Below are 67004 nucleotides of genomic sequence, written 5' to 3'. Positions count from 1 at the left end.
AAGAGTTGCGAAGGGGTGGGTGGGTCTCTAAAATGTTTTTCAGCTTTATGAATTTTGTGAGTGAACCCGAAGCCGACGAACGAAGCACATCGATACACGGTCAAAACCGAAAATACTAGTTAGCGTGTTTATTATCATTTTAGTAATATATTCCTCATTTAATCATTCTGAAGATTTTTTAATAGGCCTTCAACTATTTCAATTTATACCTTGTCATGCATTTCCATGATTTATATATTGCCAATAATATGCACTTCCTAATGGTACTCTTGAGACTTGTAATATCAAACTTTTTCTTTAATCACGTACTTCACGCCATCGAGTCGGACAGCATCATTTCGCCGCGTTTTTTTCTAAAATTAAAATTGTTCGAAAAATTAACTCAATCGGGCCACATCATCGCAAAAATAGCAGATTATGACAAAGATTCTAGAATAACAGGATGGTGGAGCCTGGCTCGCCAGCTTTCATCCGAAGCAGCTTTCCTCAGAGTTTGCTTCTCAGGCAAGATGTCACAGGAAGCGAATATTAATATGAAGGTAAGTTAATTAATTGTGAAATTTATTCAGTTTAATCGTCATGACATCATCATTTTACAGTGGATTCCACGGAGACTGTTCATTCCATTGGTCGGAAGAAGCTGGAAAGAATTGCGAGGACGGACTTCAACGAGCGCGGGGGATTGAAGCTGCACGTGCAACAAGCTGCGGTGGACAAGACCGGAATACGTACCTACGACCGAAGCAATAATTTAATGGATCTTGAGAGGCAAAATGTAAAATGGTTTATGAAGGATATAAATAAAGACGAATATTTTTTTTCTTTTTTGTCCAAAACAAACAAAATGGTTAAATTAATTCAGTTTAGAGGATTTAACTACTTTATGCATCATATTAAAAATTTTCGAATATACATTGCCCAATATAAAACCTGTTTATACTAGCAAAGCTTATTCCGCTAAAATGCATCGCAATGAGTGAATAGACCGAATAGGGTTTTAGAATGGTATTTAAGCCATTTAGTATAATATTTTCTTAGCGTGTACTCGATTCAACTTCGTGAAGGAATTGATGTCATCCAGTATCATGAAGATTCGCTATTGGATTGTTTAGGGGTATCCAGTTTCTCACATATTCTGAATCTACGTTATAAATTAGGTCCTAAAATGTTTGATGAAATCTTGTTTTTATTCAACAACACGAAAGAGCATGTTACTTCAACTACTTTAGCAATTTTTTCAGCTCAAATAACGGCTATATCATGTTTAAACAATAATTTTAAAATTGGGTCCTTACATGAACCTTGACACTTGAGATCATGTTTGACGTTCGCTTAGTCGACAAAAACACCACAGGGGTTTTAGTTTTAACACTGGGGTTGTTCCTATCTGACATTTCGGAAGGGACACGGAAAACAAAATTCACCCACAATTTGAGTTTAAGCCAAGGGGTGTGACAAAATCTAAAAAAACATAAAACAATGTTTTTCGGACTTAAACCAACGGAAAACATTGGAAAATTGAGTAAACATATGTTTTTGGCCTAAACTTGAGCGTTTGGCACTAAAATCGGGACAGGGCTTTAGGACCCTATTGAACCAAAATCCAAATGTTTTCAATTTTCCATGACCTGGAACTATTTTTAAAACATGTTAGAAACCCTTCCAATAAATTCATGTGACAGTCTGTAGTTGCTCACGGTTTACAATATTAAGAAGGTTATATATTACGAAAACTTACCACCTATCCAATTCAAACAAATTTGTTAAAAAAAGATCTAGTGTCCAAATGGTACATGGATAGGAATGACGTCACATGTTTTCAATCAAATTTGATGTTTACACTATTAAAGAGCCTGCCTTGCTAGTTTTTATGCCGTGGCTAGTGACTCGATCAAAGTGAGCATGCAAATTTCAGATGTCACTCATCGATTCCAAAAAGCTCTGCACAAAAATTATGACACCTCTTTTACTTCTTCATGAAATTAGTAAGCATCAAAGCCAGTAAATGTCAAGATCTTACAAAAAACCAAACAGTACAGAGCTCCGAAATACTCGGTTTTGGCCCCAGTAATCCAGTCACATACTATAGAGTTACATAGCGTGACAAATGTCGAAAAACTCGAGGGACAGAACCATGCCAAGCGAATTTGGGCCCATTCACAAATTTCATAACGTTGACGGGGGTGGGTGGGTGTCCTGAAAATGTTACAGCTCATATACAATTTTAAAAATGGTTATAAAAATACGTTACAAGGGGGTCGGTGGGTGTCGAATAATTGCCATTTTTGGCAATATGAAATTTGTGAACAAACCCTTTCTTTGGTCGGCAGTGACTCTAATCGAGTCATTTGGCTCAACTCTACTTAAAATATAGGACCCTATGTTCCTGGTTTTGCTGCTGGAAATACCCGCTCAAAATCCACAAGTGTCAAAAAATGGTACGCAGATAGAAAATAGTCATTGATGTGTATAAACCTTAGTAAATCGATGACTATATTTTACTTCTGACGCAGTGAATCAATTTCACCCAACACGCAGCAACAAAGACATTGTCATCTCCTATTCTTGTTGCAACAATTTTATTCCGCAACAAGTAGTGATACTTAAGGCGACACGGGAGACCGTGTTATTATTCCTATTTTTTGTCTCACTCTAACCATTAACTTTGTGGAAGCAAATCTCGAGTTTTAGTTAACCGTTGAAGCTGAAAATTTATTGGGTTGTGCACTACATATATAGAATCATACACTGAAATAATTCTTCATATCCTGTCTATGTGTAGCACAAATAGATTTTTGCAATGTGTCCAAGAACATGCTGCTTATTTGTAGTACACATACCAAGTGTTCATTTTGCGGTCCTTAAACTCATGTGTGATAACAAATACAATGTATTCGAAAAATCTATATATCTTGAATGCTATTCAGATAAAGATTATTTGATAATATAAATAATATTGTTATGGGCTCGGTTATGGGATAATAATATATTTTAACGCTGCTTTAAATAATATAGTTTATTATTTATTCACTGCAATATTCAATTAAATGAATAATTTTTTTTTTTTTTTCCTGTTCGGATGCGCCACTGCGACCAGTATTTAGATCTATTGTGGCATTACCCGTATCCTTAGTGTATAGTGCATGTCGCATTACTCCATTTCCATTGATAGGTAATGAAGCATCGATTTCTGTACAGTTCTTGTTTTGATTCCTCAGATATTAATACAAATCGACTATGATGAAAAGGTCCCGCTATTTACACCCTTCATAGAAATTTACATCTCAGCGAAGGCGCGCCCCTTAGCAAACATAATCGATTAAATTACTGAGAAACCAAATCGGTACTACTGATATTTGACCATGCAACGGAACTCTAGTCCCATCCTTGTTTCGCTTTTAGTTTAGTCCCAGAAAAAATACTAGAAAAAAGGGGCTTTATGCTAGCAGCAAAACCGAATCAAGCTAGAAAATTTGTTTAGTAATCAGAATTCACGTGAGTCCTTGAATTACCAGTACTTACAGTCCTTTTTGAGTTAATACTCATGATTGTTATCCTGGCTTCAAGTGTAGTCTCGGGACTGACCAACTCCGAGTCTTTAACCATCTGCTAGGTAAAATAGATTAATTTTCAGAAACTGTTGCCAGTAACAAGGACTTTGTACCGCGAATCCTTGAATTACCAGAACATATTACCCTAGCCCGAAAACAAGATGAGACTAGGGTTCAAATTGGTAGATCTTACCCCGTAACGCACCACGAAAAGGTGATCTACCCGCGTTACGGTTAAAATGAATGAATAATTACGCGAGGATTGACAATTTGACCAAGAAGGTGTCTTCTCCGTACTGCAGTTTATGGATCTGGATCTTCCAGACTCGTGGAGCTGCAACCAGAATTTCTTCTCAATTGCGCAATGTGCCTCATTTCGAAACGGGAACTTTTCTGTAAAAGGAACAATAGATCAGTTAATTAGAACACCGCAGTTTAACAATTTTCCAACTTACCGCACGTTATTCAACTTTTCTCCTTTCATGTGTTTTAGAATCCACCAGGAACAGTTTCGATTGAAGGAAACATGTAGCTTGAAATATGCTTTCGACGCACATTCTCATTGTTCCATATTCCATCTGCCAACTAAAATATTTAGTCAAATAGTTTTTTTAATCGAAAATTAAGTAAACTTACCGAAAAACTTGCGAAAAGTTAGCGTTTTGTCCTATTCCCTCCCCTTGGTTATGCGACCTTGCCGCGATGGGAGGGCATAATCCATTAGCCCATATGATGGAAACCAAAGGCGTAACCTGTAGTGGTGGTATCACATTTTGGCATTTTTTGCTTAAAGCCGCGTCATAATTCATATGGCATAGACGCAATAATATCTCGGATGTGATCCAACGGACATTCTGCGTCATTGATAGAATTGATGCCCATTTCAAATAATTAATCTATTCGAAGTGGACATTAATACTATTGGTGACGTTCAGTTTGCCTTTTGCTAACCAGAATGATCCGTAGCCACTCTTACTCTTACTATTAGCTAGTTAGATACATCGTTATCATATACGACGTAGGGAATACATAGGAACTCTTAGGAAAATGACTAGTAGATTCACTGAGTAGAAATAAGTGGCGACAATCTTATTTTAATATGGTTTTTACATTGCCATAATAAGTAATACCTCTTTTGTAACAGCGGTATAAATAATCTAATTCCAGCTTCATTTTCGCAAAATTTACAAGTAGAAAGTAGGCGTTGTGAAGCATTGCATTTGCCACCGAAAAGTGAATCTTGTAAGAGACTGTAATAGAAGCCTAAGGTAACTTTACTCTTCAATATTCACTATAAAATGACTATGGAAAGTAAGACGCTGAGATCGATCATTAGGGTACACTTGCTAGTTTCGAAAAATTGTTGAACAGACAAGGAAAGCGACTTTTTTCTTTAAGGATATATGAACGTAATGACCAATAAACACTTTTAACAACAAAAAATAAAATTAACTAGAACTACCTAATTTTGTTAAAACTTGACGACAATTGTCATTTAAGACTCTAATCTTACGTAAAAGACAGGAGTAATCAGAATAGCACTTGAATGACAAATTATTCAAAACCATTTCGACTAGACAGTATTAGTAATGACACTACTACACAACTATTTCAAACAAATTCTGATGGAGCTGCAGATTTTCACAATGCTACCTTTTCTCAGAAGCAAGGGAATATGGGCACTTTTCAAAAACTACCACGTCACAATACTAATAAAAAACAGTGTTCATGTGGGCGCCATTGCCTAGTCCGTCTGAGTATTGGTCCTGGTAGAGGGGAAACTTGGCAAAAGCCAGACCGAGGGTTCAGCCTTGACAAGTTAAGCTGTCAGGCAGCTCCAACTGAATACCATACAAAAAAAAAAAAAGAAAAGTTAGCGTTTTGTCTTATTCTGCAAAATGGTTGCCTCGTGTCTGACTTGTTTTGGTTGTTGATATTCACGAGTTCATTCTCCATATAGGTGTTATGTGTGAAACCACATAAATTTTTGCCATGTGTGTCTACACATATTTTTGATTTAATAATAATTTTGAATGAACCTTGGATGAATCCTATTCATATTAATTTAATGTGTGAGATAGTTTTTAATAATTATGTGTCGTTACACATATAGAAAAATAATGAAATTTTTGCAGTGTAGTGATAAATTTTCGCATCGATATATGGAGTGGTTCTTGGGATTTGCTTTTTGAAATGGATAGGGTGATTATGATGACGTCCTGTGCGGCCTTAAACAGAAAATGACAATGATCGCTCACAAGCTACGCAGTCATTTTCTAGGATTCGCACTGCAATTTTCGAGGACTTTCTCCGCTTTGGTAAACATTGTCACATTATCGTAAATTTGGTTTTGCGTTTAAATTTACTGATAAATCGCGAGATGGAAAGGTTGCAACAATGTAGCGCCCTGTGATTGTCATGACAATTTTGCTTTTTTGATTGTCGTTTGTTTTGATTACAATTTGATTCACTGTTTCTGAGTGAAGAATCTCAATAAATAGGTAGTGAAAATAACTCAAAAAATACGGTAAATAAAACTGAAATATGGGGTTTTTATTTTCCCCGTGTAAAGGCGTCCTAAATCATCGCATCGCATAGAATCTTTGTTTACCGTCAATTGACATATCCATGATTCACTTTTTTTTTGTCCAGAAGAGCCGCCCGCCGCCCAATACATCGCCGTCGCTAGCTAGTTTTGATTTGAAGTGCATCGAAGGTGGAAGTGATTGTGTGTTGGAGTTTTTTTTCTTCAGCAGCTTCCTACAAAAGTATAATCTCTTTCTCTAGAAGGGAAAACCCCAAATAAATCGTCGAATATTACTCCAACGTAGCCAACCGCGATAGCGCATCATGTCCACGGAAAAGGAAAACATTTTCGTCTTCGTGCCGAATTTGATTGGTAAGTACAAGATGTGGGAAATCGTCCCTCTAGCAGGACCTGAATCGTGAGTCCTTTCTTCGCCCTTGCGTTTGCAGTTTTCTTTCGGTGGGTGGGGGAGAATTTTCCAACCCACCACGGAACTGACAGCAACAACGTAATGAGCAGATTTGCTATGGGGATGGTTGTTCAGATGTAGTTTTCAGCTGTTGATATGTTGGTAATTGATTAACGATCCGTCTATATTGATATATTGCCTTAGAATTAATGGAATGTTTAGAAATGCGTTCCTAACTAAAAGGGGAGGGAAAAATTGATTTTCCTTTTACACAGGTTGAGCTTCGATTGCGACGTCATAAGTAATTATTTATGTTTCCCATTGCAGGCTATGCCCGGATCGTACTGGCGATCGTTTCGTTTTACTACATGCCCACAAACTATGTGGTGGCCGGCTGGTGTTATATCGTGAGCGTCGTGCTGGATGCCCTCGATGGCCATGCGGCGAGACATTTCAATCAATGTAAGTATCAATGCTTGCCTGGCAGCTTCTAGTTGTGCGAGCGGATAAATTGATTAATTTAATTAGGAAATGAAGAAAAAGGGAAATAGCAAACTCCTAGCTAGCTTTGCTGAATTGCATAACCGGGGGGATTAGTTATCTATATGGCAAATTGGAGAATTGATTCTATAATTAGAAAGCAAGCTTATCTCTCAGATAAAGTACTTCCTAACGGTTTATGATGGTTGAACAGGGCTAGGGCAGGCCTGTTCTTAAAGATTTGGTCACTATTATTTGAATGGTAGTCTTAAAAAAGTTTCTATCAGTAGGAGGTATTTTTCTACACAAAATAAATTCCATTTTTTTTTATTTTTCTTATTTTCCCTTGTAGTGGATTAAGTGCAAAATTCTTGAGGCTCCAGAAAACCCTTCAGAGACTCTTACTTAACTTCAGGTTCTTTAAGATTTTTTTCTCAGATTTATCGCTGAAAAGCTTCAGGAATCATTCTTGTGATTTCAAAGGATTCTCAAAGGAATTCGGACAGGGCTTTTTCAATGAATATTTAGCGGAAAGTTCCTACAGGAAATCCAGTAATTTTCGCTAGGGATTAAACCAGGGCAGAAAATCGTCAGATTCGTCACCGACGAAATAAAAAAAAACATCGTCATCCTATATAATAACTCTGGCAGGTCGTCGTCTCGTCATCGACGAAAGGATGCACGACTAACTTCAAACCAAAATCGTCAACGAGCTATTTTTTTTTTTTCATTCCGCTAGCTACCATTACTCACAAGAAGAAGGCGTTTCCTGTATATTCGTTTGTTACGCATCAAACAACTAATTCCATCACATAATTGCTTGTGTTGGCAAATGAATCCGCTCTCCTCATGTTTTTACAATAGCTCTGTTGTTAAGCGCGTGTAGTCGACGATTCTGAGATCGTTTGTTCGATTCCAAACGTGTTTTGTTGTTTTGTTTTTATTTTCAAAAATCAAAATTCGAAAATGTTTTTAATCTTTTGGAGATTGATTCATATTTTTAGTCGGCTCAGTGCTCCCGAACGAAGATTCGCCCGTAACGAAGGAATCGTATTTGTTCGTCATGACACCGAACCTATGTGATCGGATCTCTGCGGCAAATCGTCATCCGACTCTAGTTGAGTGACGATGAAGATGCTTCTTTTAGTTTCGTAGTCGACTTTTTCAATTTGACAGCGACGATTGTCTACCCTGGATTAAACTGGTGATTCCAATTTATTTTCCTTTCATTTTTAAATCGATTTCTAGAAGGGGTTTCCAAGAAAATCGTCAAAGGTTTAAGGAATATATTTATTTAAAGATATTCATTAGGGATTTTTAGAAAGAAACCCTACAAAAATTGCTTTAAAAATTGCTCTGCTCTTCTCTGCGATCATTTCTTGATCAAAATTGGTTCGATTTAAGCAACATACATTTCGAAAACGTGCCAAAAATGAATGGTTTTCCAAAATTTGTTAGATTTTTGCAATCCTTATCAATTATTTCTACAATTTAATCCAGTAGACAGCTAACTATAGCAGCGAACGGTCGCGTTGAAACCGTTCTCGTATATCGCTTGATTATTCGTCGCGTTGGTGGTAATAAATTACCTCTCGCCGGTTTGTCTTCGCTCCATTTTGAGCCAGTCCTAAATGGTGTCTACTTGAGTAGTTTTGATAGCATTTAGAGCGTAATATCAAATATTAATTGTGCTGTAGCCTCGGATCAAGCTTTTGATTTCAGAGCGCTGTGTGGAAATCAAACAATAGAGCTGATTGCCTGCAGCTAAGCAAAAATACCGCCTAGTGAGTGGCATCTCGTGCTGTGAAATTTGTTTTCTCTTTCGAGCTGGTGAACAATAAGTGGTCTACCAGTTCCCGACATGCTGTCGGGGACTAACCCTTTCCCCATCTGGGATACGGGTCCAGCTAATCGTCGGAATGGAGAATTCACAGGACCCCTCTTCCCTGAATGGGGAGATCCGGATGGTAACCTCGGTCAAATGGTAATGCTAAGGATGGAAGCTGTGGAAGGTACTCTTCCCCCAGCACCTATCCTTCTCAGGAAGTCAGTAGAAAGTTACTTGGGAGCGAAGGTGGAGGGAGCTTATCCTGAAGCGAGAGGCACTTCGTATGTCTTGAAGCTAAGGAATACTGCTCATGTGGAGAAATTGAAAAGAATGTCTCAGCTTGCGAACGGATTCCCGATTAGAATCGTGGAGCACCCAATCCTCAACGTATCCAATTGCGTCATTAGCTGCAGTGAGTCGTGTAACTACTCGGACAAGGAACTACTCGAGGAACTGCAACCACAAGGCGTGAAGGAAATACGCAGAATCACCAAATCTCACGGCGAAACACGCATCAATACACCCACCATCATTTTGACCATCCAAGGCACCACCGTACCCTAATATGTGCACATCGGTTGGATCCGCTGTCGAACCCGCCTATTCTATCCTTCACCAATGCTTTGCTACTGCTGCTGGGAATTTGGGCACACCCGCGCTCGTTGCCTCAGCTTAACAACCCGACTTGTGGCCTCTGCTCCGAAAAACATGTGATCGACAAAGACAATCCGTGTACTGCTGCTGCTTTCTGCAAACGATGCAACACTATCGACCACCCACTCTCAAGCCGCAAGTGCCCCACTTATACGAAAGAAGAGGAGATTCAACACTTGCGAGTGGATATGGGAGTTTCGTATCCAGCAGCCAAACGTCAATACGATTTGAATCACAGCTCAAAATCAATGGCTTCCGACGTAGCCGCTGGCAACGATCAACGTTACGCTGAGCTCTCGTCTAAACTGGACAACGTGCTAAAGGACATGAAAACCAAGGATAACAAAATCGAAGCGCTGATTACAGAAGTCCGAAATAAAGATGCCCAAATTGAAAAACTCCAAGCAGCGCTTAAGGCCACACCGCAAGACAGACTAAATCTGGTGAAGGAACATGGTACGATTCAGGACCTAGTCGACAAGATTCGTTCTCTTGAGTCTGCTCTTGCCAGAAAAGACAGGGAAATTGCCACGATTCGAGACAAATACATCCCAAAAAGAACCGCCGAAAATCTTTCTACCGACCGCTCCACCAAGAAGCAAACTACAAAAAACCAAGAGTCGAATTCCACCAAAAGCTCTAACAAAGGTACGAAGAAGAAAGTGGATAAAACTGATAGTTTTGAATCTCTCAATAAACGCACCAAAAATCGCCTTTCGCCATCAGCCACTCCTGAACGTACAGATCCTGCTCCGGAGTCCCCCTCGCACACTGTCCACATGGATTTCTCTTCAGGGGACGAACCGATGCTAAACGCATCCGGTTACATATCCGACACGTAAATGTTTCGGCAGTAAGACTAGTTTTCCCTCGATTCTTCATAAGATCAACAGAACCACCAACCAAACTTCAATGTTGCCCCATCGAAGCAGAATTGAAGCCAACAACCGTAGTATAGATCTGGAAACTAGTCTAGTATCTACTCACACACCAACAACATCAACCGCCAACAGCATCTTTAACTTGGCATCCATCTACGACAGTCAACTTTCCACCCCTTCAACTTCCCCGGCGGAGCTACCGAGCAGTCGAGGCCCCGTCAGTGCGGAAGTCATGACCACACCGGAACTGGCGGACAACCCCCGACACTCCGTAGCGGCCGGAAGAGGGACGGACAAGGGAGGAAACTCCTATCCCCCTGAGGACAACGCGGGACTCAAGACTTCAAAAAGCCGGCATCCAATCCTGTGAAGAAACAATCCTGGAAACGCTGTAGTACTACTCCCTCGGCATCTGGCCGATATCCACAAAGAAGAGCCTTGCCTGAAAGTGCTAGAACCGATGCAGCATTATACGAATTAATACAATTCAAGCATACGAGAACTCCTTTTCCAACAGCGGGACGTTCTAGCTCGCCTCTCCACGAATCACAACATGTCAACCAAGAAGAATCGTCCGAAGCACCAAGTCTCATCAGCTCCACGTTTACCTGAAGCTGGTACTCGCCTATCTATCGCGGAATCATCAATCCTGACAACAAATTCTCCTACTCGACTATCTCGAGACAACTCAAGCAGGCTTACTACCAAAGCTCCGCTGGCCATCCAATGGAACATGAATGGCTTTTACAACAACATCGGGGACCTCGAATTACTTATCCGTGATCAGCAACCAATTATCCTTGCCATTCAAGAACCCCACAGGATCAGCACCGATGGACTAAACCGCTCTTTGAGGGGGCAATATAAGTGGACCCTTAAATGTAACGAAAACGTCTATCACTCGGCTGCTATCGGTATTCTGTCATCTGTCCCCCACTCTCCTATCCCATTGGATACCGATTTACCAATACCGTGTACGCACCTAACTTTGCGCAGCTCCAAACTTTGCGCATTTTAAAGAAGCACGAACAAATGATAATTAATCTTTGATTTTTTTAACAATTCAGTTTCAGCAACATGTTCGTTTATGTGAAATAAGTATTTGACATACATTTGTTTACTAAGAAACCCTCGTTAATGTTAGTAAATAAACAAAAAACCTTATCGTCATACGCATAAACGTGTACTTTTACACCGTCTTAGAACAAGCGCTAAGGAGTGGCTCTGCAAACAATCAACATTTTTATGAACAAAACTGTGTTGTGAAAAGTATATTTGCGGTGTATTTACAAGAAAGGTAATATTCTAGTAATTCCATTTATTTTCCATATAATATGTTGAAATTTTATTTGAAAAAAAGCGATGCGCAATGTTAGGACCCATTTTTCACACGAGGGTCTTAATTTTTGCGCACTTCTAGCAATTCGGAATGGCACGTAAATACATGTACGTCCTTGCAAATGACAAAATCTGTCGATCTTACCAGGAATGGTCACTCAATCCATAAGGCAGTGGCTACATGTAATATTCTTGAAAGTACCTTTCGTATGAAGCTGAAGGCAAGGTGTGCATTGAAAAGTCTCGGAAAATCCACTGTATTAACACAGGAGACTATTACTGTAAACTTGGATAACTGATAGCGCAAAGGTTGGCTTCCCAGTTGAAGGACAATGATTCAAGCTCCAGTTGTCTAGCAAAAAGCGATCAATTATGGAATATCCGTACTGGCGGAAAATAGATAAAAAATAATTAATCGCGAGAGATCAACGATACATCTCTCAGTTTAAAAATTAAAAAAAAACAAGAGAATAAGTCATATAAAGCAACGTACGATAACAAATAGGCATAAGCTGCGGCTGTAAACTATATTGCTCAGATTGTAATCTTGTGAATATATGTATTATAAAAAAATAAGAACAGAGTAAATTACTATTCGAGGGCACTCTATGTTTGAGGTAATTGAATAAGTTAAATTGAAATTCACGGAAAAAACTCTTGATGAAACTCATATTAGTTGTAACCTTTTTATTTAATACAAAACCAGTAAAAAAGTAAAATTATTCAGAGTAAACGAGCAATTTAAGGCATGCGCAAAGTTAGGCACATCATGCGCAAAGTTAGGAACAATTCAGATTTTGTGCGCAATGTTAGGCACAAGGTGTTGCATCACCTTTTGCATTTTTTTATTTTTTTGTGAATCATTTTTATTTTTTTTAAATCACGCGTTCTACTGAAGGGTTAAAAGTCTATCGTTGGCAGAAGTTTGAATAAAAAGATACATATTTTAGCCTTATTTAAAGCAAAAATACGATGATAATTTCTTAACTGCGCAAAGTTTGGTGCGTACACGGTAGTAGGCGTGAGACTTGATTACCCCTTCCCCCTGACAGTTATCTCGGGATATCTGCCTAATGGAAACGTACCGAATCTCGAAACTCAACTCATGAATATATTAAAAAGCTTGGATACACCAAGCCTGATCCTATATGGGACACTAATGGTCATCACACAGAATGGGGTAGCCCTTCTTCCAACGCTCGTGGTTCGCTTATCATGAGAATTGCAGAATCGCTTGATCTGGTAGTTCTTAACGACGGAGCTGTAACCTTTACTAGAGGGGATACACAATCTACTGTTGATATCAGCTTATCTAGTGCGAATATAATCAACCGACTTTCTTGGACAGCCGGAGAAGACCCTTTGGGTAGTGACCACCATCCGATTACAATCCGCTTTGACGAACAACCAGTGGCGATTACACGCCGCCCCCGCTGGAAGTATGACCAGGCAAATTGGTCCCAATTCCAAGAAGCCTTAGACACGACAGTAGCAGATATGAATCCGAACAACATCGATGATTTTCTGAATGCTGTTCACCACGCGGCATCATCTACCATCCCTCGAACAAAAGGGAACGAAGAAAAACTCTCCGTGCAGCTAAACGATTGCCCAAAGACCACCCGAATAAAGACCACGCTGATGAGGTCTACCGCAAGAAACGAAACGAATGTCGTCAACTTATCCGAGAAGCAAAGCGGAAGTCCTGGGAAGACTTCTTGGAGGGGATCAATGCAAACCAAACATCCTCTGACCTGTGGAACCGAGTCAACGCGTTGAGTGGCAAACGAAGAGCAACAGGCATGACTCTACAAGTAGCGGGAGGCCTTACCCGCGATCCGCATTTAATAGCCAACAAGCTAGCAGATTACTTCGAATCACTCTCTTCATTGGGTCAATACGACAACAACTTCATTCGGCGCAATCACGTATCCATTAATAGCATTCAAAACATAGCTATTCCGGAAGACACTGCTGTTCCTCTTCCTATTAACTCTCCATTCCGCCTGGAAGAACTGAACTTCGCTCTACGTCGCAGTAAGGGCAAGTCAGCTGGCCCAGATGAACTCGGCTACCCGATGTTTCAAAACCTAACCATCAACTCAAAAGCTACTTTTCTTGAACTACTAAACAAAACGTGGGCCGAGAACACTCTTCCCAAGAGTTGGACCCATAGCCTGGTTGTCCCAATCCCCAAGGTAGGAAAAGTTACTAAATCACCAAGTGATATCCGGCCGATCTCACGCACCTGCTGTGCTAGTAAAATTCTTGAGCGAATGGTAAACCGCCGACTGAGTCGATTCTTGGAGGATAACCAGCTTCTTGATCATCGTCAACATGCGTTTCGACCAGGTCACGGAACAGGAACGTACTTCACTGGGCTGGGAGATGTTCTCCAAGATGCCATGAACAAAGAGCTTCATGTCGATATCGCTTCCTTAGATCTGGCAAAAGCGTATAATCGCGCCTGGACTCCAAAAGCCATCAATCAATTGTCCGAATGGGGCTTAAGTGGCCACATTCTCCATTTCCTGAAAAACTTTTTAAGCGGCAGGACATTCCAAGTGATCATTGGAAACCACTCCTCTTCAACTCGGAAGGAAGAAACCGGGGTCCCACAAGGATCCGTAATTGCAGTGACTATCTTTCTAGTTTTGATGAATAGCGTTTTTGATTCTCTCCCAAAAGAGATATACATATTTGTATATGCGGACGATATTGTCTTGCTCGTTGTGGGTCGTACTCTTAAGTTTATCCGACGGAAACTCCAGGCTGCAGTCACTGCAGTTGCTAGATGGGCTCTCCACTCTGGTTTTAAGCTGTCCGCTGAAAAAAGTGTAATATCCCACGTCTGCCGCTATCGTCATCGAATGCTATCATCGCCTGTGAAGACAAACGGGTCTCCAATCCCAATGAAGAAAACTGTTGTTATACTTGGAATACGATTGGACCGCGAGATGAGATTTGAGGACCACTTGCGCGATACCAAAAAGAATTGCCAAACCAGACTGAACATTCTCCGCACTCTTTCAAAACCACACCGTAGTAGTAATCGAGGAACCCTCCTTAAAGTATCTAAAGCAATCGTAAATAGTCGACTACTTTACGGTATTGAGCTGTTCTGCCTAGCAGAAGATTCCCTCATTTTATCTCAACTTGGCCCTACGTACAACCAAAGCATAAGAATTATCTCTAGTTTGCTCCAATCCACACCAGCAGATGCAGCTTGCATAGAACTAGGTGTGCTTCCTTTTCGGTACCAAATGGTGGAGACTTTGTGCTGCCGAACAATCGGCTACCTCGAAAAAACCACGGGAGACCACGAGGTCTTTCTCCTCAGAGAGGCGAATAGAGCCCTCGCAAATCTGGCCCATTTAGAACTCCCCCCGGTTGAGCAGATCCACTGGGTTGGAGCCAGAAGGTGGGACGCTGCAAACCTACATGTGGATCTTTCCATCGCGAATCGCTTCCGTGCAGGAGATAACTCCATTGCTATGCGCTCACATGTCACCGAATTGTTAGCTAGAAAATATTATACTCACCAACTCCGCTACACTGATGGTTCCAAGACCAGGGGGAGAACCGGTTTTGGTGTTACCGATACGGACAGCAGCCACTTTTTTCAGCTCCCCAATCAGTGCTCAGTGTTTTCAGCTGAGGCTGCTGCAATACTGTTGGCCATTACAACACCAGCATCCAAACCAATTTGCGTAATCTCCGATTCAGCAAGCGTCCTATCTACGATCAACTCTCCAACAACCCAGCACCCATGGATTCAAGCTATTCAGAAGGACTGTCCCGCAAGAACCGTTTTCCTTTGGGTACCCGGCCACTGTGGTATCCAAGGCAATGTAGAAGCAGATCACCTCGCTGCCATAGGACGAACCGGTCGCATGTTTACCAGGTTGACACCAGGTGCGGATCTGAAACACTGGTTAAAGTCTACAATCCGCGTAGCATGGGCTCAAGAATGGGCCAATGTGAGACAACCCTTCATACGCAAAATTAAGGGAGAAATTTCACAATGGACCGACACTACCAATCGCCACGATCAACTGATACTTTCTCGTCTACGAGTTGGACATACTCACGCTACACACAATATGGGATCCACGGGGCCTTTTCGCAGAATATGTTCAACATGCAACATAACCATGACGGTGGAACACCTACTAGTCAACTGTCCATTCTACCAGGGAATACGAGATCGCTATGATATATCAAACAACATAAGAGACATCCTTGCAAACGACCCAGCCAGAGAAACAGCACTAATGTCATTCATCAAAGATGGCGGGTTACACCGGGCCATTTGAGCCCCAAAACACAGACCCAACATAAAATATCCACACCATTCATCATACGGATCAATTAAGCTACGATTTTGTGTTAATATGTTGTACATCGATTTTATAAGAATATCCTTTGTAATTGTAACTAAACTATGAAACTGTATGATAGGGGGGCCCCTCATTGTGAAGCCCTCTCCCTTTTTCTTCCAGAGACGAACCAGCCACGATCTGAGCTGAAAGTCTCTTTAATAAAGATAATAATAATAATAATACAATTTAATCAAAACCTTTAGAATGACCACCATGAAAATACCGTTCTATTTTGACAACATGCAATTTTTGGACGTGTTGCCAAAATCGAACGAACACTGTATTCAGATAAATAGCTCCTGGCCTTCATGTCAAAAAATATTTTGCAACGATTTATGGCAAAACGGCCGTAAAAACTACTGGCTCTTAGTAGATTGTCTACTAAGCTACGTTCTAAGCTTTACGTTACGATCGAACTTCACTAAAATGCTTATAAATATTCTATATTCAATAAGACTAGATCAACTTCATGGAAAAGTTTTGCCTATACAATTTGCAATAACAGTATCAGTCGCTAGCAGCCATGTGATTGGCGATAAACGTTTTCGTTGCTCGAAATATTTTAAACCTTTTAAACTAATTAAAATATGCTTACCGCTTTCAGCCACCAAATTTGGCGCCATGCTAGACCAGCTTACCGACCGGTGCGGCACCATGGGACTGTTGGTGACGCTTAGCTATTTCTACCCGAAGTACATGTTCTGGTTCCAACTGTCGATGGCCATCGACGTCGCGTGCCATTGGTTCTACCTGCACACGTAAGTTGTTAAATTTTGGGCTTTGGAAATTGCTGCCAATTGTGTTTTAATGGAACCCTTTCTTTTCCGTTGTAGGACTGTCCTGCAGGGTAAGACGTCGCACAAGTTTATCGATATGTCTGGTAATCCGATAATGCGCGTGTACTACACCAACCGAACCGTTTTGGGCTTCATGTGCTTGTTCAACGAATTATTCTACGCCGCTCTGTACTTGTTGCACTTCACTCCGGGACCGATGAGTAAGTATCTGTCGTTGTTAGTGAATCGTAAGGAAAGGTAATTTTCGATATGATTCGTGTTGATTCCATTGATAAAAGGATTATGTATTTCATTTGTTCACTATGCCAAAACGTAAAATTTCTGTCGTTTGAAAAAAGTTTGGAAAAGAAATGCTCTCAGTTAAATTGAGAACAACTTCTACCCCATTAACTCAAAATTCTTGTTCAAAAAATGTTTTTCTTGCTTTTGTTTCCTATAGATCTCTTTTTGGTTCTTGTTTGGTCTCTTTTGGTCTCTTTTTTCAGGAATGAGGTTTCTAAAGATCTCATTTTTCGATTACTCTTTCGCAACCAATCCTGGTTTTCTAATTGGTTGACATAATAGTTTACTATTAGGATTAATTTTATTCTATGACAAAAGTTTAAAAAGGAACGTCCATAAATTACATTGTTTGTGTGTAGACTTAAAAATGTATGGGTTGTTAAATCTCTCAAAGAACAAGACATAACAAAAGATCGAAACTGCTTTCTACACATAGGTATTGGCTCTTACTCATTGTTTTCCAACCTCCATCTTTCTTTGCAGTATTCGGAATATCATCGTTCAAGCTGCTGGCCATGTTCTCCGCCCCGGTGGCCATCGTCAAGACCGGCATTTCGGTGATCCACGGCTACGTTGCCAGCATGAACATCGGCGTGATCGACGTGGCCGAGCGTGAAGCTCAACGAGAACGGGAGGCCGCCAAGAAGCCACAATAAGATGACCTCAGCCCACCGAGCAGTGTAATCTATTGATATGGTTTGTATTATGGCTATTACGTCCCTTCCCGTGGTAACCCTTCCTCCTAAGTGTCAATCCATCGGAACTAAAACAATCGGGTATCCAGTTATCGTGTCTGAATATAGTTTGGGTGAAGAATTCGTCACTAGGCAGGTGAACCGTAAGAGCACGTGTCTTCCGATCCTCGCGGATCACAGAGCCGTGTTTAGCCTGAACGATATTCGAGACGTAGTAGTGATGAATTATCGAAATTGCAAAACAGGTTGATTTAGGCGTTAAGTTGATTGCCCCATACCAAAAGAATTCGTAACCTATATGACAATTGGCATTGATTATTCGAACCATTAAAAAAAACTTCGCCATCATCGTGTGTTTAATGCTTCATTTCTAAAAAAATATCGATGAAAAGTCACTAACATTAAGATGGAAAATCTAATCGTATTTTATATTAAAACGGTGTACCGTAGTAAGGTAATGCAACCACACACACACAAACAGCTTTATCATTCCACACGTAGGAAAAACATATTGGAGAGAGGTGGTCAGAATAATAGAAAACAATGTTCAAACAGTATCCCGTGCAATACATCCTTAACTGTTAGTTGATAATCGAAAGTCATATATGTGAATGGGACACAATGTGATGGATTTTACTAAGGTGGCGCAGATGATTGATGCGTGCCACAATCATCTGCGCCACCTTAGTAAAATCCATCACATTGAATGGGACAGTCCAACAGGTCGACAGGACAGCTATACAGATTCCGGAAAGAAGAATTATCTAAGCAAAAGCATCTAACTCTTGTTGTCGATACTTATACTACTATCTGATGTTAGTGCTCATGTGTCCGTGATAAAAAAGAATAAGAAAATTTAAAACAAATTAGTAGAATGTAAGAGCAAATCGATGTTGCACTTAACTTATTTTCCAATGTAGAAATGTGTTTAGTAATATAAAAAATAAAACTTCAAAAAGTATCTCAAATTGTTTATATTTTATTGAAGAAACTGTTTTTCTTTTCAGGTCACTCAACACTATTTGGACATGGAACAACAAAAGAAAATTACGGCACGGAGAAGTTCATGTGCGTGAACATCACGAGGAATGAAGTCAAATCGTACCAGCAGTGATCAACAGCATTTCGGGAAAATCTGAACTACTGAATGGAATTGATTGCTGGGATGGTAAATGCTGCTTTACCTTGTGCAATGGGGTAAGTATGTATTGTGTCATAAAAATCTTATACAGATAACTCTGATAATTTACCATCGTCGATGAATTTGTATTGTTGGAACAACCACTGGGCCAGCGCAAAGTTGTGCGATTGGGCACTCCCTCCGCTCTGCAGTACGTCAACCTGCTATCGAGATGTCAAACCTTAATGATCAACAGAATTGAAAACAAAAGTTAAGCAGAAAGCACGAGTGAATTAAAATACAAAATTATTGAATTTACAACGATTTCTATTAATATTAAAGTTCAATTGCTTATCAGAACGGTAATTAGATCTTTATAGGCCTATGAATTACAGTGGGATTCCGTTTTTGGCAACAAAGTCTAAATTTTCAGTTGCCAAAAACGGAACCGTGCCAAAATTGGAACCCTTATTTTAAATTTTATTTTTCAACTATTGGTTTTGAAAACATCATTAGAATGTTATTACATCATCCTTATGGAACCATATGGCATCTAGACTTCAAAACGGCTCATTTCGAAGCAGTTTTCCGTAGGGTTGTACTATGATATGAATCTATAGCGCCGTAATGCTAATTGTAGCAAACGTTTTACACACGAACTTTTTACGCCTGAACGTCTTTAATGATTTTAAGAAGCTTCATACGCACTATTTGTATGAGTGGGCCATGTAAAATCAATATTCGCAAAAGTGACCTTTATACAAGAACTTAACATTTTCCTGGAACTGTGTTAGAATATGAAAAAAATAAAATATATTACTGTATTCATACAAAGACGTATTTACAAAACAAAATCGCTGGATATTGCAAAACGGCAAGTTTTTTTTTATTTAATGAACATTATAATTCAGTTTAACTTTTAGGCTTTAAGCCTAAACGGATATTTACAGGATCCTGCTTAAGAGTTTCTTAGGAATCACCATACTTTGAACTTAATCCCTAATAATCAATTATAAATTCTCAGGATTCCGCAAGAAACCGTCAGTGTCCGCTAGGAATCTGCAGACATCTTCAAGAATCCGTTAAAATGTCTGAGAGGACCATTAAGAACCAAGAGTCCCCTAAGGATTCTCCAGAGTTTAGCTAGGAAATTCATAGATCCAGCTCGTAAGGCACATTTTGATTATTTTGAGACCCGTATCCTAGATTAAAAATCTTGTACAGAATTCTGGATCGTCTCTTAACAAACCTAACGTCTTGAAGAACCTCCAACAAAGCGGGAACGTAGCTCTTAAAAGTTGATGCAGAAAGATCAATATACACTCTAATATCACAAAAAAAAAGTTAAAATACACTTTTAATCGTTTTTATCGTATGTCGCATTGATATTATTGAGAATAAAGTGTAGTTTGGACTGTGTTCGCATTTGTCATGGTGCCGGTATTGAATGGCACATTGGAATTCTACAACATCTTATAATATAGTAAAATATACACTCCTTTTAGTGTATCACCTACTGGCAGACTAAAGTGGGCTGGTCACTGAGTATGAATGCCAAAGAGATTTTTGAGTTCTGGTGGAGACTAATGACCTCATGAAATGTTGCGAACGCAACACCAACGACCATCCTGAAGTAAATGAGCGCGTACGGGAGCCCTTAGTAGTTATTGAGATTTGCGGGTATATCGACGAAAATTGAGCTCTGGGACGTAATAAGTGCATAGTTGACCTACTGTTCAGATAAATAAAGCAACAGACACGATAATATTTACAAAAATTTACAAATTTTAATGGTATTAAAAAATGTTGCCAAAAACGGATCCATTTTGTTGCCAAAATCGGGGGGTGCCAAAAATGGAGCATGCCAAAAACGGAGCATGCCAAAAACGGAATCCCACTGTACTATTAAATAAGTATGGACTAATTGCATTCTAAAATACCCTAATTCTACAGATAGCACCAGATACAAACGATAATCCTGATATTACTACAATTATTCGATCAAAAGTTATACCGAAATGTAAGTTTCTCACAAAACAATCGTAATCGTTCGAATTAAAATCAAATAAAAACTTCAGCTTTGAAGCTGAGTCATCACGGCTATCAAAATCTCGGTGTTTGATTGAGTTTCCGCAACATGTATGATCTGTGAAAATTTTACTTGCAAAAAAAATCTGTCTGTAATCTTCATGTTCTCGCGGATACGATGTGGAGGGAATGTTTACACATGGCGTTGACGCTTTCTCTTCCAACAGCTGACGTCGTGACGCCAGTTGCGCGCGCTTTCTCAATTCTCGCAAACCGTGCCATAGGCATTTTCTCTCTCGGGTGCACAAAGTGGAGTGAAACTATATTTTACCTATGGACCTATGCACGGGTTCACTATGGACCAATGCACGAGTTCATCATTTGACGTTTGAGCGGTGCCGTGTTATTTACGTGACCATGGCAACGAGTGAATTTGGCACCGCTCAAACGTCAAATTAGTGAACTCGTGCATCGGTCCATGCACGAGTTCACTATTTGACGTTTGAGCGGTGCCGTGTTATTTAGGTGGCCATGGTAACGAGTGAATTTGGTACCGCTCAAACATCAAATAAGTAAAATCGTGCACTGTTGACCTACAAATGCCAATACAAATGCACATTCCTGCTGTGTCCATACACGCTATTTACGTGCACAAGAGAGAGAGTGCACGGTTGAAGTGGACATTCTCTGCAATAAGATAGGGGTCGTTCATTCAAGACTAACAATTCAAAAGGCCTCATCTCCAAAAAGTAAACAATGAGAAAAATACAATCTTGTTTTGTCAAACAATAAATCAAATTTAAATTATCAATTTATGCATTGTATGTTATTTTATCGTCGAGAAAGTCAATGGATAAACTGATTTATAGCTATGAATATTCATTACTATCATGTTAGCCAAGAATCCTGCTAAAAAAACGAGTCAAAGGAAATGAGGCTTTTATTTCACCAAAAGCTGTGCAGCCCTTTTCATTTGTGCCCATAGACGCCGGCCGACGCTGATGAGGCCTGTGAGTTGACGCCTTTGTTTACTCTAAAATGTGTTGAGGCCTTCTAGTTGTGGCTTGTTTTTTCATCATCTTCTGATGTGGCCTTTTGAAAATCATTCAAAATTGATGATGAAATAAGAAATTTGAAGTGTAGAAGAGTGTTAAGTGGTGAAGTAAAGTACATGGAGATCCCTACAGCAAGAGAAGATTCGTGCGGTCGATTAAATATGTGATTGATTGAACCCTCCGTCATCGATGAACATTATGTGTGTGCTACGCGAGTTTGTCGTCGAGAAAATGTATGGAAATGTTGGTTCAATTGAAATAATATTGCAATTGAACGTTATTTTTCATGCAATTGAAACCAAATCGTGTTTTTGTTGATAATTTGTGAAGTACAGACAGGCTGACACAGGTATTATTAGGTAGTATGATACAAAATACATCAGTCTACAGGAACCCGATAATGTTCGCCGTTTAGACAACCACTGTATAAAATAATACAAGGAGCAGTCGCTCCGTAGTATAACCTGCATCTACTTAGTAAATTTGGAACGTTTTTCGCAATCTACATTGCAACTTTGATGTTTGTTTAACAGGCCTCAACTCGGTTTCCGTCAGATATAGAAATGAGGCCTTTTTGAGAAAAGGCCGCATTTGCGATGTATATCCTGGTTAGCGGAAAATGAGATGGGGCCTTTTAGAAAAATGTTATTTTTTCAACTTTTATGCATATTTTTAAATGACTATTGTATGTTTTAGTAAGAATAGGCTCTTATACACTGAAATCAGCAGAAAACCGATTTGTTTACATTTTGGACTTGAGGCCTTTTCAATTGTTGGTCTTGCATTAATTAGGTAAGGGTTTATGGGGGGAGGGGGAGGGCTGGGTTTGAGATTTCTTACGCGCCATACAAATTATTTTTAATTTTCATACAAAAAATCTTACTATGGGGGAAGGGGGGGGGGTGTCTAAAAACCGCCAAAATTGTCTTACGTAATTAATGGATCGCCCCATAGAGCCGCATGGCAATTTTTCTAGTTTGCTTGGCTGTTCTCGCTTGTTGGTTGAGCGAGACCATGGGAGGGAGAAACGGTGGAGACAGGCTTTGTTCACTGAGGGCGATGCACCAATAGGGCGCTTGCAGCAAACAAAAGTGTGCCCAACGGTCCTCTTTGATTTAGCTGGGTATCGGTTTTAAACGGAAAACACGTTACAAAACGTTTCCCGGCAAAATCAAATGGGTCCGTTGGAGACACTAAACAAAGGCTGCAATTCAAGGGGGTGGTCACTCTACGCACTTCAGTCGGCACAGCTGCGCCTTCAGAGCGCCAACGTGTGCCAAGTGCGCCAAACATGCTATAATACTACATGCCATAAAATTCAATTAACTGAAATTATGGAAAACCTAGAAAAACGTTCTCAGCAAGCATTGACATTTTATTTAATTAAGGTACCGTGGGGCAAGTGGGTAATGGATTTCGCACAGGTGGGATTCTTCAAATTCTAGAGACTTTAAATTAAAAAAAAATGAGTACATGTATATTTTTTAGCTTGACTTCCACCAAATATAAGCAGTATGCTTGTATTTATTCTTATGTAAACTTGAAAAAAAAAGTACAGAAAAAGTTTTTGAGAAACGTTTCTTTACTTTTGACTTGCCTCACAAGTGGGGCAAGTGAAAAGTTTATCGTTTTGAGCAATATTTCAAAAACTAACAGTTATATTCACGATTCCTATTACCTTTAACATTTATTAAGGCGTCCCAATGAACAACAACCAATGAGAATATATACCGAGGTGAGGAAAAGACTATTAGTGTGCATGCCATCCGTGTACGGTGCAAAATGTTTCACCACTACAAGCGAGCGGGCTCCCATAAGAAGCCGTGTAAATTAGTGACGTAGTTATTTTTGTTTACGTTTTTTCTCTTTACTAATACACAGCCATTGCTTCTTCTTCCACACTTTAGTATATATTCTCATTGAACAACAACATATATAACATGTAAACAAAGAACATTTTATTCTTGTTACTTGAAGTTTCTTCTGTTCAGTTATGTTAGGTGAAATGATTCGACAACATTATAACTGCAACATTTCCAATGGTAGTTCTTACATCATGGGACAGCAATTGCTTTTCTGTTCTGTAGAATTTTCACCGCTCGTTATTTGTTTTTATGAAAATCGGATTTGACGTCGGATAACTCTTTGTGAGAAATCAAACGGAATCCTCCAATAAAGTATTTCGAAACTTTCTTATGTGGGTAGACCAATACCCCATTTTTTATGTTTTGAACTAGCTTTACATAGATATTCCATGAGATTTCCGTGCGTTCTCTTATATTGGAACTTTTCAATCAACGTCTTACTTTTAATCGGCTGTCCGAAGTACACATATTAATATCATAATATTTGGCAACCTTTATTTAGAGAAATGCCATGATAATAGCTTGTAACGCTTTGAGTATAGTGTTCAGCTATTCTATGATAATTGCGCACCTTATATACTTATAGCTACCTAAAGAGAAAACACAAATTTAGTCTCTAATGAGAAACTTTTCACTTGCCCCACGTGATTGGAAAATTGACGGTGTTTTAATTTAGTTATTTTTAGTTCTATGTCGAATTACTTCTAAAACTTTTTTCATTGCAGTTTAAAACTGTCAGAGAGGACAACTTAAAAGTGGTACAGAAAATTATTTTCCGCAACTTTTTTTCGCTGAAAATATTAAAATAAGATTGCACGCCGCCAACTTGTTACGGAGTTGTATTTAACAGGTTAACAATCTTTCGCTGTATTATGCAATAATGGTTGAAAAATCTCATGAATCTCTTACCTATCGTAATGTTCTGAATGGCCTCGAAGGTTTACGCATGAGTTTAAACGTTAATTCACATATTCAGTAAAATATACCAATTATTTTCACTTACCCCATTTACCCACTTGCACCGCGGTACCTTATTAATAATTTTCTTGTTTGCCTCTTACTCATTCGTCAGGAAGTGCTTCTAATAGGGCGGTGGTATTCGATGATGTGTTTTACATTATTGCAGGGGAACACGGGAATGACAAGTACAGGTCGGACTCGATTATCCGGAGACTCGATTATCCGGGGACTCGATTATCCGGGATTCGATTATCCGGAATTTTAGACTCGATTATCCGGAATTCGTTTTTTGATGTTGTTGTTTTTCAATTTTTATGCATAAATCTGATATAATTTGATATTGCAATATACAATATGAATGGTTTTGCAGTTTTGAACGTATTTAAGAAAAGGAGAGTTTGAAAAAGTGTTTTTTTTGTGTATGCTGGTCTAATTTTTTTTATCCTTGTAAAGACCCCTACTGTTCCTAGAAATAATTTCTGGTTACGCCACCGCATCATATAAATAAAACAACGAAAAAAGATAATATTTAAATTCTTTAATCGAAGATTTTATTTTTTTTCTTAGTGATTCGATTATCCGGAAGATTCGATTATCCGGAGTGAAAAAAAAATTGATACTCCGGATAATCGAGTCCGACCTGTAATGTATATGTAACATTTCAATGGGAAGATTTAGAAAATGATTCACATATTAGTGTCCTGGAATTATCCAAGATACCACGGGAATTGCGTCACAGAGTGTCAATGATTATGTACGGTGGCGCGGTGGAAGGGAAAAGGGTATTGATACTGAACTTGAAGAGAGACAAGAAAGGACATCTCAAGAAGATGTGAGCTATATTTGGGCATTCGCCGAAGTATGGGTTTTTGAACACCATACAACAGTACAATTTTGGGAACTTTCTGAACAAGAGAATATCCTATGAAGAGGGAGTAGGGATATTCCGCTGTCGGTGCTTCTGGGCCTTTAAGGCTAAGTAACCCGTCATTCGTTTTGACAACAATGATGAATTTTCACACAGAACACATAGCCATCTTAGAACAAAACGTATTTTTCATCTAGAGTACAAGAAAATGTGGAGAAGAGTAGGCGAATAAAACACTGTTTGCCCCACTGGAATTTACAGTGCAGGATATTGACGTTATTTTGTCTAAAATGATCTGCCTCTGCTGCTTTTGACGTTCTTTTGGATTTCTTTGGGGATGTGTTAGCTAAATGATGTGGTAACAACTACTATCCTCTACTACTAACGCTAATTCCAATCATGTGCACCTTTTTTGTCCACCGTTTAGAGCAATAAATAGATGTCAAACATGAAGTTCTTCTACATGTTGCGTCATACAGTTTTTGCTTGATCATGCTCTTTTTTCAACAAAAACGCCTTCACGCAACGACTCTTCCAACACGATCGCACTAACACTCTCGTGAAGGATACGGTTGAAATTATTCAATGGGCCTTTTCACAAACTTCATAAAGCTGGATGGGTGGGTGAGTGTCGTTAAGATGTTACTGCTCATACATTTTACTGAAATATGAACTGTGATTATCATAATGGTCGCAAACTATAAAACCATCTCCTCTTGATTTTTTATCATTATAAACGGAAAAATGAATGTTTGTATGTTATAAATATTCCAGAAAAAAAAAAAACTTCACGTGAATTAACTGAAATTACATGGATGAACATGAACCAGATCAAGAGACAACATGAGAAAAATAAGGATACGCGATACAAATACGCGAAATTTTTCCTTCTACATGAAATTTAGAAAATTCCAAATTACACGGAATTTGTCAAATTAGTAGATCTTATATGGCAAACTCAGTAAATTTCTGACTTTTGGTTTAGAAAATTGTTTATTTATTTTTAGTCAAAGTTGCATTGCATTCTGGCTTGTTTGTCTTGCTCTTAATTTTGAATCGACAATACGATATTAAACTAATCATCTCAATTTGTAAAATTATTTCCTTGAAATTTGAACACTTAAAGAATATTTTCACTGTAACAGCCGCATAGTAGTTCAAAACAGTGAATAAGAAATAAAAATATCTGATAAAGTGTTTTTTTTTTCAAAATCCTATGAATCTCAGAAAAAAGCATCTAGAAAACTCTTGAATTACAAAAACATCAAGCGTTTAAGCCACCTACCATTTATTTTTAATTCTAAAAACGTAAGATGTTCAGAAATCGTTCTTTATTCTAGATGGTTTACCCACTTCTTTATATGCTTATCGTAGAAAAAAAAGAAGCAAAAAACTTGAGGGAATGTTATCGTTGCTTAAAAATAAATAAATAAACGTCTGGAATATTGTAAGAAAATTGCATGATATTATTTTCTTACACATTGTACTGTTGTACTGCAGCAACATTTACGCATTGGCCAATTTTACTTACAAAATAATCAATTAAATCCAGGATTTTAGTGCTTCGTTTGACCTGAAATTTTAACCGCAACTTTGAACTAGCTTAGTTGGATATTACCAACATTGCATAATCAAAATTTTAAGTTATAACAAAACTCAGATTTAAGCCTGATTCGCTGCTGACAAGTAATTTATCGGCCTATCTTGATGCATGGGAAATTTCTGCAAGGAATCGATCAAGAAGGCGCTTTTTTCTGATCGCAGTACGCAGTTGAAAAGAACTGTCAGTTCGATCCTATAACATTTCCCCGAATACCATTACCCCGAAAACCATCACCCCGAAAGTCAATACCCCGAATGGTCAAGTACCCCGAAAACCAATACCCCGAAAACCGTTACCCCGAATAGTCTGTTACCCCGAATACCATTTCCCCGAATGGACCATAACCCCGAATTTTCTTAGCACGAAAAATTGAAGATCCGACAAATGAATCTCATATACCTATTTCATAGAATTTTGATTTTCATTTGAATTCATGTTCTTCATATTATCAAAGATTTATTATTCTTTTAATCAACAGCTATTCTTCATGAGCCAAGTGAGAACCCAAATTTTACTCACAGGCGTGTACTTGATTTTGTGAGAATGATTGTGTTCACAGCAATAAATCATTTTTCGAACTGATGATAATGCTGACATGTTAATATTAGAGACCCTTCCGCCCTCTTTCAAAAGCGTTATATTATTTGGTAATGCATAATTATATTTTTATATTGCTGGAGGCAATGCGAGTTCAACATATTCTAAAATGTCATTAGACTATGGTTTGAAAAATGTCAGATGAAAATGTTAACTGATATTAAACTGACCACTATTTCAAAAGTACATATCTAAAGAACAGCCTATGATAAAAGAAGAAAAAATCACTGTTGAAAGCGTCAATAATTATGATGCCAACACCCGAGCAACACACTTGTTATAATTGTGTATTATCAACTGAAATATGACTAGTTTTGGTCATATATCAGTTGATAATACACAATTATAACATGTGTGTTGCTGGGGCAATCACTTTGCTAGTGCAACTTCCAAAAGAAAAGCCGATAACTAAAAGAAGGACAAATCTCTTGTTGGAAATTGTAATACTGACAAGATGTAATACAGACAAGTAATGCAGGGGCTTATTTTCATTTATTTCTTGAAGTCACTGTCAACTTTGAATTTCGCTCAAGACAATTTTGTCAGTCGATTTTTTTTACCGCTATCGCTTAAACTTCAACTCAAACGGTACAACTCGAAAGAACAGCCTATAACTCAATGAAGAGAAAATCATTGATTAAAATTTTTACACTGCCATTATACAACCTCGAAAGAACAGCCGATGATTGAAAGAATAAAAAATCACTAATGGGAATAGTAATAGTTACTAAGCCGAAAACTTTCAGGCTCAAATTCGCGAGCATCTTTGAAGAATTTCTTGAAATACATCACTGATTTTCGGGGAAGTGTCGTATTAGAATTAGGGGAACTGGTTTTCGGGGTAATTTACCATTCGGGGTAATGGTTTTCGGGGTAATGTGTCATTCGGGGTAACGTTGCATTCGGGGTAATGGTTTTCGGGGTACTGGTTTTCGGGGAGATGGTTTTCGGGGTAATGGTATTCGGGGAAGTGTTATAGAACCGTCAGTTCAAATGGGAGTTGCTGTAGAAAATTTCTTTAAGGAATCAGCGAGAAATTTCTTTAGCGATTCCTTTTCAGTAGCAAATCAGGCTTTAGACAAAAATTACAATATTTTGAATAAGCAATCATTCTTAAATGAACTGATTAAGAGCAATATAACAAATATCATAAATTTGGGTTGTAGTATAACTTTTTTCAGTAAAACTGCTTCTTTTCAAAATATTTGAAAAGTGAAAAATTGAGTTTTTTTTTGCAAAATTTGATATTTGCGATAACTAAAAAAAATGTGTGTAAAAATTGTGAATTTTTAGATAAGTAAAATATAAGTTATGTTATGTTAAATGAACTGATTAAGAGCAATATAACAAATATCATAAATTTGGGTTGTAGTATAACTTTTTCAGTAAAACTGCTTCTTTTCAAAATATTTGAAAAGTGAAAAATTGATTTTTTTTTGCAAAATTTGATATTTGCGATAACTAAAAAAAATGTGTGTAAAAATTGTGAATTTTTAGATAATTAAAATATAAGTTATGTCTGAATTGCGATTGAAATTTCATGGTCATCATGGGTTCAATGAAAATATTCCACTCTTTCTGGAGACTACCTTTTTTCCAACAACCTTGAAGTAAAAATCTAAAAAAAATTATACGAGTTTTCTTGTCTAATTCAGTACATTTTTCGAAAAATTTACTGTGTAAAAAGCTTGCCAGCCGCCACCAGGTGCGCTAATGTTCGCGTTAATTTTGGCAGCTGTTTTTGTTGTCATCTTTGCTATCTGTTCTGTGATTTTCAGCTTGCATTCCAACTTGATAACATTCAGTCTTGATAGTTTATTACGGTTATTAAGAAAATTTTCCGGCTTACGGTGGCCGCAGAGTTCTACCGCAAGGTTTAAATTTTCAAAGCTCACTAGTACCACTGCCTTGGTAGGTTCAAAACTATGTGGTACAGTATCGTATTAACAAATAGGCCTGAATTTTACAAACCATTTTGCTACAAACATTGGGTAACAGCTGTTTTGCATCGTGGGATATGAGTTGAAAATATTTGATGCTCACTTACTAGCACCTCCTAGTGGTAGAACATTTAACATGTTAGACATACAGTATCTTCTTCTATCTATATAAATATCTGTACGACCAAGTCGAAGATATGAATAATAAATAAATAAATGAATAAATAAAACTGGAATGGTATTTGTATGTCACGAAATGACATCCGAGCGAGTGAACGGATTTGCACAACTCTTTCACTGTTGTATTCATCTAGGCTTCCGACGAGTTCGTGTGAAGAAAACTTTTAGGAAAGTCTCCAGAATCGTCGGAAAAACAGGAGTAAAATAACCTATCATTTTGTATGTGAGAGTGCATGTCTACTTGATGGCGAGACGAAGTTTGTTGGGACCACTAATACAGAAGATTTATTAGGATTCACAATACCGTGTACGTACCTAACTTTGCGCAGCTCCAAACTTTGCGCATTTTTAAGAAGCATGAAAAAATGATAATGGATCATTGATTTTTTTTAACAATTCAGTTTCAGCAACATGTTCGTTTATGTAAAATAAGTATTTATTTATTTATTTATTTTTCGTCAACCGACATACATTTGTTTACTAAAAAACCCTCGGTAATGTTAGTAAATAAACAAAAAACCTTATAAAACGTCAACTTTTACACCGTCTTAGCACAAGCGCTAAGGAGTGGCTCTGCCAAAAATGAACATTTTTCTGAACAAAACTGTGTTGTGAAAAGTATATTTGCGGTGTTTTTGCAAAAAAAAAAGGTAATATTCTAGTAATTCTATTAATTTTCCATATAATATGTCGAATTTTTATTTGAAAAAAAGCGATGCGCAATGTTAGGACCCATTTTTTACAAGAGGGTCTTAATTTTTGCGCACTTCTAGCAATTCGGAATGGCATGTAAATACATGTACGTCCTTGCAAATGACAAAAGCTGTCGATCTTATCAGGAATGGTCACTCAATCCATAAGGCAGTGGCTACATGTAATATTCCTGAAAGTACCTTTTGTATGAAGCTGAAGGCAAGGTGTTATTATGGAATATCCGTACTGGCGGCAATTCAAAAAAAAATAAATAAATAAATAAATAAATAAATAAACACCAGAGATCGATACATCTCCCGAACTTATCGATGCTTTCCATGGATTCAGTGGAAAGTAAGGGTCCGTCCATTAAGGGACAGCCCCTAAGCAACCTGCAGCTTGAAATACTAATAGACAAACGAGAAAACTCTCGAGCGCAGCTCGCCTGAGCTTCAGTTGAGGCACATCACTGCTAAAGACTCGTCAAGTTTATCTGGAAATCCTCCACTTTCAGCTGAGATTTTGTTTAAAATGCTTCCGAATTGTGCGAAATCGAATCGGTCACGACCATCAGCAGTGGATACGAGCATCACATTTCGTAGTTATTCACTTATATAATATATAATATAATTTTATAGTTATTCAAAGCGATGGAATAAAATAAGAAAAAAAAAAACTAGAGAATAAATTATATAAAGCAACGTACGTAAACAAATAAGCATAAGCTGTAAACTATATTGTTCAGATTGTAATCTTGTGAGTATATAGTAAAAAATAAGAACATAGTAACTCACTATTCGCGGTCACTCTATTTTTGGGGTGGTTGAATAAATCAAATTGAAATTTACGGAAAAAACTCCTGATGAAACTCATATTAGTTATAAGGTACCGTGGGGCAAGTGGGTAATGGAATTCGCATAGTTGAGATTCTTCAAAATCTAGATACTTTAAATTGAAACAAATGAGGTCGTGTATATTTTTTAGCTTGACTCCCATTAAATATAAGCAGCATGATGAAATTAATTTTTATGAAAAATTAAAGAAAAAAATACAGAAAAAGTTTTTGAAAAATGTCTCCTTATTTTTCACTTGCCCCAAAAGTGGGGCAAGTGAAAAGTTTACCGTTTTGAACAATAATTTCAAAAACAAACAGTTATATTCACGATTTCTATTAGCTTTAACATTTGTTAAGGCTTCCCAATGAACAATAACATAAGTAACATGTAAACAAAGAAAATGTTATTCTTTTCACTTGAATTTTCTTCTGTTCAGTTATGTTAGTTGAAATAATTCGACAACATTATAACTGCAACATTTCCAATGTTAGTTCTTACACTATAGGACAGCAATTGCATTTCTGCTCTGTAGAATTTCCACCGCTCGTTATTTGTTTTTGAGAAAGTCGAATATGACGTCGGATAACTCTTCGGGAGAAATCAAACGGAATCCTTCAATAACGTATTTAGAATCTTTTTTATGTGGATAGACCTATACCCCATTTTTATGTTTTGAACTAGCTTACATAGGCATTCCACGAGATTTCCGTGTGTTTTATAATATTGCAACTTTTCAGTCAACGTCTTCCTTTTAATTGGCTGCCCGAAATAGACATATTAATATTGTAATGTTTGGCAACATCTTTTAGAGAAGTTCCATGATTTCTAATAGCTTTTAACGCTTGATTATAGTGTTTCTTGAATTATCAGCACGTTATGTTTTTCTATGATAACTGCGAACCATGTTTACTTATGACAGCTTAAAGAGAAAACACAAATACAATCTCTAATGATAAACTTTTCACTTGCCCCACCTGATAAGAAAATTGACGGTGTTTAAATTTAGTTATTTTTAGGTCTACGTCGAATTAATTCTAAAACTCTTTTATTGCAGTTTGAAACTGTCACAGAGGACAACTAAGAAGTGGTACAGAAAATTATTTTCCGCAACTTTTTTCCACTGAAAATATTAAAATAAGATTGTACGCCGCCAACTTGTTACGGAGTGACAGTTGACAGGTTAACAATTTTTCGCTCTATTATGCAAAAATGACTGAAAAATCTCAGAAATCTCTTACCTATCGTAATGTTCTGAATGGCCTCAAAGGTTTACGCATGAGTTTAAAACGTTAATTCACATATTCAGTAAAATATATCAATTGTTTTCACTTACCCCATTTACCCACTTACCCCGCGGTACCTTACCCTTTTTGTTCAATGCAAAACCAGTAAAAAAGTAAAATTATTATAAGCAAACGGGCATTTTAAAGTATGCGCAAAGTTTGGCACATCATGCGCAAAGTTTGGCACATCATGCGCAAAGTTTGGAACAATTCAGATTTTGTGCGCAATGTTAGGCACAAGGTGGTGAATCACCTTTTGCATTTTTTAATTTTTTTATGGATTATTTTTATTTTTTTAAATTATGTGTTCTACTAAAGGGTTAAAAGCCTATCGTTGGCAAAGTTTGAATGAAAAAATACAGATTTTAGCCTTATTTGAAGCGTAAATAGGATGATAATTTCTTAACTGCGCAAAGTTAGGTGCGTACACTGTATCACCAATAAACAATCGGCATCACTTACTGTGCGAAGTTTGTAAACTCACCTTTTTCTTTCCGAAGATACTCCTCAAATGAGATCCTGTCTGCTTCTCAACTCAATTTTCTACCAGAATTTTCATCGCTATTTTTCTAAAAGGTTTTTTTAACCATTAGTCGTAAAAACTCCCTGCCTAAAAGATACTCGATCGGATCAGGAAATCCCATAACCTTCAGCTACCAGTAACATTACAGTCAACTCTCCATATGCGATGTTTACACTACTGAAAAGCATGCCATGCTGATTATTTTGTATTAGGCAGCGTCCATTTATTACGTAACGCTAAAATTTGAAATTTTTGATCCCCTCCCCCCCTCCGTTACGTTTTTGGTATGAAAAATTTAAAATTTTTGTATGAGCCGTAACGCTTGAGCCTACTCCCCCCCTCCCCCTAGAGCGTTGCGTAATTTGTGGATGCCGCCTTACTGTGGTTTCATATCTTGATGTAGAGAAAAAATATCGAGTAATAGATAGTTGATTGTATTTGGGGAAGTCACCCTTAATGATTATTTGCTTTTTCAATCAATCCTCTAGTTAGCAAAAAAAAAATAGTTACAACACTAATGTTTTGAACTTTCTTTCTCCAGACTCAAAAACCTCGAGATAGTTGCATTAAACCATTTATTGATTAAAAAGCTATTCGTCATAAATTACATAGTCCTTTTTACACTTTAAAATGTATTAAAACCGTAAAACTTTTTAATTTTGCTATCTATATAGTACCTAAGTGTACATAGTTATCTATATGAAAGAGTATTTTAACCAAGGTTTGTTGGCAGGCTAATTTTTACATTTTTCGTTGCCTTCTTCTATCGTAGTAATCTCAAAAAGACTTTCCCTTAAATTTAGTTTCTTACTTAGTTGTTAGCTCTCTTAAAATCGTTACCTAATCAGTTCGTTGTTTAAATTTCAACCTAACAACTAGATAAAATCTCTATTCTAATTGTAATTGTAATTGCTCAATCCACACCCTGGCAGACAATTATCCGCCCATCTAGACACGGGCTGGGTGAGGACCTACCAAGCCTCCCCCGTTAACATGTCCTATACCGTTTAGCACACCGGGATCTTCCACAAGCAGGCGCCGGAATTAAAGCGGTCCCACAAGCTTCAGATACATTAAATAGATAGTCCCTCTGGCACTTAACCGAATGGCGCCCTCCGCTTCACCACTAGTACTGCCTCCCCACACGCCAAGCACAATATCGAAAGTAGCGCGTTGTATAGCAAATACAGTACACCACCTCCGACACTATGCCAAATGTACAGGAAAGACAGCACCAGTAATAAAGCGGAAGGCGCACCACTCGGTTCAGTGCCAGAGGGACTATAAGTATAACGAAGAAGAAATGAAAAGATAGTAGAGTTGGTTCGGTTATTTGATTGCTGAAACGAAAAAACAGAAACAAAGTGTTAACATTAAAACGGGGTTTTATAATTGATAAATGTATCGATAGTTTCTCATCTGTTACGTTTCCTTATCGTAGCGCTGTCGATTTTCCATCTCCAGGGTGTTCGTCTCCGCTCGAGCAATGAGGACCATGATGAAATGAGAATATAAAAATGTGAGCATTAGTGTTGATCTACTAATAGATTAATTTAAACTGCTTTTCATGTGCTAAGTAACTTTTAAACTCCTACTCAATTATGTTTTGTTGGCCTACACGTTTTATTTAGACACAATTTTTATTCAGAAAACTATTTGGATCCGAGATTTTAGGTGCCGATTGAGCATGTTTGATAAAACAAGCATCCAGTTTTCAGTTAAAGAAAGTTTAAGAAGTTGATGATTCTGTCATTTATACTAGCTATATACAAGAATTCACTGAATAAGTTTCAACGCGCGATTATAATACTTCAGTTTTTGTGCTGTTGTATTGGTGTATGTAGTGGGAAACCAATCAGTTTGGTGATTCTAACGGTAAAAAATAGCACGACGAAAGGAAAGTTGATAATCTATCATCATTATGATTTCAGTCCTAATTTCATGATCCGTTTAATAAATTCCGCGTATGATTCGACAATTTTAACAATTTATACATGTGTATTCGAAGAAAACAGACTACAAGCATTTATTACCTTGCAACACATTCCTAAGTGATCAGATATTTATCATTTTCTACAGCCTAATTTAATAATACCTACATTGGTTGTAACAAAAATTTGATCTTGGGATGTTGATTTGCCTCCTAATCATAGTTTCGACAATAGTCACATGCTTACTATCCCTTATGGCAGTGTTGTTGATTCTATTGTCTATCGCTCATCAGTTTCGCGCCACCCGGCAGGGACTTGGTCCTATGTACCCAATACTCTGCTGTGTCTTAACTTCACGCAATACATTCTGTAGATGTGTGATACAGTTTGCGGAATATTATGATTTATCACTTCGTTCAGATGGAAAATTCTGTTATGGTACCATATTCACATATCAGATAACTCCCACCTGGAACGATGTAATACATCGGAGACATGTAGATTCAGATGTATGTATACGATCTATGCCTAGTTCGGCTCTGATCGACAGGCAATCAATGTATTCAGTTTTTCAACTAGCTTGAAGCGATGAACGTTTCAAGAAAAGCTCTCCACTATATCTGCTAGCAACCACCGGTCGTCGATAGACATTTCGGTTCTTTTCTGCTAAAGAAAGATCCGATTGTATGCCAAAGACTATGGCTCATGCTTTTCAATACAGCTGGAAAAACAAGAACTACACCCAGCACCAAATAGTACGTAACTATGAGGCGGACCGGAAGGTTTGATGAGCAATCCCCACCAACAACTAGATAAAATCTCTATTCTACATAGATAAAAACATGGGTATACAAAATAGGCATATTTGCTTGAACCAACAAATGTTGTATTAACCTAGCATGTACGTCACAATTGTAGCCTTTTGAAAGCTTGGATTTTTTTTTACACAAAAAGATATCCCCTAATCTAACTGGTCATGTATACAAGAGTCGGATTCTCGTCTAGTACCCTACGTATCGATGATGTATTTACTTCTCTGGTTGGGATTGGATACGGAAGAACCACCGATCGAAGCTTGTTGCGCTTGAGCCACTTGCTGTTGCTGTTGTTGTTGCTGCTGCTGCTGCTGTTGCGATTGTCCGGAACTTCCGGTTCCACTCCCACTTGGCTGTGCGCTAACCGTAATCTGCGACTGTTGGCTCTTGGAAGTGGTGACCGTTACCGTGGATCCGGTAATGTCAGTTCGAAAACTACCAGAGCACTGGGAATCCGCAACGCTTCGGCCGTCGCCTTCGTCCCGGCGTGAGAGGTCCGAGAAGGGACTTCCGCCTCGTTTCACCACCGTGGACAGGGAGTTCTCTGTCGACGAGGACATATTACTAGTGAGACCGCTCACCGTGGACTTGAGCTGCTTCTGTTGCTCGAGAATATCCGCCGTGGTGAGATCACCGGGTTTCACGATGTTAGGCGTTACGTTGCTGAGCCAAGGTTTCGAGTTGGACTTCTTGGTGATGGTGTTTGCTCCCAAGGCTGCCGTCATGGCCGCTACAGCTGCTACCGTTGAAGTGGTGCTACATCCGCACAGAAGATCGGAAGGACTGTTGCAGATTGTGCATTGACCTTCCTCCAGTTTAGTGGAGGTAGTTGCGTTCATCTCGATTTCGTTCATTGCTTCGGCTAGGTTTCCGACCGTCAGGGCACTTGGCTTGTTGAGCATGGAGGCTGCCGTAGAGGATTTGATATCCGGTGAGTCTTCGTAGTTTTTGCTAAGCAGCAGCTTCGACAGGGATGGGGCAAGGCCGAGACCGATGTTGCGCTCGTGGTAGACTTCCGAGATGGTTGGAGTCATTTCGCGACTCATATGGCGTAGAATCGAATCCTGAATGTTCTTGTTGTTGGTCTTCTCCTTGGTAGTTCCGCTGGTCGAAGGTACGCTGGATGACATGCTCGTTGTGGGAGCTTTGTTAAGTCCCAAATCTGCCGGGGTTTCGGTGAGAGGAATGATCTCGGCTTCCGTAGGGTTGAAGTAGAGCTTGCTGGCATTTAGGTTCAAGGTACGCTCGTCATCTGGCAGAGTTGAAAGAGGTTTCCGCGGTGGTGCTCCGTGGTTTCCTAAGGTTGACGAAGAGATTTCCGTTCGACAGCTGAGGCGATCCATGAACGCGAACTGATCGACCATCTTGCTGCGAGTTATGGTTGATGTGCCGTGCGTTGGAGGTTGTTGCATAGGTTGCATCTTCAATTTGCGACTTCGCATACTCTGAAGGCTGTGCGCTAAGCTGGTCAATTTGCTGCTGATCGAAGCGGCATTCGAGCTTGAAGGAAGATCAAAGCTACGTTCGAATTCTGAGTCTGAACTGGTTGATTCCAGCACGTTGAGGGTTTTACCGTTTGCTTGAGCCTTTCCAACAGCTCCACCATTGATGTTGTTGTACACTGGAGCGAGTGGTGCTAAAGGTCTTAAACTATCAACCATTGGTAGGGTTTGTCGCGGAGGTGGGAGAGGTGGTAGATTATGATGACCTTGGTTGGCCCTTCGAAGTACGGTTGCATGACCCGATCCTTCCCAATCGGTAGCTGAACTGGCTGAGCTTGAGCTGTCCGGTCGACGCAAATTGGGATTCTGATGGTGGTGGCCCTCGCGAACAGTTTCATGACCGTAAGTGCCTAATCCGTTGTTTGTGTAGAGATTACGTATACGAGTTTGGTGTGCCAAGGCCAGCGAAACATTGGAATCTACGTTTTGAATGGTGACCGGTGGACTTGGCGTAAATGCCGCGTCACTTTCTCCACCACCGCCAGGTCGAGACACCTTGATAGTTCCTCGTAGGCTCGAGTATCCAAGTCCCTTGGCCAAATGGTCACTCTTCATGAGAATCTGCTGAGTCGTGTATCCATCGGACAGCTCGCTATCGGTTGTGTTAGCTAAGCTGGAGTCCAAGTTGGTTGCATTGTTACTCGATTGTGACTGTGCTTGAGCTTGTAGGCCACCAATAGGAACCTGCCCAGACGTCTCCGTTTGACCTCCGTCGGGTTCACCGCGGCGTCGGACGTACGAAATGAACGCACTTCTGGTACTCAAGAATGGAACTCGTCGAAATGGTAACGGAGGTCGTGGGAAATTGTAGCTGGCTTGACTCTTAACCGTTCCGGCAGGAGACACGCTGCGCTGCTCTGGAGCTGTCGGTGTTGGACTTGGTGCCTTTGCTTGCGGATCGTCGGATATATCTTCGTTCAATGATTCCGAACTGCTACTAGATTCGATTCCAAGACTCTTGGGAGCTTCTTGGGTATCTGTAAAAACACATGAGAAGATTAGTAACGATCTTGCTGGATCAATTGCAACTGAAAACTTACCGAATAGTGCGAGCAGCGATTGTAAGACGAACTGACAGTTCCTACGGTTGGCCTGCTTTCCGGTTCGCAGAGTCACCTGGTCCTGTCCGACCTCCATCAAATCGAATCCAAGCGATGCCAACAGTTCGTGGCAACCGGATACTCTCCACAAGCGTACACTCAATGGAATGTCGATGCTCTCGTTGTCAATGGTTCCCTTGGATGGGAATTGTGTCACCACGTTTCGCATGACTCCGATGATCTCGTCTGCGATCTCCGCATTGTTGACCAGCTTGGAGAGGGCATGCAGAGTAGTCGGTGATAAACCAAGTAACGCTTGCAAGCTTGCCGAGCATTGGGACAAGCGATCTTCCGGATCCGTCTGTGGGAAGAATACGCTCGACGGGATTCCGTTGGCTGCCGGTTCGAAGCGGAATCCGACGGCCATCAAAAGGTCTTTCCAACCGACTACTGGACCGGCCTTGTTCTCGATGCTCTTCTGGGTCGTGTACATGGCATTCTTCTGTCCCCGATGGATCCGCTGCAGACTCTTTTCCACGAGATGCAGACAAACTCTTAGAGCATCTCGGCACTTGTCCGGAGTTCGCATCAGTTCGCACAGAGCCTGTCCGATCAAAGCGACCTTGTTAGACAGGCGTACATTGCCTCCGATCAAGATGAATCCGGCCCAGTTGGCCGGGTGAGCAAAGTGCTTCGTATGCTGAACAGTCTGCATAGCTTCTGCAAGAGCCTTAGCAGCTCGCGTTCCTTGCAAAAGGGCTGAATAGAAAGCCCTCAGCAGAATCTTCGCTGCCGTTTCCGGAACTGGCCACAGGGACACCAGAACTGCTCCAGTGCCTGCAAACAACCAGCTTCCGGCAAGGTTTGCGACACCAGTACCAGTGATCGGTTCAACAGAGTGATACGAGCTTAACACTACCAGTTTAGCGCTAAGTTTCATGGCCAGTAGATCTGCGGCACTCAGAATGAAGTCCGACAGTGGGGGAATCTCCATATTGGTTGAGGACAGATCGGCATTGTCTTCATCGTTTTCAATTTCTCCTGAAGAATTCGGGTAGAATCGTTTCTGCGATTGAGAATCCAATACTTCACCGGGACTCAGAATGACGGCGCCCAGCTTCCAGCTAACGTTCGCAGCAAAGTGGACACACTCTGCGGAGGTCAGTTCAGAAACGATGGTCTCCTTAGTGGCACTGCAGGACACGAGCGGTTTCGTGTTCAACATATCCGAAACCATGGCGGCTTCTTGTAGGGAGGCAGGTGATTCGCTCCAGCCCCAGGTTTCCGACAGAGACGAAGGGATTTTCGGTCCTCCGACGACCAGGGCACTGTTGAGACCTTCAGCTGGAAATAATTTCGTGTGAAAATATATCTCGAAGCGGGGATAGATGTAGAACACTTACCAGGTTCCCGGGTCTTGGTGCGACTCTTTTGCCTGAGAGTATGAAGCGATGGAACAGTCAATAAGGAGCATCGTTCGGAGAGATATTCTCCGGATTCGTCACCACTTCGAAGGATCGCAAACGGCACAAGGTAGAGTTCTTTTTCCAGAACCAAGATCAGCTCACGGCGACCGATTCGAGATGCTGTTTATCGAAAAATCTTGTAAATATTATGAAACATCAACAACTATGTTCAACTTACTGGTGCTGATATCTGGAAGTAGATCTTCAAATGGCGCTAAAAGCAAGTTATACAAAACGTGAAGGCAAGATGGCCCTTGCCATGGTGGGAGCATGTTGGATCTTCTAGATCTTGTTGATCCTTGCAAGCTTCCAATGGATCTGGAAACATCAAACACATCAATACCGACACTTCAAACGAACCCAAACTCCCTAACTTACCTGGTAGATCCTTGCAAGCTAGCCACCGATCCACCAACGCTTCCCAAGCTGAACAATGAACTCAGCGAGTAGTTACTCGAATTGAGCAAATGGTTCCGGTTGACCATTCTCAGGAAACCTGCTCGCTCGTTGGCGAAATCATCGATCAGATTCTCATTCGAAGATTTCCAACCACTGCCGTCGCCTTCCTGCAGCACACTTCCGGAGTTCACGCCCAAACTGTCGCGCACAAAGTTGATATACTGATCCAATAAACTTTCACACGCGTTTCCGTTTTCGCCGCCCGAGGGTTTCTTCTTCATCTGCAGCGTCTGTTCGTCGATTTTCGCCACGTGGAATCGCACGATTCGCTTCTGCGGCGACAGGAACCACGCGTACAGTTCGCTACCTGCCAAGCTGTAGTAGATGATGTTGGTCTTACTCTTGTTGACCGTGTCGAAGATGTACTCGCTACAAGTAAGCAGAGTCTTCCGATTGTTCAATGAATTCTCCGCACTTTGGTTTGAGTCAGCGCCCATCCGTGAGCGACAACGTTCCGCAGCTACAAGAGCTTCTTCATTTCGTCCCATATTGACGAGGACTCTCTGCAGTGTCTGATAACAGGACGTTTGCAAGTCGTACAGAGTTGTCCTTGCTTCCGGAGTGACCTGATCACTTCTAATCGATTCTAAAATCTGGGCGGCGCTTTCCATCTGCTGCCGAGAGTTGTCTTCATCTCCGGATGCGAGCAGTGAGAGACCCAAACGGTAACGGATCTTTGCTTCGTCTTCTAGTTTGTTCAAGGACTGCACAATGGCCAAGCCCTGCCTCAGGAAACTGACCGCCTGTGACACTTGTTCCATAGTGTGATAAACTCGACCCAACGACAAACATGCATGAGCCTTCGTCAGACGATCAGTCGTCAAAGACAACTGTTTCTCGAAATGTCTCACTGATTCGGCGTAGTTCTTCAACGATTCATACACTGAACCCAAATTTCCACACGATCTTGCTTGCAGAGCAGCATGACCCATATTTTCACACAACTCCAAGTCCTGTTTGTGCAATCGCAGAGACCCTTCATAATCTCCCATCTGATGGAACACTGCTCCCAATCCACTTATAGCGTCCGAAGTCAAGGCCCGATCGCCCAACTCCCTCGCAATATCTCGCTGATGTTCCAAACAGTTGATTGCTTGTTCGTAATTTCCGAGTGCACTATGAATACTTCCCAAGTCACCGTAGGCCGCAGCCTTCGCTTCCGGATTACCCAACTCGTGGGACACTACCAGTCTCTTCTCCAAACACACAAGAGCTTCTTGCAGGTTGCCAACCGATTTGTAACAATTTCCCAATCCCCGATAGGCACGTTCCTGATCGCGTGGACTTTGCAGTGCGATCGCCAACGCTAGATGACGATCGTGGCACTTGATCGCTTCCGCATGGTAATCGCCAAGCGCGTCGTAACAATCCCCTAAATGTCCTAAAGCCCGAGCACGATCATGCTGAGCCGTAGGCGTATTCACTTGCTCCAACGTTCCCAACTGTTGCTCCAAGTATCCGATCGCATCTTCATAATGACCCATATTTAACCTCGCAATTCCAAGATTACCAAATGCTTGCGCCTCCACCGCCGAGTCCTGCAACTCTTGTGCCCTTTCCAACTGTTCTTGATAGCACTTAACAGCGTGCGTGTAATTTCCGAGGGCCATATGGACTGCTCCAAGATGCCCGTGGGCTCGGCACTCGCCAGGAAGATCACCCATCTCCTGTCTTAGCGTTAGCTCTTGCGTGTGGTACCCCAAGGCTTTGTCGAACTTCTTTAGTAGTCGGTGGGCCAAACCAAGCGCTCCGCAAGCAGCAGCTTCCATTCCACGTTCTCGTGCTTGCCTCGCGAGAGACAGCTGTCGTTGGTACATTTTGATCGCTTCGTCCACGTCGCCCATTCTGATTAAGACGTCACCGATATTTCCCAGAGCACGGAACTTGCCCGGGAGGTGATTGGTCATGTGCGCAATAGCCAGGAAGTACTTCTGACACTCCAAAGCACCGGCTGTGTTTCCCAGAGCCAGGTGGGCCAGCCCAAGATTACAGTAGGCTCGTCCCATGTTCATTTTGTTCTGGAGGTCCTTGGCTAGCGCTAGGTCCTGATCGTAGTAGCGCACCGCTTCGCGGTAGTTTCCGATGCAGTAATGCGCGTAGCCGAGGAAGTGACATGCCTTGCCTTCGGCTGCGACGTCGCCGAGTTCTTGCGACAGCATCAGGTATTGTTCGTAGTACGGGACTGCTTGGGCGAATTCTTGTCGGGAGCTCAAGCAGTTTCCGAGATTGAGGAGTGCGCAGGCTTCACCCGCGGTGTCTTTCAATTCGCGGGCTATGTTCAGGTGGGCTCGGTAATGCATTAGGGCCATATCGTGGGCGCCAAGTGCCTGGTAGGCTACTGCTAGATTTCCGTGAGTGGAAGCCTCTGCGCTGCGATCGTGCACTTCTTTGCTGATGATTAGTTCTTGTTTGTGGTATTTGATGGCTTGTTCGTAGAAACCAGCTGCGGAGTATGCATTGCCGATGTTACCGTAAGCTCGCCCCATTCCTGCTTTGTCTTGCAGTTGTCGAGCGATGGTCAGGTGAGCTTGATGAAGTTTTAGGGCGGCGTCGTGTTCGCCGAGAAGTTGATAGACGATTCCAAGATTGGAGCAGGCACGACCTTCACCAACTTTGTCGCGAGCGGCTAAGGCCATTTCTAGCTGCTTTTCGTGCCATCGTTTGGCTTGATGGAAGTCGTGGCCACACCGGGCAGCGTGACCAAGCCCAGCATAAGCACGAGCCTCGATTGCTCGATCACCAAGCTGTTGCGCTATCCGAAGGACATTTTCATGATAGGTGATGGCCTGAGTAAAGTTTCGTTTGTAGTGATAGCTGGAGCCGAGGTTGCTGTAAGCTCGAGCTTCCTCTACTTGATTTCCAAGCTTTCGAGCTAGACGAAGGTGTTGAGTATGGCAATCGACGGCGGAATCAAATTCGCCCATGGCTAGGTAGACGGCACCGACGTTTCCTATTTCGCGAGCTTCCTGGAGGCGATCACCCATTTGTTTGACGAGTTGAACGCACTGTTTGTGGGAAGCTAGGGCATTTGGGTAATCTCCAATAGCGGTGTAGACATGCCCCAGAGATGTAAGAGCAGCTGCGGCAGCTTGAGTATCCTTGCACTTCATTGCCAGGACCAGTTGATAACGGTGAGATGTAAGGGCTTCCTTGTAGGATCCCTGACTGAAGTAAGCTGAACCGAGATTTCCATGAGCACGACATTCACCCGCGGTATCACCGAGACTTTTCGCAACAGCCAAGTCCTGTTGCATGTACGCGATAGCTTTGTCTAACTGGTTGAGCGCCCAATGGGCCGAACTGAGAGCACTGAACACTGACCCTCGTAACTTGAGGGAACACGACCCTATCCGGAGGGCCGATTCTAGCACTGTCACTGCGGAATGGTACTGCCCGGCACCGAGTAATTCTTGTCCGACCACTGATATCACTACGAATGGCGATTGATCTAGTTTCATGGCTTTCAACTGCTGGAACGTGGGCTCGAGGGCATGTCGAAGTGGACTCTTGATCGAGGCCTCCACAAGCCCCGCGAGCAGCTGCTTCGAGTTTGGGTCCTGAGCGAGACCCGAGCTGAACGCTGCCAGTGCTTCACCGTATCGTCCGAGACACTGCAGCGCAACGCCTTGTCGAAAGTAGGCCTTTGGCCATTGAGGGCAAAGTTCTCTGGCCCTTGTGGCATCCTGAAGGGCCAACGCGAACTGACCCTGCTTGAGCCGAGCTGCTGATCGATTACTGAAGAGTATGTGATTGCTGGGGTCCAATGCGAGGGCATCGGTGTAGAGCTGCACTGCCGTGGTAAAGTCCCCATTTTGGCAGGCAGTGTTTGATTGGCGCACTTTCTCCAGGAATAGCGCTCGATTGGCGGCCGGTAGTTCCGGCGTGCCTTCCGGTTCGTTCTGGAAAAACAGAGGAAAAAATCGAAAAACAACACGTTAACAACGTCCACTTTTTGGGTCCGCGACAGGTAATTATGGGGTTCGTGTGCTTGTGTGTCTCTTTCTTCCCTGTCGGAATGGAATGATGGAACTAGGCTATAGCCGACGTACCGAAAAAATAAACTCGGACAGTTGGAGCTTGTGTGCCCTCATCGAACACAGAGCAGAGAAGCGCAAAGAAAGTCCACCGCGCCGAGAGAGAGAGTGAGTGAAACTGGTGATCGCGCTACAGAACGGCACCGATCGTGGGGTCTGCCTTTCGCGGTTGTTGGTCGGAACTGAACTGATCCCGAGAGTCGAGAATTCGGACCCGAAAGGCTGCCATTCAAACGGAAAACGAAGTTTTTGGTGAGAGACTCTCTCACACGATCATCTACTACTCTCTGGCTCTCTCGCATAAGATCGTTTTACATTATTTTCTTTTCTTCCACCTTCGTGGCACATTACACACAGCAGCGCAATGTCTTCTTGTACATTTTTTGTCGGCGGTTTCACCCAAACTCGGACGGAACGAATACGGGTGAAGATTTTGATAAATAAATTGAAGGAGGTATACGTGTAATCAATTATTATGATTGCTATCATCTTTACCGCATGATTTTGCTCTTTCGCTTCGTTTGGTCATTACTCTCCTTCCGTGGCCGATCGATTGAAAGCATCAATTTTTTCCGGCTTTCTTTCGATCCAATTTCGCGTGTAACCCTGTTTTTTTTTCGATGGACCGATCGCAATTACCTACTATCCCCTCTTGATTAGAGTTTCTTGGCGCTCTCGGACAGAACCTAGGTGAAGGGAAAGCATTCAGTACTGTAATTTGCTGCGTGTAAGTGTACGCTTGGACAACATTGATGTTCACGTTTTGAAGTATTATCAGTTTGAGGTGATCATGGTCGTTTGGTAGACAGCTGGCAGCACTGCACTTGTTGCAACGACCGATCAAATTGTAGTTATCCAGTTTTAGTGTATTCTCTTTCTCTCGTTTTTTTGTCTCTCTGCTCTCCCGCCAACATGCAATTACTTCTCTTGTGCTCTTGCGCAATCATTGCACGAGAGAGACCCGAACAATAGCCGAACCAAATTGAGCGAGCTTATGAAGGTTCGTTAGACGAACGATCGAGCCGAAAGAAATTAATCGGATGTCGGTTTTGCACGGGTGTAATTTTTCAAGAATGCTTCTTTCGCGCATCTTTTCAGACCTTTGCTGCTGGGATCAAGCTGAGGGCAACGGAAAGGAGCCGCGCGCCGTCAGAAGGAGATTGGATACATTTTTTCCCTTGTCACCGCTCGCGTCCGATCGTTTGTTCGTTGTTGGTTCGAAGCTCGCCGAAGTTTGGTAGCTGACGACTGATGTTGGTGGTGTTGGTGTCAAAGGAAAAGGGGCTTTGCGTATGTGTGCGTGGGTATATGAGCACGGGGCGAGTGCGCGCAGGGAAACGATCTAATCAGCGCTAATTAATCTGCTGTTGGGTCTCGATGTTCCTTCGCGCCCGCCGAGGTTGTCCCGATGGACGAGAGGACGAAGAAGTCCACTTGCGTCCACGGAACGAACGAATCCGCACTAGCAGCAGCGGGAAGAAAGGGGACGCAACGCGAAGGCATCAAGCGCTCTTGGCAAGGCCATCATCATCTCCATCATCCGGATAAAGGCTTTCTTCTCCCTTTTGTGGGCAAAGTGAAGTGGATCGATCGCCAGCCAGGGAGAGACAGAGAGGAGAGATCGCGAGAGTGGCAGAGGCTACGCGGTAAGTTGAAACCGAAATAGATAATGGAATTTTGATAAGGGTTTTCTTTTCTTGGGCAGGGCGGAGCGAAGCGAAGGAGGCAATGCACCAGCAGCAGCAGATGAGGGCACCGAAGCAGGTAGGCCCGTAGATTGGAAGGCGGTAGATTTTTTTTTGTACGGGCGTCCATGTACCGTGATCCAGAAGAGGCAGAAAAGCGTACGATCGATCGGTGAGAAAGCAGCAGCGCTGAGTGATATCATTTGGCGATGGGTGCAGATGGCGCAAAGGGTGGCGACGGAACCAGCGGAAATCAATTTCGCCAGGGGAAAACAGTGATGCCGTAAATGAGCAGTTTGTTTTGTGATATGTTTTGTTGTTATTCAGGCCCTTGCCTCGGTGGATGATCGGCAAGCCATGGTCATTGGTGGACGATCGCCGAGTGGATCGGAATTTCGAGACGCCATATGTGCCCGATTCACCGCGGGTCAAACGCTATCAATGGGGAGGTTCGAATCGAAGTGGTGAAGCTTTGATTAGACGCTGGGGATCGAATAATTTAGGTGCTGGAAGTGGATTGCCAGGCTGCTTACAAATTCATTCGTCAAATTGCGATCCACAGTTTTATGTTCAATAATGAATTGGAACATTTAGGCGGCTTTCAAACAAGTCGTTTTTTGATTACACCTAGAAGTTTGAACGAATCAGCCAAATTTGAACGTATTGAAGTCTTGGTTCCTAGTCTGGCAGATTCTTGAAAACATTCTTGACGAATTTATGAAAAGATCTTTAAGGTAGCTCTGTCAAGATCTGATGAACGACGAGATCTCCATAATGGCGAACACAAAGAAATTGCTGGACAAATTCTCCAAAAAGTTTTTTGTTTGGAAAGCCTTTTGAGTGTGCAACAAGATGAGTCAGTTGTAAATCTCGATGGGTATCGTCAATGGGCATATCTGATAAAACGAGTGCCTTCAGAAGCTGCTACTGTTCTTCCTGCACTGCTTTTAAGGACGCTTTTTTGCCTGGAAGCATCCAGGAAACACCAATATTTTGTTGGTACTAAAAAATTTCATCCCTTCGTACTCGCCGGAACATAATTCAATTACACAGTTTTGGGCCAGCTAGAAATATTAGAGTACGAGCAGACTTTGAAGAAAGAAAGTCTGGTCTTTATTGAAGATCTGCTCTTAGAGTTTAGAAATATGTACGTAAAAGAGTCATCATTCATTGTTCGTATAGTTTTGACTACAGAAGCGCGTTATTATGGGGACATTTTTCAACTAAATCACAGTAGAAGAGAATTATTAGTAACGGACACTCCAAGGACGAAAATCAACTATAATAGAGCTAATAATAGTAATAATAATGCTGGATGCATGAAGGTACGAAAGAAATCCGCATTCTTGCAAGAACTGATTAGATGTCGGTGTGGAAGCTGTAGTGAGACAGTGCGGTGGAAGATAGATGGAGTCTCCATTCTATCCGTTTTGGGGAGACACAGCAGCATATACTTTTCCAGTACCCATGATTTGGTGCAGCTTATGCTAACGAGGTGTGACAGAGGCATTATCCCCGAGAATATCTTACTCAAAATTTGTGAGATGGAATCACGTGAAATGCGGTGAGCAGAGCAGTCATCACTGCAGAGAAAAGGAGTATCGATTAGATTTACCATCAGCGACTACACCGACTATGTAATATCGGTCAAGCCAGAGCGTTTGTGAGTCTGAAGTCACCTTTCATCAGAACCACAGGGCCAACTTCGGCTGTGGGAGAACTTCGAGTGGATTGCAAAGCAACATTGGTGGGGAATATTAATAATATTCTCTAAGTAGACCGCAGGTGATATCCAGATCAAAATGAGCCTCTGTACGTGCCATAAATTCTTTTGTTCTCATGACTTTTACTGTGCGCCGTGTGTTGGTGCTGTCTCGCTCTCTCTCACGGGCAACTTGAAAACAGAGCGCACAGTAAAAGTCAAACATTTTATAGCATGCATAGGCTCATTGAGCAGCGATTGGAATTCCTCAAAAACAAATTTGGTGTCATTTCCTTGTAACCCCAAATCGTAGCAGTAGGCGCAGCAAGAGCGGAAACAGGAATATTCGTGATTTTCGGCGGTGCGGAATATGTAGCTGAGAACAAACTACACGCAGTATGCATATCACGTATGTTCTGAATCTTCAGTATACCCCTCATTGTAAGCCACTGTGGCATTCAGACGTATTTGTTTAAAATAGCTGGATCGATCGTGGAGCTACCAAAGAGTACACGGGATCTGTTGCAAGCGAAGGATAATAATTTATACTTTTTCTTGGAATATTTTGTAATTCCCTGATGTATCACATCTCACAAAACCAGTCGAACAGTAAATGTTAAACAAATAAACAAAACATAACTGTTACAACAGGCTTGCATATGACAATCACTTACTAACAACCTACGTTGATATCTTTTTAGCAACTCCGTAGTCTTAGGGTCAAATCTTGTCGTCGTTAAAGCTTATGAAAATAGCTTAGGGTTAGGGTAATATTCTAGCAGTTTTTCGTCATCATCAAGGTAATATTGGATTTCATTCGGAATTTATTGCAAATGTTTTTTTCATAATTGAAATTGTTTTTTTTTAACTTCGGGGCAAAATGGGCATTCTGTTGAAAAGTTCAAATTATTGTTATTTATGCAATATTAAATATTGTATTCTCCCTGGACTTGTGATTATATTTTCCTGGAAGCGATGAGTTTTGGTAATTGATCGCTGTTGTTAGTAGTTTTGATTAGATGTTGGGTGAATGTCAAAGCAATGGCAACCTTTTTATTACAACATTTAGATGTTATCTTTTGACCTAAAGATTCTGGTTAAACTACTGCATATTACGGCTATCACTCATCAAAATTACTTTCACTTCGGGAAAATATAATTTCAAGCTGGCGAGAAGATTACAAACTGAGGGTGAGTTAGGAGCACAATCAGACCCTTGAATGTGCAATGTGGGGTACTAATTGGGAATGCCATTGACGGTTTGTAATTTTCTACGAGGTTTTCGAAACCCAACAGGGCGCGTGCACCGGGTTGCGGATAGGAGCAAAGGGAGATCAATAGCAATAGCAATACTTTAGACAATGGAGCAAAAAAGCCGTTCCATGATTAGGTAATGTTTAGCGATCTTCTATGGCATTCTAGTAAAATTCTTCACTCACTGGGAATTCTGACATTATTGATAATATCAATAATGCTAAAAAGAAAATAATACCTTATACTTAACAAGTACAATGTAGCTTCACTGTAGTAATAAATGAAATAAAATCAATTTTCTATACTTGACAAGATTTTGAAGACAATCAATGAGTGAAAGAACTATCTATTAGAAAAGCCACATCAGCTAAGCCTATACATATACAAATGTTGGTCACAGGGTCATGGCGAACCTTCGATATGTATGTCTATGACTGATTCTTATCTAACAGGGGCACTAGTAGACCACGCGGACAATTTCGAAACCAATTTTTATACATCGGTCTTACGATCCGAAAGGCTCAGCTATGCTGTGAAATCATGCTTTTGAAATAAATCTTCGAGCTGTTTAGTAGAATACCTATAAGTAGATGAAAAAACGAATTTAGTACTTTACCATATGAATGGTATAGTACTAAATTCGGTTTTTTCATCTACTTAGGGGTCGTCCATAAATGACGTAGCTTTTTAGGGGGGAGGGGGGGCTTCACAAATTTGTGACGATGTGTGACGAGAGGGAGGGAGGGGTCCTAGCTAGTGGACGTAGCATTTTGGATCACGCCGCTAAAATAAGAGGCGCTGAAAAAAATGACACACAATTTTTTTTTTATCAAACTTCTTTTTTCATTGTTTGACTTATAAAGTGCACCCAATCAACTCATCGATTTGTTTAGATATATCAATGCTCTTGATGGAATAGTCTGAATAAAACTTGATGGAAAAGCCTGGACAACAGATTCGAGTGTTATCGAAATTGTTCTATCATTCAATTTTCCTAATAACTCGGTAATTCGAAGAAAGATTATTTTTAGTATTTAATTGTTTCGTTATAGGTTGTGTAAGATTATTTCAGTATAGGGAACGATAATGAAGTTAAGCTGAAATATCAATAAAGTTGATCAACTTGTACAATAATCGTTTAGATTTTCTGAACATTCCAAATATTACAAGTATAATCTTTTCTACTTCTGGCGCCTGATAGATAAATGGATTTGATTTAAGATAATAATGATGAACATCAATTTCAAATCAAATATATATTATCTCGATCATTTTCATTGAAATCTGTTTCCTAACAACGAATAATTAAAAAACAATCCTCTAATATTACTAATTTTTTTTAAACATATTAGAAAATCTATTGTACCCCAACTCGTTACTGTTAGCTTCATCAATCCAATCAAAGATTTTTCCTTTTTTTTCTATATTTTCAGCTGTAAACTAATTGTTCATGGTAACAACAGCAAAAGAAATACAATTTAGCAAATAACTTACATAAGAAAGTTCATTTAAAACTGTTTTCCAAATTACTTTTGAGCGCTACTGCAAATCAAACATTTATTCGTTAGATTATTCTTACGTTTCAGTCAGTAACCCAGACAACCAGAAATCGCATGAAAGTTCACGTTACAACTCGTTTATTCATACTAATTACATCAAACTCGCTAAACACCGTGGATAAACTCGTCAGATTGATGAGTTTCCTCGCATAAAACACTTCTTTTCAGAGTTCATTTGTACATTTTGTTTCGTTCCGTACACACGTACAAAGTAAGTCGGATCAATCCGTAGCAGCTGTCAAATCATCATTTGTTATCATAAGTTAAGTCGCATAATATTGCAGGTTAGTTCGGTAGAATATTTATACACTCGCATTGTATGTTTTTATTCATCACATAATATATGCACGCATATCGCCTCCACTTTTATACGTAGAAGGCTGTTTCGCAACATCTTATAAGTGAAATTTTGCACATATAGAGACTCCAGATGATTTCGTTATGCGTACGTTTTGGTTGTCTGGGAATTAATAGCAAAATCTGTATTGAACTTTTGAATTATTTTTTTTTTGTTTTAACCCAATCACTAAGGAAAACAAATAAAAAAAATTGTAGGGGGGGGGGGTTGCTTGAAATGCTACGTATTTTCCAAGGGGGGTATCAGATTTTGTGACGAAATGCTACGAGGGGGGAGGGGGGTATAAAAAATCAGTGAAAAAATGCTACGTCATTTATGGACGGCCCCTTATGCTTTTGAAGCTACTCATTAGTACTGTTACATTGTTTAATTCTTTAACAAAATTACATAAACAACTCATTACCAATCACTGTCCCTATTTCAAAGGAAATCAAATTTCAAAACTCAAATTAAGTTGCTACCAGCAGTGTTGTTCAGACTCATTTCCCCGAAAATAACATTTTCCGAACTACGAAGCCACGAACTACTACAACCATGCTCTATCCTCCTAAGATAGAAAAGCAGATGGTTATGCTTGAGTACTGCACAAAAAATCGATCAATTTTGATCCCAGAGAGCCACAATTCAAGTTTCGGTGAAATGAAATGAGTGAGTGAGTGAGTGCGAATCATTTCACCGAAACTTAAATTGCGGCCCACCGAGATCGAAACTGTCGGATCCCATGTGCAACACTCAAGCCCAACCACCTCCCCCTCCATCTCAGGAATACAACGCACAGTTATAACAGTTCATAGCTTCGCAATTCGAATTTCGGGGAAATGAGTCTGGTCAACACTGGCTACCAGCACATTTACATTTTGCAGTATTAATCGCATTATTGTGTCAAGTCTTATTCAATTCCCTATACCCTACCCCAACCCTTTCTTTCCTTTCCGATGGTTTCAAGCGGTCCGCATAGACTATTACGGCCATTACCTATCCCTGCCCCCTGCTTTGGACTGACTTGCACTCTCATTGCCCCACCAAACGCTGCAAAATGAAAATGAAAATATTAAATATTGTATTCTCATATTTTAGAACCATTTAACACTCATGTTGCCAGAATGAAAATTTAAATAAACATTATTTTTTTAAATATTTTATGTACCATGTTTTATGTGAAAAGTGATGAAGCGACTGATTGTTAAGAATACACCGCTAGCTATTACACTTATCACAACGTGACATATGTTTGTTGACTATATCAACTTTAAGTACTTGTGTTCATCATACTCCTTACCTATAGTGGAGGGTCCCAGAAAGCAATGGAATGTATTAATATAATAGGAACCAAGCATTTGCCTCCACTATATGAACATGTTCCTATTATGGTGCAAAAAGATTTGAAAAATTGAAGAAAAACAACTTTATTCTCAAGTTTATTTCAAGTCGTATTCGTGAATCTATTGATCTGTATTAATTCCCGTATTAATTGGATTCAATTATTTTTCATTGACGAACTACTAATAGGGTAGATGCATTAATCTTCACCCCATCTCTAATTTTCGCCCCACATTCGCTTATTTTGAATTGTAATAAAATAAAACTATTATGTTTTGTAACTGATATAAAAGATTAAAATAAAATATACTTAGTTTCCAAAAGCCACTAATTGAATCAATCTTCTGAACCGCCAAATAAAAAGGTTCTTGAATTGGCGCGCGATTTTTTCCATTCAATGAAAAAAGCCTCAATTACACAAGGGAGGGAAAACATATTCAGTTGATTATTTAAACTGTAAATATTGAATAGTTATAATGAAACATACATCAGAAAGGGACACAAATGGATCTTTTCTACTATTCTAACAATTTTAATCTGTTTTAAACTACTTTTACAGGGTGACGAAAACTAAAGCAGGTTTCGAAACGATTATACTCTTCGCCCCTGGCGAAACTTTATGTAGTGTTATTTCAGTGTTGCGTGCTTCAATTTTCGCCCCCTCTTCGAGAAACTGTCAAAAACCAAACAACACTCAATGATTTTGAACCTGTTTAAGGAGGTTGCAGTGTAAATTACTTTATTATGGCCGGTACGCTGATCATAAGTACTGTGCAAAAAGATAGGACAAGAAACGGTCAAGGAATGATTCCGCTACCGAAATTACTTGAGCTGTACGCTGCTGCGAAGTAGAGCTGATTTCATAACGTCGGTAACGCCTGCCGTACAAATCAAAGGGAGCTGTCACTTTTCCGAACGGAAAAATTTGCCGCTCAATTATTCCGCAAGTAAAAGTGACATTACGCTCATACTGAATCAGCTGTCAAAATTACTTCGGTAAAAAGGAGAAATTTTACTTGAGTGAATTACGTTTCAGGTCCGTACTTGGCTTTAACTGTGAAAACTAATGGATATCAAAGTAAGTGTTCGCAATCACTCATTTCGTGTAGTCTGTATGTTCTTATCTGTGTGTTTTACCGATTTTCAATTTCAGAGACTGAAAAAATATGGTGAAAACTTTACTTCAGCGGTGCTCTCTAGCGCTGTTGCGAAGGTTCGCGGCAAAGTGATAAGCATCAAGAAGGCTGCAAAGCATTTCGCAATTCCCCGTTCTACGATTCGCTCCCGTCTGTTGCTGAAGAATCAGGATCAAATTCGTACTGGTCCAGACACAGCTTTACTACCTGAAGAGGAAAAGGAAATAGAGGAGTGGATTTTCGATATGCAGAACCGAGGATATCCAATCACAAAAAATTGGCTACTGGACAGCGTGAAGGAATATCTGGATGCAGTCACATAAATATTCACACATCGATTATGTGCCGAGAGATGGGGATCATACTGATCGCCTTGTATCCCAACGTCACTCGGATTATGCAACTGGCAGATGTGGCTGCGTTTAAGCCTTTGAAAACAGGATGGACGAAAGCCGTAGACCGTTTTCGACGAGATAATCAACATGCAGCCGTGACATTTCAAAACTTTGCCAGGGTCCTTCAAGATTGCTTGCGTGAATCTTTGACGGTAAAATCCACCAAGAACGGTTTCAGATCATCAGGACTACTCCCATGGAATCACTGCGCAATTAATTTCGAAAAGTGTTTAAATGAACCGGCAGTAGGTTCGGACTTCATGGTTGAAACCCCGGAAGTGCATGAACCAACCGATTTGGAGAAGGAACTCCAGGCAGCCAAACAGACAATCAAGAGATGTGCGGAATTCATTGGAAGCAACTAAATTAAAAAATTCAAAAGTGATTTCGTGTGCTTGAAGAACGATGAAGAACAGATTCTTCAGCACATTTACACAGAACTACACTCGAACTACCCAGAAATTGAATTAAGCCTTGTGTCCAATAAGGTCCAAGGTGAATTGAACATTGCTCTCATTGTTGTTCCGGGTTCGAATGAAGCTCCATCGTCCAGTTTTCATCATGATTCATCAGCAGACGAGACTCATCCAGCGGAACTAAATGGTAAGAATGAGGATACTACAATAATCGAACCAATCCCAGGAAGTTCTTTGAAACAGTTGAAGGATTTTTTTAATGTGCCACCCACACCACAACGTACAGCTAAGCGGGAATATAATTCAAAGCAATACCATGTACTGACGACGGATGAGTTTATCGAAGAATTCAAACAGAGAGAAGATGAGAAAAATTATTTGGAGGCTGAGAAACTGAAACGAAAAGTTGCTAGAGAAGAACGTTAAGTGGCTATTGAGCAAGAGAAGAAGGAGAAGGCAGAACTGAAATTATTGAAAGCTAAACAGAGAATGCAAAAAGAAAAATTGAAAAAGATTCAAAAGAAAAACCAAAATCCAAACGTTTAGTAATTTGAAACGGAAATATTTTTACACTTTATTTGAAAAAGTTGTGGAAAAATATGAAGTTGGTGCAGTCCCATATTGAAAAATAAAGGCATAACAGTCTATATATGAACTTTGAACCCCAATAGCAACTCCAAAACTGGAATTATGTTCAACTTTATATTTTTTACTGACCAATATTAGCAAATTGAGTATTCTGTGGGGTGAAGCTAAATATTGCATTAAAAAATTTACTAGAAAATTATAAACATTTGTATGAAAATGCAAACTTTAAATTTTGAGCGCTGTTTTCTCAATGCCTACTAATTCCATATGCGACAGTTATGCCTTTATGGGCAGTATATGTAGTGCACAACCCATTAAATTTTCAGTTTAATCGGTTTACTAAAACTAGAGATTTGCTTCTGCAAAGTTTTGATGATAATTGTCAGAGTGAGACCAAAGATAGGGAAAATAACACGGTCTCCCGTGTCATCTTAAAGGTGTTGCTGAAAAGGCAGGTAAAAATATACTGCTTTATTATCATTAAAAGCAGTTACGCCCTTTTGAAATATTATAGCCTAGGATATTTTCATTTTGAGAAATCTCTCGACCTTCCAGGAATAACGACATTTACTTCCTCGGAATAATAACATATTTCACACAATTCGCACGCATTCCACAACGTTCTTCTACTAATTTCTTTGCATTATTAATAAGAATACAGAGTAAAGAGGCAGGCAAGTGCCAGTGAGGATTACACGTCGGAAACCTTTACCTTCGTTAAGGGGGCGAATTATTAGAGCATGGGTGGGGCGAAGATTGAATTTGGGGGGTCGAAAATTGAAGCACACTATCATTCCAAAAATTATACTTTTTTATAAGGTAAAACTGTATTTTTGACAATTTTGCAGCTTGTTCAAATAATGAATGAACGGTTGAATAAATCAAATAAAATTAGTTACGAAGAGGCATTCGAGTCTTTTAAAAGGGAGACTGCGAAGATTGGACTTAACATCAATACCAGCAAAAGAAAGTAGAAGATCGTCGGTAAACAGCGTGGTGTAAATCGTAATGTTGGTAGTGCAGTGTCGCTGGGTGGTGAACGATTTGAAGTAGCGGAAGAATTTGTTTACCAAGTGACGTGCGATAATGATGTTGTCTGCAAGGAAGGCAAAATTTGCGCAATAATGATTCAACACAAAATTTGCGCTATACAAAACCCTGATCCTTCCGGTTCCTCTATACGGCCTTAAATGCTAGACGTTAAAAAAGGTTGAACGAAGAAGTGGATATTATCATACTCAAAGTGGAGAAAGAAGTGGATATTATCAAGCTCAAAAAAAAAAAAAAATTATGATAAAAACGACAGGCTGCGTTGGGCTGGTCACGTGATATTATTGCCGGAAGAACGACAAGCAAAAATAATATAGGCGGTAGGCAGCTCACACGATGGCTTTTTGCAGTTGATGACATAAGCCCTTAGGGCGCTTCACGTTCAGGGAGACTGGAAGCGATTGGCTCAGGACCGAGCCCAGTGGAGAATCATCCATTCGGCGTAGATTCAACGTAGCAGATTGTAGCCCATCAAGTACCAAGTATCAAATGCTCCATTCGGAGCCTTAAGTCGTTCGGATTCCATAAAAATAGATGGTCTGAAAGTCCGGTGGGATCAACTCAGTTGATTGCTCAATCTATCGACAAGTTTATTCAAAAGCCCATCATCGTCCAAACTCCCGTACGGTACAATACAAGCAATCAACGCCAAATCTATCTCACAATGAAATTCACACCTTCCTAATCCGCATGTGGTATAGCAGCACATCAATTCAAAGGTCCTTATTCTTACCTTCTGACCTTCAAGCCGCAACGCAAAGCTTCTACGCCATCAGCCATCGAAATGTGGGAATCGCCGGCAGCCATTTCCGTTGGATTAAACGAATCGGAGATGACTTTTACAATCAGAAGCCAGATAACTTATGTAATTCACCCGGCCCCGGTCAGCAGAGGAATCCCGCGTAGATCGAGTCATTAGCCAACTATATCATCATCTTCATCATCATGATAGTCGACGATCACACAGACGCACCCTCGTTCTCCTGTGGAGATCGCTTTTCGGGTGTGCGTCGCGCCATACGTTTCGTGTCCACCCCCCTTCCGGTACCCACGGATTAACACAGAAAAATAAGTTATTAATATTAGGAAAAGTGCCCAAATTAGAAGCTTGAGGATACCGCGCAAACGTTCGCGAGGAGCGCGCACAAACATTACCAGGCAGATTTTTCTCACTTTCATTACGGCGATGATGATCATTTAGGCTGTTGTCGATACTCTCTAAAACAGAGTTACACAAAATTAGGACTCTTCTGGATCAACACTCCTTGAGTTTTATTTTCACCAATCCTAAAAAATCGGAAGGAAAAATCCTCCCAGGAGCAGGTTTTCTGGCAAGTGTTAAAATTACAGAAGATGTACATTGGTCCAGAAAGGCTCGATTTTTGTGCGAATCGTACTCAACATTGTGTAACTTCGTTTAAGCGTGTACGAAAAACGGTTGCACTGCCCGATCGCAAGGGGACCTTTGATTTCCCACATTTTGACCGAGTCATGCCGGCTTCGATTGCTCCCTCGGTCGGTTCAATCGGTAGGCGCAGTGTTCTGTGTTCTTCTGGCGGCACAGCCAGTCAGTGGCACACAGCAAAGCAAAGCGGCGGCACAGAACACGGGCCGAACGTCCAGAACGCCCCCTCCGAAGGAGTTTTAATTTTTTCGATTTTGTTTTTGCGTCCGTTTGAAGACGAAAGCTTTGCTTTTCGGTGTGTCATTGGTTGTAGTAATATGTGTTTTTAGTTCAAAGTTTCAGAAGATTGAACTCGTTCATAAATTCATTATTTGACATACACTATTGATCTCACCGTAAAAGCCATTCATAACTAATTGTGTAGCTTGTAATTGAGCAAACGAATGGATTTACACGTTATTGAACAACGTTATAATTGAGGATGATCTCTATCCACGAGGGGTGATATTTTTTTTTCATTGTTCATACATTTCCCTGAAAACACTCGATTACCAATTGCTTTTAGGGCGAGATCATAAATTATTCGAGATATTGTTCTCTTTACTGCAGCTATTCTATCAGTCAAATCCAAACGAAAGATTTTTACAGTAGACTTCGTTCGTGGATAAGCGACGAACTTCGTTTTTCCTATTTGACCTAAACATACTTACCTTTAGTTCAGTTCAGAGTGTCGTGTTTCTCATGTATACCCAAATGAGCTAGTGTGCCATGCGATTTATCATATCGCAGCTCACAGATTATGTGAGACACGAGATGCGGATACGTACAAAATATATCTTAGTGAGCGAGTCTCATGAGACATCTCGTGAGGCTCGTCACATGCGCTTACTAAGAGTACTTTTATGCATTTATGTTTGCCTAGTACAATAACCCCACGGAAGCATACGACTTCGGTCTATGCCTATGCTTTTTCGGTGGCCAGCACAAGTTTCTCAATTCAAATGCTAGAACCTCAACCGCGTTGAACCACGTCAGTCCTTTCGAACTGCCTACGGGCAGTTTAATTCATATTTCAATCCCTTTTCCTTGTTTCTGAAACCTTCGCCTGCGAGGCTCAAATGAACTGTCACATTGAGATTTTCTCATGAGACGACGCATGAGCCAGTGCAGATGTGATCGTTTGAGCTAGTACATTGCTACAAGAGATTTGAAAAAATGTGTCTCACCATAGCACGTGCTCAAGCGCGCGGTTTTTTTTGTGCGCTCATGGCAAGCTGATCTCAAGCTCTTAATATGAAGCGCGTATACATGATGCTTGCAGTTCAGTTTAGAGCTTCTAGTACGAGGGATCAAATATTTGTCTGTCATTTGACTGAAGAACAAACAGTTGCTCACAGAATAATCTATTTGTATCAAACAGAGGTTTGGTCCGATCGAAGAAAAATGTTTCTTAGCATTGTGGTATCGTCCGATGCTACCAAGCAAAGCCATGCTGAAGGTGTCTGGATCGATTCTTGGTCGGTTCAGGATTCCTTATTATTGGAAATTTCTTTGAATTCCCTGAGAATAAAATATCATCGTAGCTGTCACACGATATACGATTGCGAAATGGCAACTTATGCAGAAAAACACTCTGTTAATAACTGTGGAAGTACTCATTACAAACTAAGCTGAGAAGGCTTGTCCCATATAGGACGTAAAGCCAAGAAAAGGATTTTCAGCAAAGTTGTTGGTATAACTGAGGAATATCTGTTTCAGATACGATTAACTCAAAGTTCTACCTTTAGGAGTCGAATCAATTGGATGTAGGATAAATAGGAAGGTGTCCTTTGGTGTACCTATTATTATAATTCGAATATCTGCTCTCTTGCGCTTCCTAATAGTGAAAAAATCAAACTCATGGGATATAATATGCATAGATGTTAGACGTTTAAGTATTAGGGAAAGAATATGAAAAGTAGGGTGGGGCTGGATTCAGGTATTCAGGAATTTCTCAATGAATTGTGTAAGAAATTTCAGCACGATTAACACCCCCCCCATGCATCTGTCAAATTTCAAAGTGTTCTACCAGAAAAAGCACAGCCAGAAAATCCTCCATGTCTCTTGATTTTTTTTCCTCAGAATTCTGAAAAGTTTGCCAGAAACCTCCCCGATTTTTTTATTCAATGGACAGGACAGTCAGCATTTTTTTTATTTGCGTTTTTCAACCAGTGGTTTCAAAAAGTTGCAGTTTTGCCACTGTGCATTGTGGCAGTCATCTTTGGATTTCGCTCCCTTACTCGATATTCCGTATCTCGATATCGAGTTAGAGAATCATACTAAAAGTTGTTTTTTATGACTAACTCGATGGTCCCTTGAATATCAGTTGCACTGGTTTTGTGTTCTGTAACTCAAGGAAGGTACTCGATAGTTACTTTAGTATCGAGTTATGGAGAGATGACTGTATCTTCTGAAAGATGTACCTATCCAAAAATTGGCATGCAATCTTCCATACAAAATGACAGATTAATTTGCTGCCGTACTCCCTGTTATTCCGGAGACTCAGAATTTTGTTTCTACGCACGAACACGTCGCAGCTCTTAACAAAGGTAGGGGAAGACGGGGTAAGACCGCCCGCCTAAGTAATTTAATTGATATGTCAAAATCAAGAATCAATTAATCCTTTTTCGACGCATCATGTCATTTTTTGAAGCCTTAGGCTTGATCAAAAATATCACAGGTGTTGTATTTGTAAAAAATAATGTTGTTCTTGATGTTTGAAAACGTGATGTCTTATCACGATTATTTCTAGCGGCGGGGTAAAACCGCCCACCCACGGGGTAAAAGCGACCACCACGATTTTTGTACACAATTTTGCGAAAAAATATATCAGCTCCCTTGTGATTCTAAAAAATATAATATTATATGAAATCCACATTGCTTAACGGGGATATTGAACTATTTTTTGGATTAATTAACTCAAAAAACTTAGACATATACTTAACATTACCTTGAAACACCTATATTTTGAAAAAAATATGCGTATTTGGTTTGTATTTTTAACATAATTGATTTCATTTACTCGAAAAAATGGAAGTGCTTGGTGAACTTTTAAGAAAACCGTCATTTTCATGCCAAACTGAAGGTGGTTCGTCTTACCCCGGCGGGCGCTCTTACCCCGTCTTCCCTTAATTGTGAAAAAAATTGTGTGAATCTGTAGACCCGTTTTCACGCCATTTCGTGACATACAAACACAATTCCGTTTTTATTAATATACTAGTGGTCCCGGCAAACTTCGTCTTGCCATCAAGTATGCTGCTGTAAAACGTCATATAATCCCCCATACAAAATCTCCAGATTTCCCGATTATTGCGGGGACTTTCCCGATCTTTTTCTTCGCACGAACACGTCGCATCCTTTGTCGAACAGTGAAAAACTTACGTCAAACCGTTGATCCATTCTCAAGCCATTTCGTGACATACAAACACCATTCAATTTTTATTTATATGGATAAAATACAAAATAAAAAATACACGATTTTTCATCCAGATGTAAATGGACAGCATTTCGAATATTTGGCGTTACGTCCCTACTGGAACAGAGCTGGGTTTAAGGTTTTCCTCAGGAATTACTCCAGGAGTTGCACTAGGACAATTTCTTTAAGGATTACTCGAGAAATTTATCTAGTGATTTCTTCAGAATTTCCTCCACGGAAACATACAAAGATATCCTAAGTAGTCCTCTCAAGATTCTTCCAGGATCGGATCGCTTCAGGGATTCTACCAGGAATTCCTGCAGGTGTTCCCCAATTCACTAATTCCACAAGAATTCCCAGAGTTACAACGAGCAGTGCTGGGAATGGTAATAGTAGTAGGCTTGAATTTTCGCGAAAATCACGTGGCTCTCCCAGTACAGTAGTTCAAAAACGTGAATCTCATCAAGTAGCCTCTTTTGGGTGCACGAATTTTCTAAATCATGAGTGTCATTGAAGGCTCTAAATGCGGGAAATGCAGCGGGAAATAGAACATTTTTATTCAGTAATTTTGGGTTGCCCTTAGCAACGGGTGTTTTGCAATTTTCAAGGCATTTTGCCTACAGCAGCGATGGGCGTGAGTTTCACTGGCTTCGCTGACTGTGATTGGCTTTGTTTGGCTACTGTTGAGTGAATTTCAGATTGTTTCCTAACCCTGACAACGAGGAATATCGAGACATGAATTATTCTAATAATTTCTCCAGGGACTCGTTCTGAGCCTCCGAAAAATACTTCGAAGATTCCTTCAAGAGTTCTTCTTGGTATTCTTCTTGGTGATTTTCCTATGAATTGATGCATGAATTCCATCAGGAATTATCCTAAGAACTACTTTAGGGATTATTTTAGGAAAATCTCTACAAAAGATAGAAGAGTATGGACTCCTCCAGAAATTTCTCAAGGGTTATTCAAGAGATTTCTCCAAAGAAGTCTCTACAGGGGATTTCCTTGAATTTCTCCACAAGTTCCACCATTAATCTATACAGTGATTCTTCATGGACTTTTTTTTTTTAATTTCTTTATTAGTATCATTCATTCATCATTACATTCATTTCTTTTATCTAGGTGTTCTGTGTTATTAGACAACACTATCATCCTAATATGGTAAAACAAATTTAAGATTTAATTAACATTTTGTTAACAACATACTACATTTCATTTGCCGTAGCAGTTGATTCTTCATGGACTCCTCCAGAGATTCCTCCAAGGGCTATTCCAGAGATTATTAAAAAAAATAACCAGGAACTCTTCCAGAAGCCCTTTATAGATTCCTTTAGATTTCTGTAGAGACTCATCCAGGGAGTTCTCTAGATTTCTTCTTCTTGGCATTAACGCCCTCACTGGGACAGAGCCTGTTTCTCAGCTTAGTGTTCTTATGAAAACGTCCACAGTTATTAACTGAGAGCTTTCTTTGCCAAAGTTGCCATTTTCGCATTCGTATATCGTGTGGCAGGTACGATTATACTCTATGCCCAGGGAAGTCAAGGAAATTTCCATTACGAAAAGATCCTAGACCGACCGGGAATCGAACCTAGACACCATTAGCATGGCTGTGCTTTGTAGCCGCGGACTCTAACCATTCGGCTAAGGAAGGCCTAGATTCTCTAGATTCTACACAGTGATTCCTGCAGAGATTTCTTCAACAAATCAAGAACTTGAAACTATTCCAAAGCCCTGATGAAGGCGGATGGTTGTGATGGCTATGACCTTGGTCAAAATGTAAAGAACAAACGGACAATGCTGTATAGTGTCAGCACCGAGGAGGCAGTCCCTCTAGCACGATGTAGGTAGCGCAACCCTGGTTAGGTGGCCTATCGAAGACTCTTCAGTCTGATCAGCATTATGCGCCAACGAACGACAGGCCCGCTGGCATGAAGGATGCTAATAAATCTTCGAGCTGTTTAGTAGAATACCTATAAGTAGATGAAAAAACCGAATTTAGTACTATATCATTTAATTCCACTAGAGTTTGTATCTTTTGACAGATACGCGTATTTCGACCTCAACTGTAAGGCCGTCTTCAGTGTCGTGTACTAGACTCGACTTACGTCAGTCGAGTCAGACTCGAAGTCGAGTCTAGCACACGGCACTGAAGACGGTCTTACAGTTGAGGTCGAAATACGCGTATCTGTCAAAAGATACAAACTCTAGTGGAATTAAATGGTATAGTACTAAATTCGGGTTTTTCATCTACATGAAGGATGAGTTCTATAAAAGCCTAGATAAGGCCTACAGAGAGTGCCCAAAACAAGATGTGAAGATAATCATCGGCGACGCAAATGCGTAGATAGGGAAAGAAGATTTCTTCCGACCCGTCATTGGAATGGAAGCCTTCATTCCGTTACCAATGATAATGTCATGCGACTAGAAACCTTCGCTGCTGCTAGAGGGATGGCAATCAGCAGTACCTACTTCGCACGAAATAATATCCGCAAACACACCTGGTGACACCCGAGAGGCGATGCATGATAGATAGGCGAAATTATATGTCAGGACCTTCTCAGCCCTTAATATCGACTCGGATCATTTTCTCGTTGTAGCTTAAATTCGGGCGCGGTTATTCAGCGTCACGAGTGCCAGAACTAACAAAACGCTGCGCTTCAATATCCAACGCTCGTCGACTGATGGGGTAACTGCACAGTACCGTCTGCAGCTAGACGAGCAGTTGGGAAGAATGTTTCAGGAGATGTCGACAGCTTGTGGGACCCTATCCACGACAATAAAGGCGCGGAAAGTGATGGACACTGGTCAACGACGAAGACGAAACGACTGGTTCGATGAAGAGTGACAGACATGGAGAATGTCGCCAGAAGCCGTAGCTTGTGACCGGTACCCGACATAACATATAGCGGTACAGGGCAGCAAGAGTCGATAAAAAAGTAAAACCACCGCAGAAAGAAAACGCAGCACGAAGAAAGTGTAACCGTTTGGTTACAAATTGTTGATTTTTGTTTTGTATTTGTTGATGTTTGTTGGACCCTTCACGTTTCTTGTGCAAAAACAGTTAAGGTTAAGTACCGCTGTAAATGTCTTCGTCCTTAGTGTTTGCTACCAATTATTGATCATGGCGATGATTCATAAGAAGCGAGATGGCATGCTAAAAAGATGTAATTTGTTGAAAGTGGGAAATCTTTAAAAGAACGGACATTGCCCGAATTCGGCCTCTTTTAGTATCAGGCGTCCGTGTGCTGTGGACAAGAATTTAGTGAGTGCAGTGAAACAAGTAGAACCCCCCCCACCCTATTTCCCTTAGCAAGAGCTAAGTGGATGCGAGGGAAAATAAATCGCTCAGGTAATATAATTTATCCTGCACTGTACTCGTGAAAGTTCTCTAATTCCCCTGTGTACAATAGGACCTCTTGTGTCTTTGTTTCGGACCTTGAATAGGTTCCGCCGTCCAGCACACGACTCGGCTTGAGAAGCCATTAGGCTTCCAGGCCTAAACGCCAAGGACCTTGTCCTCTAGGAGGACCAAAATCTCGGGCCGTAGGCCCTAAACGTCAAGGAGATTCCCCTTCTCGGCCGTCCAAGGTGGCCATGCCACGGCCGGCCGATTACGTCCATGAGGGAAGACGCCTGTGAACCCCACCGTCCAGCAACGCCCGCTGGCCCGTCAACAGATTGAAGAACCATCTGTACATCCGCCCGCTTCGCCATTCCGGCGAGAGTTCCGGCCGCACAGCAGGATTGAGTCGCTGTGTCGGCCATTCGTTATCAACATCAGAAGGCAGCGGTATGTACCGGTACCAACGATAAAAATAGGTCACACTTAACAAATTTACACTAATTTGCAAAATACAGAACAACACGCTCACGCCACAATCAGGAGTTTTCAATAAATGTTTGAGTAACGTGAAAGTTCCGTGAAGTTAGTTATTTGTAAGCGAAAGCCCTTGATTACCCAGTAGCTAGCCGACCCTGGGATTGCCGGAGTCTCTTGTGTCCTGAGTTGGCCTGGCACTGTAAGTTTTCCCGCTTAGTTTCAAAAGTGTGGTAGCTGAAGCGCAAGATAGCATGAACCGGAACGATATGCGGAGTAGACCTGTGCGCCGAAATATTTTTGGTCGGCGGCGGCGTCAGAGCATTTTTGTACCGGCGGCGGCGGCGTCATCGGCGTCACGCCGTGCATCGGCGTGCACAAAAATTGAACATTAAAAAAATCGAACGTATAACTTATGAAACCGTATGCGTACAAATGCAATCGAAACCGAACTTGAAATTCCATTCCCCATTTTGTCTTACAATCTTATGATTGAAATAGAGTGCATGAATACTTTCAGTCATTTTGGTAAGAATTCAGTTTGGAAGTTTATATAAAAAATCCTAGTTTCAACACTAGTAAAACTAGCAACTAAGATATATTATCTGACCTGATTATTCGAACTTTGTATTTAAGAAAATTGAAGAAAAGTAATTTATGTGCAAAATTTTGTTTGTATTTTTGTAGAAGTTTACTGGATTTTTCGCGTTACTTTTTAAATAAACTGATCTGATATCCATATCTATATAATCTATCATAATATTCCACAATGAATAATCACAGCTTTGGATATTGTCGGTACCGTAATCCGGGGTATCATTGATCAGCGGGGTAGCATTGATCGGAATGACTCATCTCATCAAAAGTTTGTATTATCATTTATTGATGAAACATTTCCAAATCGTGAATGGTGCTTCTCTTTCTTATATTTATGAGCTAATGAAAGTTAATTTTTTTGCGAAAATTGCGTTTAACTTATGCGTAACTTTGTCGACTTTTCGAAATAATGATTTTAAATGTTAAGGATGACACTACCAAAGATTCATGTCTCACATAAGTTCTGCAAACGATATAAGCAAGGAAAATGTGGTTCTTACTAAAAATGACATCGCCGAAAACGATTCCGTTGTCAAATTTTTTATAAGTATGCTCAATTAGGCAACATTACCGAATTACTGTTAAGAATGTAAAATTCCCTTAGGAAATTGCCTACCTTTAGGCGTATTCCGTGATTCAAGGTGTTTTTAATTTCAAAATAACTCAAAAAGTAAATGATTTGTAAGCGATTGGCCTTCATATTCGGCTTCAGGGGCCATGATTTAAGTAAGTAACGACATTTTAAGTATTACCGAACGATGCTTACATAGATGATCAATGTTACCCCATATCAGCTAAATCAAAAAATCGCCTTTAACATTTTTTTTAACATACTTAAATCTTTCAATAAACAAAATACTGTATATTGTCTCGAGCTATGGGTGGCCGTACTTGTTTCAAAAATAAAAATATTGCAACATTTGCATTTTCAAACGAAATATTAGAGAAACATTCAAAAAAATGATCAATGTTACCCCGAATTACGGTATTTTATTTTCTCGGAACAGAAAAAAATGTACAAATTTCTATCAAAGTTTCTGGCGTGCTGTTTAGATTACTCGAGCAAAGTTCATCATGAAGAAAGCAAGTTGAAAACATATCTTGTTTTCAGCAGTAAGATGATATCTTTGTTTGGTATCAATTTATTATTATCTTAAGTTCGATATCATATTATGTTCTTCTACCATTTTTTTATTATTGTAACAATTTTACATAACAATAACTCAAAAGTGCTACATACTAATAAAAAATTAAGTCTTTATTTTGATGACTTCATTTCAATGCCAGTCAATAATATGTGTAACCTCAATGAGTTCTCAATGTCCTTAATGCGGAAAAAGTTTTCAAATTTTTAAATTGTTTTCACTGAGAGCTGTTAAATGTCGAAATTTCGGAAACATTGAAGTGCTTATAGCGTTTTTCTAAGCCAATATATGGCCAACTGTAAGTAGTTCAGATATGATTACCAGAGAAAAACATTTTCCAATGACTTTTTCCGCGGGGATGGAAGATATTCGCATTATTCAATTGTCAGAGTCACGTAATGTTCATGACATTTAACATCACTGTCACTTATGGCAAAAATCGTTTTTAATTTGATTTCTTAGGAACAGGTTTCTGCTTTCAGTTTTTATATTTTAACTGTTAAA

The 67004-nt window shown here is 40.2% G+C and overlaps 2 protein-coding genes and 1 long non-coding RNA gene across 3 annotated transcripts; 2 read left to right on the top strand and 1 right to left on the bottom strand.

The window, feature by feature from the left end:
* Positions 1–6256: 6256 nt before the first annotated feature.
* On the top strand, positions 6257–18349 carry LOC5563812 (CDP-diacylglycerol--inositol 3-phosphatidyltransferase). Its single transcript, XM_001648045.2, has 5 exons — positions 6257–6450; positions 6815–6949; positions 16655–16808; positions 16884–17047; positions 17613–18349. Exons 1-5 carry the CDS (start codon positions 6402–6404, stop codon positions 17783–17785), a joined length of 675 nt encoding a protein of 224 aa, XP_001648095.1. The 5' UTR covers positions 6257–6401; the 3' UTR covers positions 17786–18349.
* Positions 18350–18527: 178 nt separating this feature from the next.
* LOC110679672 lies at positions 18528–47169 on the top strand. The gene is made up of 3 exons (XR_002502699.1): positions 18528–19021; positions 45721–46268; positions 46328–47169. It is a non-coding gene; the product is annotated as an uncharacterized LOC110679672 (long non-coding RNA).
* Positions 36110–45406, bottom strand: LOC5563810 (tetratricopeptide repeat protein 28). Its single transcript, XM_021855139.1, has 6 exons — positions 44638–45406; positions 40508–44487; positions 40308–40447; positions 40067–40249; positions 38664–40007; positions 36110–38600 (listed from the first exon to the last, which is right to left on the bottom strand). The coding sequence occupies exons 1-6, from the start codon at positions 44677–44679 to the stop codon at positions 36316–36318; spliced, it is 7974 nt and encodes a 2657-aa protein (XP_021710831.1). The 5' UTR covers positions 44680–45406; the 3' UTR covers positions 36110–36315.
* Positions 47170–67004: the final 19835 nt, after the last annotated feature.

This window comes from Aedes aegypti, chromosome 3, assembly GCF_002204515.2.
Source record: "Aedes aegypti strain LVP_AGWG chromosome 3, AaegL5.0 Primary Assembly, whole genome shotgun sequence".
NCBI lineage: Eukaryota > Metazoa > Arthropoda > Insecta > Diptera > Culicidae > Aedes > Aedes aegypti.
Note: the sequence above shows the minus strand (reverse complement) of the source record. Positions and strands in the feature narration are given on the sequence as shown.

Coding starts and splice junctions, on each gene's coding strand:
- LOC5563812 (XM_001648045.2), top strand. CDS start 6,402: ATGTCCACGGAAAAGGAAAACATTTTCGTCTTCGTGCCGAATTTGATT. Junction 6,451..6,814: donor CTTCGTGCCGAATTTGATTG/GTAAGTACAAGA, acceptor TTCCCATTGCAG/GCTATGCCCGGATCGTACTG. Junction 17,048..17,612: donor CTTCACTCCGGGACCGATGA/GTAAGTATCTGT, acceptor CTTTCTTTGCAG/TATTCGGAATATCATCGTTC.
- LOC5563810 (XM_021855139.1), bottom strand. CDS start 44,679: ATGAGGGCACACAAGCTCCAACTGTCCGAGTTTATTTTTTCG. Junction 40,448..40,507: donor AGCTTGCAAGGATCTACCAG/GTAAGTTAGGGA, acceptor TGATGTTTCCAG/ATCCATTGGAAGCTTGCAAG. Junction 40,250..40,307: donor ACTTCCAGATATCAGCACCA/GTAAGTTGAACA, acceptor TTCGATAAACAG/CATCTCGAATCGGTCGCCGT.